Genomic DNA, 71,456 nt, shown 5'->3' on the forward strand with positions numbered 1-71,456 from the left:
CTATGCTGCGGAGGCCAGAGCTGGAGCACCCACTGCCTTACTCCCCGAACCCCCCTGGGCTGCTCTCTTTGGCTGCAGCACTGGCTGCTACTTGGGCAGCTTTGGTAGCTGGTGGCTGCTTGTCTCCACCCTGGATGGCTTGACGTATCCTCAGCCCATGTCATCTCCACAGCTGCTTGTGTCCATGCACAGACCGTTTCTCAGCGTAAGAAGAGGTCTTGGATACCAACTAGTCAAGTCTAGAGTTCCCCCTTCCCTGCATTTCTTTATTCCTGTGCTGGCAACAAGAATTCTCAGCGGCTAGAAAAACTAGAAAATATCTGAGCCTTAAGTTTCTGACTCAGCCTGTCTGAAAAAATAACACAAAATAAAAAATGAATTTGCCAAACTCTACTCCTAGGACATCATTGCAGATGAACATATATATCGTTATCCAGACTTTAAGGGTGAAATCTTGGCTTTCCATTACTGTGGACTGTGACCACAATGCCGAGATGCCTGGGGGAGGTGTGTGTGAAGAAGTCTCCATGGAAGGGTTTAGCTGAAACTTCAGGGTTAAAGAGCTAATGCCGATGGTGCCCTTGCTACGGGGCAGACACAGGTTAGTGGCTTCATGTACATTGTCCAGTCCTCAAACACCCATGGGAAGCAAACAGGTGTTACATTTATGCCCATGTTACCCAGGAGAAAACTGAGGCTTAGGAAAAGCTAAGTAGTTTAGCCAAGATAACATGCCTAGGGATTCAAACCTGGGATGACTCTGGTTGGTGCTCATGCTCTTAGCCTCTATAGTTTACCACCTCCAAAAGGAGTAGGAGTGTCATTGTTTAGACAGCTTTTAGGAATAAGGTGCTGAAGTGAGGCAACCCAACCTAGAATGACCTCTCAGCTTAATAAACCATCACAAGTGGAATATGGTTTTTGCCTTTGTTTTCTAGGTCTGGGTCTATGAGATTGGCCCTATAAAAGTCTACTATTTACTTCCAGACACCATTACTAAAATTTGTGTCATTGCCACAAGGTGAACAACCATCTTAGTCCCTTGCTACTCAGAGTGGTCAAGAGACCAGCAGTGTCAAGAGTCTACTGTGAGCCTGTTGGAAATGCAGGCTCTCAGGACCCATCCCAGACCTGTCCAATCAGCCTCAGTCCCACGAGGGCTCCGGTGACAGTGAACGAGTGAGATGTGCTCGAAGTCTTGGCCTTTGGTGGTGTGACCGGGGCAGTTGGGTTTTCTCAAGAGTAGAAAGTAGAGACAACTGATCATAGCTCAGTCTGTCCTTTTTTCTACAGGAACACAAGTTTTTATTATTTAAAAAATGTTTAACCACCTGTGATGTAACTAATAACAATGACTAGCTCATAAGAACAAATTATTGAAAATACTTCTGTTGAACAGTGAAGTTCGAGTACCTCATCCACTGAACAGTACCTGTTTTCTGAGCCACTCCACAGGACGAGGTCCCTGAAAATAGCTCAACAAAAGCATTTAGCAACCTGTGTGCACTTCTTAGAGAGAAGAGCGAAGCCAGCACCACTTAGTAAGTACTGCCACTAAGAGTCAAGAACACTTTACTGATATTGCTATTATTTTTTTGTTTGGCACTTAAATTTTTGCATCTCTTTTGATTTTGATTTTTTGTATAGGAGAGAATTTCACTTAAGATTCTGAGACTTTGTCAACAGGAACTGTGTCTTAATCACTTTTCCACCTGCGGAGTGCCCAGGGCAAAGTTTTATATGTAGTAGCTGCACAATACAGTTCTTTCGTATGTGGAACCTCCTGGTAACTCCAAGATCCTCCCAAGAATGCTTCTTAAAGGAGCCTTTTGATTTTTCTTTATGACATTGAAAGTAAAAGTTCTATGGCATCATTTGAAATAGCTGTACTGGAGCAGTTTCCTTATAGAGGCCATGATAGTATCTGCTCAGAGTCTCTGGGTTCCTCTTCTGCTCTGTACCCTGCTTCACTGCATAGCTCCCCAACTCAGCACCCCATTGTCAGAGTCAGCGATGTTCTTGCTCTGCTGCCTGACAGCTGATCATGGGCGAAGACTGAAGTAGCAGTGTGTGCTACCCAGCTCTATCTTCAGGGGTGACCAGCTGAACCCAACAAATACATGATTTTTCCTAAAGAGCAGAGACAGCATAAAAACCAGGTAGGCAGGGAAATCTTTTTCAAGGGAATGACATGACTCTTCTCAGACATTTGTACCATCCATCATGCTTTCACAACCCTCATTATCTCTAAGACAGGATGGCTTCTTGTCCCAATGTCTTAGAGAGTTTGGAAAGGTCTTGAATGGTCTGGCCATGTGATGTGACCTGACTTCCTGGGATGACCCTTGGTATGGCTCTTTGTGGCCAATAAAATAAAAGAAGCATTCTACATGTTGTTCCCAGAACAAAACCATTTTTCAAGAGTTTCTTTTTGAATGAGTAGGGTTTACTCCATTGATTTGGGCACTTTTGTCACTAAGTTGTAGCCTAGAGAGGTTAAGGCACTTGTCCAATATCACAGAGCAAATAAGTGGTAGGACCAGGAATCAAACCCAGGACTGTCTGGCTCCAGAGCTCTTAAGTCTGGCTGTACTGCTTCATGTGGAAAGGATGGGGTCAGTATCTGGGAGGCTGGATTCCCCTCTTCCTGCTGCAGGAAGAAGTACAGAGTGAATGCATCATTCCCCCAAAGGACTGGGAGGGGACACCAAGGCTCAGGCTCTGCAAGACTAAGGAGATCAGCAGGCTCAGGGACGTCCTTCATAGACGGTGCCCTCCAGCTAACCATCGGGTTGTTGCTCCCCAGCCAGGGAGAGGCCCTGTGCCAGCACGGGGGCGGGGGTGTGTGTCACCAAGCAGGGGTCCTACAGCCATCCTCACAGGAGGGGAGACAGGCTTAGGAAAGAGCTTCCAAGCCCATTATAGCTTTGATCCCTCCTTTACCCACTGCAAAATGTTGGGAACAGAGGGAAAACCTCAGCCTTTTCACTTTCTTACTCACAAAGCTTGGCTGTGAGTGAGCGCTTAAAACTCTCAGAAGAGAAATTTGGAAAAGGTGCAGGGAGATTCTCCAGCATCCACATCTGGTTCTGCTTACCAAGCCCGTGGCAGAGACACGCTGCTCAGGAGTAGTCTGGCTCCTCAATCCCAATTCAATTTGGCTGCAGCTGCTGGAACGATGCACAGGTCCCAGGGGTGCAGTCAGAGCAGGGGAGTCAGGGTCTGGAGCTCCAGGGCTCTATGTGCCACAGTCCCCCCAGAGACCCTCAGTCCCCTGCAGCTTTCCTGGGCCCGGATTCCAGTGAGAGTGTAGATGGGCATCCTGACTGTATTTGTCTGGTTCAGGTAAGGGGCAGTGTGCCAAAAGATTCACTGAGGCAGGTGAGGTGCTCGGGCTAATAAGGGCTTAGGCTGGAGCCGTATCACCCACACAGGGGCTGTTTTCCACATACTCCCCTGGATGTGCGGTGTTCAACTGAGAGAACAGTTTGAGGCTCATGGTGAGGAAACAGGCTACTCTAGGAGGAAGACACCTTTCTGTGGCCTACTCAGGGTAAAATCACATAAAATGAACACACCGAGCCCCACAGAGAGCCAGTGAGCCCTCCCACCAGCCTGGCTCAGTGCCCCAAGAGGAGATGGGGGAAATGTTCCTCAGGAGAGTGTGGCACAAGGTCATATTAACAAGCCTGACTATGTCCCCAGCCACTGAAAGTGAAGCGAGCGAGCGAGAGGAGCCACACCGGGAGAAAGTCCAAGAACATGTGACTCCAGACCTGTGCTCCCTCCAGGGAGCGGGGATTTATTATTGGCCAGAGCCCATGCTTTTTATGAATCTTTAAAAAATGTATTTCAATAACCTATGAGGTTGATGGGGGTACCAAAGTTTATGTTTTGTGTTTTCCCTTAAGGCAACCTCAAAAACTAGGCATGTGCCCCTTCTACGTCTTGCTCCAACCTCCAGACTTTCAATAGCACCTGCTGGCCTGTAGCAGCTTTATGCACAGTGACGGACACTGGGCTAAGAGAGTCCGCTGCATCCCCACTGAAGCACGGTGGTGTCCTTGGACAAGTCACTTTGCTGCCCTGACCTCAATTTCCCAGCCCGTGGAACGCAGGTTGGCAGGAAAGAACCCATCTCTGAAATGGGAACATTAGGATCTTTAGGGAATTAAAAAAAATACTAGTACTTCTTTCATAGAAACCCACACACACCGATAACACATAAATGTATGCATGTAAAAAATGGTGCTGAGAAAGACCTGTAGTCTAGTTAACAGCATTGTACCAATGCCAGCTTCTGGTTTTGATATTGTACTAGTTATTTAAGATGCCAGTCACCACTGAGTGAAGTGTGCACATGACTCTATGAATTAATTTTGAAACCTCCTGTAATTTCACAATAAAGAGTTAACAGATATTCTAATGCCCAACTCCCACCCCAGAGACTATGATTCATTGGTTGGGGCTTGGACGTGAATGTTTTTAAAACTCTCCTCAGGTGACTGTAATGTGCAACCAGGGCTGTGAAACAGTGAACAAGGTGAACTCTGGGTCCCTTTCCAGCCCTAAAGTTTTATCAGTCAAATTAATCTCAACCCCTCTTGAAACTATTTAAATGTTCAACTTGTTGGGGAATTATGTTTTTGTTTTTTTTAAGTTTATTACCCTCTATAAAAACTTTATTTTATTTGTCCTAAAGTTACCCCTTATTTGAGTGACCCAAGCTCTAGCTTCCTTCATTTTCAAGCATTGGGGCCTTCTAGCTAGACCTCGGAGCTGCTGCTTCTCAATTGATGTCCTTCCCCAGGAGCCTCGTATCCACCGTGGCCACCACCCACTGGCTGCAGACCAGACCACTTCTTGTTTCCCCTGAACCACAGGTCCCTGCAATAAATGCTACAGCTCCACACAGGTCTCTGCACTGAGGGTTGAATTGGGCAGGACATGTGTCCCTTTCGAGTCTCTTCACTTTAGCCCTGGCATGTGTGGCTCAGTTGGTTGGAGCATTGTCCTGTACACGGAAGTCTTGGTTTGATTCCTTGGTCAGGGCACATACTCAGGTTGTTGGTTTGATTCCTGGTCGGGGTGTGTACAGGAGGCAAGCAATCGATATTTCTCTCTCATATCAAGGTTTCTCTTTCTCCCTCTCTAAAATCAACAAAAACAGCCTTAGCTGGTTTTCTCAGTGGTTAGAACATTAATCCTCAGACTGAAGGGTCTCAGGTTCGATTCTAGTCAAGGGCATGTACCTTGGTTGCAGGCTTGATCCCCAGTCCTGGTCTAGGGTGTGCAAGAGGCAACCAATTGATGTGTCTCTCTCACACCGATGTTTCTCTCTCTCTCTCTCTCCCTCTCTCTCTCTTTCCTCTCTCTCTTTCACTCTCTCTGAAAAGCAATGGAAAAAATTTCCTTGGGTGAGGATTTAAAAAAAAATTAATAAAAACATATCCTTGGTGAAGATTTTTAAAAAGTCCATTCACTTTATTCTCTGTACTTATACTCAAAGTTCTATGGGAAGCCAGACTTCCTGAACAGTGGCACTTAACCAATAGTAACTATAGTGTGGGAGGGGAGAAATTCAAACACAGTGGTGAATGGGGCTGTGACCACAGTTCGAAAGAAAAGCACCCCAAAATTAAACCTGTCACTGAAAGATATACTCCAATTCTTAATCTAGATCTTCTGTCCCTTATGAGCCCTCCTTTCAGAGAATGCCTCCTTCTTTGCACAACCATGATTCTTACCCCCCTTTAGGAAAAGTGTCACCTGCCCCCAAATTGGTCTTCCCCTAGAATTCACCCCTTCCTCCCATCAAGGCAATCCTAGGACTTGACTAACCCACAGCAGAGCTCTCCTCAAAATCTGGCTTATTTAACCAAGAATTGCACAGTGGGGTAGGGGTGGTGACTTAGCAGCTTTGACACATCAGGCCCAATCCTGACCGGTTAAAGGGCAGATGTCTCCTCTTTCCTCTGGATTATCCAGGTGGCAAGGATGGAACTCACACACACACACACACACACACACACACACACACACACACACTTCCACATACGCCAAGGACCAACCTCATGTTCTTTATCCATATTAAGGAAGAGAAACTGTTTTCTAGGCGGACACATATTCCTGCTTTCAATGAGTTTAATGCTTTATTATTCAGAGCTGTGTCTTCTCAGATTTGTCCATCTCCCAGCCCCCACATTTTGCCCAGAGGCCTACTGGGGCATATGCAATGGGGCCAAATGCCCCCCAGTGAAAGCACAGAGCCGCCTAGTCCTGAAGGGCCCCACTCAAATCTTGGACCCCAGACAAATCTGTTTCCCAGGCAGGACGTCTTCACCCCTTTATCTGTAAGAGGAAGGGAGGCAGTGTGAGGGCTAATCACTTTCCTGGGCAGCCCTGCCAGGGCTTGTACTGGGGGTTACATGGGGTTTGAGGATTTAGAAATGAAGGTAAGGTGGCTTTCTCTCTTGGGCATGTCGGTGCCTTTCCCCACCCCATTCCCCAGGGCATTTTCCTTGCCCCTCTCTCTCCTAAGCTCCAAGGGCCCTTATTTTGCCTCTGTAACTTGTTTCCTGAGCCCATTTCTTCTACTGCGCACTTCTTTTACCTCTGTGATTTTCTAAATAAACCTTCTTTTCTCTTATAGTTTGGGTCTGGGCTCTGAATACTTTCTTTGCCAGAACTCAAGCACCCAGGTTGCTGAACTGAGCTTCAACAGATCCAGGAAGTTTTTACCTGCCGGGGTTATTTCCAGCATGGAAGTCATGTAGCAGTTTGAGAAAGATAGTTACTGGAACTGAAGAATACATTTTTTGGTTTGTTTTTTGGAATAGAAAGCAAAGGTTGGATTTCTCTATTTTTAAAAGTTGCAGACCTTCATACTTTTGGAATCATAAGTGAAATAAAAACTGTTATTCTGAGCAGCTTCTATGCACAAGACAATGATAACATTCTCTATTTTTATGTCACTCTTCTGTAGTTCCTTGCATGTCACAACATGTCCCCCTATTCAACCCAAACTGATAAATTTCTTCTTTCTTTGTGTTGCCCAAATAGTTATTAACACACTTAATTTAACACTTTCAGCTTTATATTAGAGGTCTTTAGAATTCAGTCCCATTTTCTCTGCACTAAATCTTTCTTTAATTCTAATAATCATCAGGTCTTTGAATTGATATTTTACAAGGAATCTCTCTCTCTCTCTCTCTCTCTCTCTCACACACACACACACACACACACACATGAAATGATGGTAAGTCATGTTTATTTTAAGTTATATTATTCACAATTTCATTAGCTTTGATTCTCTTTTTAGCCTTCATCTTTCTTGACTGAATGTGATTTTTAAAAACATTGTTTTATCAAAAGGTAGCACCCCTCCCCTCCCCTCCCCTCCCCTCCCCTCCCCTCCCCTCCCCTCCCCTCCCCTCCCCTCCCCTCCCCTCCCCTCCCCTCCCCTCCCCTCCCCTCCCCTCCCCTCCCCTCCCCTCCCCTCCCCTCCCCTCCCCCCTGCCGGCTCCATCAATTCAGTTGAACTTATCTATCCCTTGCTACCACTCGTCCGCCTGCAGGCTTAGGCCAGCTGCCAAGATGTCGCTACTCTGGGCCACCACTGGAGATAACAGTTTCCAAAGGTTTACTACTTTCGACTTTGTCTCATCTTATCTCTCTCAGGCTTGAAGGGTTGACCCTTAATTTAAATTTCCTAAGAATGTGAAATTCAGTACATACCCATCCTAACTGAAATTCTCTAAGTTTTAAACGTTAAAAATTACATTTCCTCACCTGAAACCTATATAGTTTTCCTAACCAATGTCACCCCAATAAATTCAATACAAAGAAAAAAACAAATAAAAATTACATCTCCTTCTAACCTTTGACTGACTGCATTTTGAAGGCACATAATCTTACCCATGGTAAGTACTTAATTAATATTTTGTTTAATCAATCTCTAATGGCTCTGAATAATAAAATCATTTGAACTTTCATAATAATCTTATTAAATGCTTCTGTGGTATGAGGAACTGTCTTTAGATATACGTGTTACTTTTAAGGCAAAAGATCAAATTCCTGCAAGTGTAATGAATGGAAACTTTACCAAAGCTATTGGAAGTTGAGTCTGTGACATCAGACAACCTGAGCTGGAGAATTCTTACCCTGATTTATAGGTTGTGTGACCTTGGGCAAGTTATTTTATCTCTCCAAACTTCAGTTTCAGCATCAATAAAAATGAGGACAGTGATCTCTCTCTTGTGTGGGTGTCTGAGCATTAACTGAGATAAGGCCCACAGCACTGGCCCATGGAAAGAGCTTAGTCCATGTAACCTGTTATTATCGTTCAACTGAACAATTCAGACATTGACTAGGTCGGTGTTTTTCGGGTGTAGACAGAGGACCATCTATATCAGAATCAGCTTCGGTACATTTAGCAAATACAGGTGCCTGGACCCTACCCAGATGTACTGAACCATGCGGTCTCACACTGTGGCACAAGCATCTGTACTGCATTCAGCCCCCCAAGTCTGTGCTGCTGGGAGGCATTCTAGGGGCCCAGTGCTGCCGCAGGTGTTTACCTGCCCTTGTAGGGGTCCCGAGGGGCTCTGTGTGAGCCGTGCTGGTTAAGAGACTGGGCGGGCAGCCAGGCGACCTGTTAGTCCAAATCTAGGAAAGACCTTAAAGGTCACTTCAAGGTGGAGGTATTCCTTGTGATGAGCAGTAGCTACGTTAGTCCTTGTCTGACATTCCTTTGTGAATCTTTCCTCACATGGACTTAGGCAAAAAGTCAGAAATGTGAAGGAAAACCAAGAAACAGGGAGGGAGAAATACTCTGTTAGAGCTGCCAGCTAGCTGACTCAGAAGGCAGGGGATACAAGTGGAATCAGATTAAAAATAGAAGAATGACATCCAGGAAAGGGACTTTTTGGTGCCAACCACTGGACATCTTTTGGTTCTCCGCTTTTTGTCCCTTGGGGGTGGGGGGGATGCAGGGGGATTGGTCTATGTGAACAGATATTTGTTGACAGCGGGCCAGTTTCAATTCAGTTTGAAGCTATTAAAAATTTAGTTTTGTTGGCATCTCAGAAAGGCAGTGATTGTTCTATTTCCCTGGCACACTTATCCCATGGAGCAGGTTGCAACTTGTGCTGTTTGCCCAGGCCTTACCGGAGTCTCAAGGGAGGGGCAATCAGTGTCATTTGAAAGCATATCTGCTCCTAATAGAAAGAGGCCCATGAAGTGGCAGCTGGTCAGCTTCTTCCCTGCTGTCCCCAAAGTGGGGGCTTCTGAAAGCTCTTGTGCCTGGCATCTTTGGGCCCTGTGGACAGTCCGGCCCTTCTGGGGAGCTCTGACTGGTTACGGTGGGGACACAGGTCTGTGTGCATGAGGAAGCTGGGGTTTAATGGGGGGTGATTCCACAGGTCCCTGAACAGTCTTTCACAAATGGTGGACCAAAGTCTTCATCATCCCCGGAGAGCATGTAAGAAGCACGTGTTTAATGTCCTCTGCCCCATGTTCGGGTGTTTACTGGCTGGGTGACCTTGGGCAGGTGACTGAACCTCTCTGAGTCTCAGACTCATTTTGCTGCCAATGTTGATGGGCAGATTAAATGAGATGATGTGTGAGAAAACCCTTAGGCAATTCTAGCCCAAGGGAAGGGTTCAGGAAATCCGCTGTGGTCATTGCCAGTGGTACCAGCATGGCTGTCGCTGTGCTAAACCTGGGGACGTGGAAAATGCCTCCCAGACTTCAGTGCAGGGATTAAGTCTGCGCTTTAGTGCCCTCAGCAAACAGGATTTAACAAAGGGTCTAGCGCAGGGAGCTTAAGTAACTCTCTTCACCTCGGAAGACGGTTGGGCTTGTTCAAATAGATTAATCAGAGGAAGCAAATTCTGAAACTCAGTTGTAAACAACATAGTCCATCCTCTAAATCAGTCTGTAAAGACGAGTGATGCGTACTTAAGGACCCGAAGCAGAAATTCAGAGATATAAGGGAATTCTAAACTTTGCCATGCATCAACAGCAAGGGAGCCCTCAGGAGAAAGCAGATCAAATATTTGCCCAGAAAGTTTACAAAACAATGCTTTGGAAAGAAAAAGAATTATCTACAGGTTAACATTGCTGGAGGGAAGATGTGCTTTTTGGTCATATTAATATTTCATTGACTAAAGTTACATACAAAAACCTAATGATTCATAAATGTCTTTCTCTGATGTTGCTCCAAGGTGTACATATACCCTCATTTAAAGGGGAGGCCGACTTTCACTTTTCTGCCATCACAGCTGTGTCTACTCTCTGTCCCCGTGGGAGCCAGGGCACCTCACCACGCTAAAATAATTTCAAATTCATGAGTAAGATGAGACTACTGAAGAGTCATTAGTGATTTCCAGAAGTAAGTGATACTATTTAAGCCAACTGGAAATTATTATTCAAAAATTAAAAAAATAAGCCAACACTTAATAATACAAAATTATTTATTAGTAAAAAAAAAATTAGAATTTGTTCATTACACAGAAAAGTAAGACCACTGAATGTTCCCTAAAACTTGAACTGTAAGCATTCAAAGTAGGAGTGACACAGTGACCGGGTCTGAGGACTTCATCTTAATGCCTAAGTTAGCGTCAGAAACTGGAAAACAGGGACATGTAAACTGCACCTGTGTTGTGCTGTTAACAGGTTGCCTATTTCAAGTTGTCATCTGGCATGGCAGAAAAACAGACATGTGCGTGCCATGTTCCACATGAATGAAATTCTATGAGCTATAGCAGATGTCACAGTTTGTTTCCCGCACGTAGAAATCACTGGCTGCTGCGGCCGAGGGATCAAAGTTCACACAGTCTGTGCCCGGGCAGGAAAAGTACTCGGATGCTCTGATGGTGGCCAAGTGCTCTGCCTCGCAGGACACACAGTAGCAGCCCGAGGTCGGGGCTGGGAAGAAGCAGTCGTACTGGGCGTGCGAGGCCAAGTGAGGGTAGGAGTAGTCTTCCGAGGGATAGCCACAGTTTCTGGTGTCCAGAGAAGGGGGGGAGCTGTAAGTCTCCGGAGCATACGAAGGTAGGTGAGCTGGCGAGTAACTGAAGTCCAGGGAGCCAGAGAGAGTGGAGGAATCTGAAGGTGATCCTGGGGTCTAGAGAAAGAAAACCAAGGAACAAAGAGCTTGATAACTTAGACAGGATTAAAAGGACTGAATGGAATGGATTTAATAACTCAGAGTAAGAACATCAGGGGTAAGGAAACAAAACACCCAACCCAACCCAAGTGCGCAGTCATTTTATTTGCTGATTGCGTGATTTCATGACACCACATTCTATATTTACCTATTTCTTTCCCAACAATAAATTGCCTTGCTTCACTGGCTTCCTTTGTTGTAACCATACTTTAGAGGATGCTTTGTCCTTAAACCGCAAAATCCCATTGTGCTGCAAGTCACCTGCCCACCGAATCCTGCTGTGTGCCACGATATAAGCTTCGGGCACAATGTAAGCTGCAGGTGGCACCTTGGACGTTTGTCCACACCCTTGGCTGTGGAGAGCAAGGTGAACACACTCAGGTAGAACTGGGGCCTTCAATGATCCAGTGTCCGGGAGACTCCAAGATGCGAAACTACTCTTGCTGTCACTAAAGTTTTGTCCCCTGACGAGAAAGGTACCTTCTGCTTTCCCTTAAGCAGGTCTACAGTCATTACTGAGAAAGCCTAACTTGGAAGCTGGGCGGGAACTGGATGACTGGGGGCCCTGTGTGCATATTCTGTGCACTTAATTTCCTATCCCCTTAAAATTTAGTCTCATACCTACACAGACTTTGGAAAAATAGAAATAAAAAAGGATTTATTTTTAAAAACTTACTTCTTAAGGTTTAGAAAAATCTAATAATATCTAAAAGACTTCTAAAACAGCTGGTATCCAACTGATGCAAACATGACTACATTTTAAGTAACACATTTTCAAATGTTTGAGGTCCATCATGAACGGACCATCCACATTCTTTCAAGCATTATGATTTCATTTTTCTTGACCATCTCAGACCCAAATGAGTTCTTGTGCCTAAGCCAGACCAAAACAACCAGTTAGTCTAGCCAATTTAATGTCAAAAATCAAACAAAACCCATTTATCAAAATGACAGTTTGGTACTGTGTAGATTCGGCCTTAATTCCATTTTCAAGAACCCCCAAATCCAAGGGCCATTGTTTAAACCAGTGACTTCCAATTAGTAGATATCTTAATTTTATAGTTTATAAATATTAAGTGTATGTTGCCAAGGGACCTGTTTATTGCTTGGAAAATGTGTGCTATTTCTACCTCCATTGAGTTGTAAACAGTTGTCTGCTTGCTTCGTGGAGGATGTCCTTGTTGACAGTGTTTGTACACTTTCTCACAAGATGATGCAAACATTCTTACAGAGCATTGTTACCCCATAATAAGCAATAAACAGGTTTTGTTGAGAACTGAGATAAGTTACCAGGCTCTGGTTGAAGCAGAAAGGGGCACCCTGGAAGCTGTCCGGGAAATAGTGTGGAGCACTCTGCATGGAATTGAGCAAAGGGTCTGGGTGTGTCTCTGTCTGAAGGTAGGAATCCAAGATCTGGTCGAGGCAGCTTGTGTTTTCTTCACAGGAAGCACAACTGGAAAATTCTCGGGGTTGAAAATAATTGGGTGTGGAAGAAATAGACTCAGGTTCAAAATAGACTAGAAGAGAAAGGAAAAAGATTTTTGTTTTGTTTAAAACTTTAAGTTATGGATTTGAATGAAGCTCTATTCTACATTCTGAATATTTACTATGTCTAAGGGAACATTTACTAGGTCTAAGGGGCTTAAGAAGTTCCAGAAGAGTAAGCAGTCAGGCAATTTGGATTTTTTAGTTGCCTTAGCTAATTCAAGTTTCAGTGAAATGAATCTGCCTAATAATATGAAAACTGGCTGTGAATGTAGGTAGGGCTAAAATAAAAGGATGGAGGTCCACCCTTTGACTAACTGACAGAGTCAAATATTGGCTCAGGCCTCCACTTCCTTGGACCATAAAAAGCATCCACATTCAGCCCCTGTCTGCAGGCCAAGTAAACCTCTCAGAAAGAGCTTAGGAAGTTGTTTGAGGCATTAGGAAAACTTCTGATGCCGTGGGAAACAATTCTCTTGATTCCTAAACATTTTACACCCACTCAGCAACTTAAATTTTGAGGAGTGATATAAATAGACACACAAGTTATAAAAATACAAACCAGGAACATAGAAGACAAATGAGTACTGTTCTAAATTACAAAAAGCAAAAATCTTTTCTTAATGTTAAAGTGAGAATGGAATTAAAAATAAGTTGTTACTACCAAACAAGAATAATGCTGAAACTATGGCTCCTTTTCTATTTTAGTATTAATAGGCCCAATATGTGGTTATTATCCTAAACATGCTCAAAGAAGATAGGTTTAGAGTGTGTCCATCAGAGGGGTTCTTTGAAGTCTTGAGGTTCCTTTGAGGTTAAATGCAAGTGGCAAATGCAGTGGTGAGCTGCCATAAGCAGGTTCCCTTGTATATGAGCTCTTTAAACTCTTAGCTGTTAAGTGGGGTAGGTAGGAGTGTTTACGTAATGAGTTACTCGCATTGGGCTGAGAAAACTCACAGCTGTTTGAACTGCTCTCTGGGGAGAGAGAGAGGAAGGGGAGGGAAGCCCTGGTCGGCCAGACACTGAACAAGAGCAAAGGCAGGACTCTAGGAGCCTCAGAGTGTTCTGTAGTCCATCTCACGGTCCACGAGAAAAGGCAAGTTTCTAAAAACAATTCTGGCCTTTTAGTCCAGTTTAGTTACATGGAGATGAGGAACTGGAATAAATGAGGGAAACAAGCCCTGGGTAGAGTAGACAGGAAAGAAGAGACAGTTCCGAAGAAGGAAACAGTTGCGCTTGTTTGCTTGCGGGGCTTCCATCTGGAGGCGCTGCGCCTTTTTCACCTTCTGATTGGTCGGATTGCAATTAAATGGTGGTGCCTTTCTTAACCCCTGAATCGAGCGTGGACAGACTTTCGAGATGTGATTTTGAAAGAGTGTTTGAGGGAACTGTAATGCTGGCTGTACTGACCTGCAGAGGGTGGCGTGACTGGATCTGAACGGTGGACGCTGTTCCCTCCGGACAGCTGCCAAAGCAAGAACAGGACCATAAAGCTAAGCGAAAGGCAAGTTCTGTGCAGGGAAAGCTAAGACATTTTGATGGAACTATGTTGCCTTCTGCTCTAAGGTAAGCCGGATTCTTTCTTCTAAGAGTTCAGTACAAACAGTGTTATATTTTATTTAGATTCCATTTTTAGGTTTGCTTGGGGATTTTTTTCTAATATTAGATTCTCTCACATAAATTTTAAAGGTTATTAATTTGGATAAAAATTTAATTTAAATGATTTTTATATAAAAGAACTATAACAGTTCAAGAAAACTTGGTAAAGACCTTTCTATTAAGCCATTCAACCTGAAATCAACAAGGACTTACATTTATTTAATCCCAACTCTCATCACATAGTCAATCATTTTCTTCAAAATTTAACATTCTATCTGGCTACTTATCCTTAGGAATTTGTTTTTTCCAAAGGACACAATTCCCAACTTTGTTGATCCCAGATAGCTCAAAATATTCACATGTTCTTAGTAGCTATGAAATACTAAAAAAATAAAAAGAAAAAAATTCTTAAACCTGTAGTCAGTGAGTTGGAGCCTGTCTATATACTAGTTAATGGTCAGGAAATATTTCAACTCTGTATATTTTCTACTTTATTTTTATAAAAGTTGCTTTTTCCACTATTATAAATACTTGAAGCCTATGAGGTTGCTCCTTTTAACTATTGAAAGTAAAGCAGCCTGTATCTTCTAGTTGAATTGATAATTTTACTAACCAAGTAATTTAGGATGTATTATTACTATTTTTTTAGCTTTCAGGTGGTGGCTTTAAAGTTTAAAGGGACCAGCACTGGTCTGTGATTCTGTGCTGAGCTCACCACACCTCTCTCTTGAGTCACAAGGCATGCTGACTCCCATACACAGAGCCGCTGGGAGAGCACAGCCAGCCACGGCTGAAACAGGAGGTAGTGTTAATTTTGAAAATGATCCATGCTGTAATGTCATGAACCAGGAAGCTGGAATCCTTCACCAGCTTTTCATGCAAATATTTGGCTGCAGCTTGATCTGAAGGACTTGGACAGAGTGGGTTTTAAAAACTGCTTCATTGTAGAGCTCTCATTAACCCCACTCCTGCCCCCCGTCGCCCCAATGGTCTGTTTATCTGCCTCCCCGCCTTATCTCCCTCAGGTATGTTTACAATATCCTATTTGATATTATCTTTTTAGTCATGAGTTCACTTTCTACTTTGCTCCAAGAATACAAAGAAAGGCACCTCTCTTTTAGATTTCAAACAGCACAAAAATCCACAATCTACAATTTAAAAAACACATCAAGGTTGTTAAAAAATTAATGGTTAAAAAAAGAGTAAATTATATCTTTTGATAAGTGCTAGCTCAAGTTCCCCTTTATCCTAAAGGTAAAAGAATTGTGTGTGTGTGTGCGTGTATAAGGCTGTTTGCAAATTGATCTGGCCTGGCCTAAATAAGTTTTCTTAAAAGTCAAATTTACAAATACTGCGCGCACACATCTCTCCTGGTACTGTTTGAGATCCTGATATTTATCTCTCAGTCTATAACTTCTGTTCACAATTGCCTTCTTAAAATTTCAAACTGTGGATGCTACTGATTTTATAACAAATTAAGATAAATTTCTTCCTGCTTTGTATATTTTATAAAATTAACTCTCTCCTTGGCTTAAAGCTTCCTAGAGGTGTCCTTTAACCACTGAACAGCTTGGAGATCATCTCTATTAAACCAGAAAGTCTACACCAAGAGTCTATCTACATTACCCCCTGGCATCTGCCATCCTTGCCTACTGAGCCTACCTTCACAGCTTTCCTGGAATCCCAGGTCCTTCTGATGGTTCCCACGGAGGGATGTACATCTGGCTCTCGTAATTAAATCATCTGTGTGTACTCTTCCTGCCTGTGAGGGCATGGGCGGATGGATATACTAGACAAGGAACCTCTGCAAGGTACTGGCTTGGAAGTACTGCTTCATTATTTCTCAGGGGGGAATTGAGAAAAACTTAGATAAGTCAAACCTCTCCAGGGAACAGATCCTGGTCAGATACACAAGTGAAATATTTAACCCTTGCTTTCCTTCCTGCAGCTAGCTAACAGGGGATCAGAGGCCAAACCAATCTGCAAGAGGCCAACAGCCATAAAATTGCCGTGCCCAGTGGGACTTCTCCAGGCGCAGCTGAAGCAGAATTCTACCATGTACCAAAGCTCCGTAATGAAAGATTACATTTTGTTATGAACGTTTTGATGATTTTTGTTTTTTGCTCCAGAAGCACTTCCCAGTTCCCTTGCTCCTGGTTTTATTAATTTGTAATTATTTCTGAATTGAAGGGGTTGATGGTTGAGGTTACCAGACTCCTGCTCAGGGCAGCTGGATCTGCAGAAAGATGAATTTAGGGAGCCAACAGGTGGGAAGGTTTTTTGTTTTTTTTTTGTATTAAGAATAAGACCTTGGTTGTACTTTTAGCTTTACCATCAGGAACTGCAAGACTCAGCTATAATAGAGGTGTACAGACCCCTGATCTACTCAGCTCGCCTGGTTATTATAAGAACTAAATGAAATGAGTATGCACAAAATGTTTTAAAAGACCCACTGTAAAACCCTCCACAAGTGGAAGGAAATCTTACTGTGTTAGCTGGAATTCTGCATAGGGAGGTGCTAACTTCCCCAGCAAGTTTAAAATCTGTGCTGTATGTGCCATATCACAGCAAGGTCACATTTTAGCCTCTAAGCTCTGAGCAAAGGGTGCATATGAATGTCACTGAAAAGCCGGCTTTCAAGCCTTGGTTGCAATTTTACTGTAGTTGCTTTTCACAAATACTGATGATAGCTAACATTAACTGAGCATTTACTATGTGGAAAGCACTCTCTAAGTGCTTTCTATGCAATAATTCATTTAACCCTCACAAACTCTTATTATCTCCAGTTTAAAGATGAGAAAACAGAGGCAAGAGAGGAGAAACAGCTCCCTCAGAGGGTACACACCGCAGAGGCACTGAGATCTGAGCCCAGTCCACTGGCTTTAGAACCTGTGCTTGCCATCCCTACATCACTTGCCTCTTCCCACAAAGGCCCATTTCATGAAGCTGTGCGCTGCATACAAATAGCACCAGGCACAAGACCCACTGTGGGGCAGATGCCAGTAAGCTGGAGACAGCACCAGGGCTGATACTGGGCTCCAGCTGTCAGGTCCTACATGCACACCTAAATCAACCCATAAGCAACTGTACGATCAAGGCCTTTCGGTGAGGCATTTCCCTCCCTTGGAGGATAACCTGACCTACTTTATTTGGCCCTGTTGCTGCCCTGAGAGCTCTTGGCAGTCCTATCTGCTTAGAATGTATATAAGTGGCAGGGGACTCGTTTGGCGGTCCAGATCAATCTCGTGATAATCTGGAACTACATGAGGCTTCATTACATCTTAATGAGCTGGTTCTACATTCCAAGCGGTCTCCTCTGCAGAGACATGGCCCCTTTCTGTAGGAAACTTTTAGGGACTGGTGATTTACAGATAAATGACCTCAGAGGCTGGGTTCCAGAAGAATGACGAGGAAGGGGGTTTGCTCCACAGAGATTCTCTCCTTGAAGGGCTTCCTAAAATGACGCAAGTTTCTGGCAGAGATTTTCTTTGCATATCTGAGGGCACATCCACTGTCTTTCTAACAGAGTAACAGCCTACTTACCTGCTGGCTGCTCCTCTCCCTACACAGGATCAACAAGCCCTTCTTACTCAACCAGGATCAATGAGGGGTGGGCTCCCCAAATCCTGAGCCCTACAACATGCCACAGCTGCTCTTTGTGGCTTCCTGTGGTGAACCACGATGCACAGGGTACTAAATTTATGGAAACAGCTGAGGAAGGCCAGGTCTGGGGGTGGTGACTGGGGCCCAGGGTGGCCTCCACACCTTCCCAGGCGCAGGGCTGGGTGACGCCTAACAAGAGTAGGGAGTGAGTGAAGGGTTTATGCTTACAGTTCCCCCCGAGGCTGCCTGGTGAGCCCTTCTCTGCTGCAGCAGCTCCTTCACCGTGATCTTCACCCGGACACCTTGATACACCTTCGGTTTTTCTGGGGAAAGATAACTGAGTCAGTGGTCAAGTGTGAGGTCTGGGTGTCAGGCCGGGGTGTGGGAGTCCCCTTTACAGACATGGCAGGTGAGCCCAGGTTTCTAGGTTTGGAAAACACAATGAGAATGCTAAAAAACAAGTGGGAAAGACACTCAAAGTTCTCAAACTTGAAGGGATGGGGAGAGGCTGGGCAGGTTGCAGGGCCTCCGCGGGAATCAGAACATATGGAAATCTGTGGGGCCACCCACCTCAGGTTGGGTCCTATCCCTAACCAATAGCACACAGGTTTTTTCTGCTCAGGAATGTGGAGACCAGTCCAGGGGAGCTCACCATCTCGGCTAACTAAGATGGGGGGTGCCTGGGCCCAGCCTGCTGGCCTGGGAGAGGGCGTTAGGGACCAGGGAGGGGCCAGGCACTGGCGCAAGGGCGCTCTCTGGCCTGTGGCTGCTGACCTAGCCACCCCACGGTGATGCTCCACTGCTGTGCAATCTCTGAGTCCCTTCCGTCTCCACAGGCCAGGTGTGGCTTCTGGGGAGGCTCCGACCTCTACGTGCCCTTGGTCGGGAAGCCAGGGGGCAGGCTGTGAGGCTGGGCGAGCCCTGTCCTTGGGCCAGCGAGGGACCTGCCAGGCTGACCCCCGCAAAGGCCCAGGCCCAGGGAGCTCCGTCCCTCCCTTCTGTCCCTCTCTTGTCTGCCGTCCCTCCCTCACCCCCTCCTCCGCCTCTCCCGCTCCCGGCCTTTCCCCCTCCCTCCTCGGGCCTCTCGCGCTCTCCCCTTCCTCCCGGCTCTCCCCACCCCCTCCCTCCTGGGCCAGGCAGTGCTCCGCCGCGCGCGGAGGCTCGGAGCCGAGTCCGCGCAGCGCGAGCTCCGGGAGAGCGGTGCGGGGACCCCGGGAGTCGCGCGCTCGGCTGGGAGGTCGCCCTCCGCAAGGGGCGGCCCGCGGGGCCGGGGGCCGGGCGGACGGCCGGGGCGCGCGGGGCCAGCGAGGGCGCGCCGCAGGCTCGGCGGGGAGGGAGCCTCCGCGCGCCGGGAGCCGGGCGGCCGCGGCCCCGGGACCCCGCCGAGCCGCAGTGAGTAGGTCGGGCCGGGCAGTCAGGTCCCGCCGGGCCGGGCAGTCAGGTCCCGCCGGGCCGGGCCGGGCTCACGTTCCCGCTCGGGAGCGGCCGCGGGAGCCCCGTGCGCGCCGACTCTGACCACCTTGGAGTGAGCGCCCGGGAATCGCTCGGGGAGGGGCCGGTCCCCGCGCTTTGGGGCGTTCGCGCGACCAGCCTGGCGACAGTGCCAGGCCGCCAGCGCCTCGCCTGGTCATTGAGGAGACCGCAACTGGACATTAGGGAGCCCCCAGGCCAGGTCCGGGGAGCTAGGGGTCTCCCCAGGAAAGGAGGTTGCTCTGTTTGTCGCCCAGACCCGGGGGATCCTGCGCCCCGCCCGCAGGGCCTGGGGGCCGCGTCCTCTCCGCGGTCCAGCCTCTCCTGCCATTTCCTCGCGGGGTTCGCGGCTCCGCGGGCTGCGGGCGCGCCTCGGGGTCCGCACGGGGACCGCCGCAGTTCAGCTCTGCGCGCCCCGCACGCCCTGCTCGCGTCCCGGGCTCACCGCGAGCCTCTAGCTCCCCCCGCCGCCGCTTTTGGGCGCGCAGAATCCGCGCCGCGAAGTCCCCGGGTCACAGCTGTGGCAAAGTGGGAGGGAGCGTGGTGGGCCGGGGTACGCGGACGGCGGCACCAGCCAACTAGGCATCTGGGGCCCTGCTCTCAGGAGCAGGGGCCGGGTGGGGGCGGCCACAGTGTGGCCCGTGCCCTCTCCGGATCCCCGGCACATCCTTGTATGCTCTGACTTTGTGCCTCTCTGTTCTATGCAGGAAAAGCTGTGGAAATACACCCAGATCAAAGTGCCCCTGGCCCGCGTGACCCTACCCCAGGAGAAGCAGCTGAGTTACCGGACATGGTGGTCAGCAGAAGCTGGGTCTGTGGCTGGATGCTGCAGCTGCAGGGACTCAGCGCCTAGGAGGGCTCCTGTGCAAGGAGAGAAGCAGAGATGCAACATTTTAAAGTTTCACAAAGCATCCAGCTGCATCCAGGTTCCTGGAGCAGGAGACAAACAGAATTAATGTTTTATACCTTCGGGTATAGGTTTGAGTTTTTTCCCCCTCATGCCAAGTATTTAAAACCTCTAGAAACCCATGATTTGACAATCAATGATTGCGCGGTACTTTCAATTTGAATATTCAAAGGCTTAACAAAATGGACTATCTTCTGCAGAAATCCTGCACACAGGCACCCCACAGAGAGTCCAGAGAAACAGGGAGTGAGACCCCTTTGAGTCCTGACCCTTGCTTTTATTCTATTTTGAGCATTTTGCCCTCCTTCCCACAGACAGGGCAGGAGTGCTCAAAGATGCTCTGTATTTCTGCCTCAAAGGCAGGTCCAGGAGCCTTGAGTGACTTAGGCTGCCCTTCATGACCACCTGAGCCAGGCTGACCGGCCAGACTGATCCTCACACCCCCAATCTGTATTTTAAGGGGAAAATCTTACATTTCGGGTAGTGAGCATGGCAGCCAGTAGGTATGGCATCGGCAGGAGTCACTCTGGGCCCAGGTTACAGGCCAGAGGTCCAGCAGAGGCCCTAGCTCTGCACCTCATTGCCTTTTTAACCCCACCTGGTCAACGTGCAGGCTTCCCTGCCCTTTTGTCCGCTCTCTGTCTAGGCCCCAGACACTGAGGTTTCAGCACAGAATGCCTGCCCATTAAGACCCTTTGCTGCCCCCAAGGTGCTGGGGCTGCCCATGGGCCCAGCAGTCAAGGTTTTCTGAGGCTGGTGGTTTCTTCACTGTGAAGCCCCCATTTCTCCCCCTTTCTCCCTCTGGAGCATCCCTGCTGGTTTGCTGCAGGAGCTTGTGTTGAGAAGTGACAATAAGCTTGGCTCCCGCTCATTTTAGCTGAAAGGTCATGATGTACTCACACCCTCACACTTTGGGATAAGAGGTGGGAAGGAGGTGGTCCAGCCCTGAGCCCCTCACAAATGGCCTGGGACTGTACTGGGTCATCTTCTCCAAGCACTTGCTGTGCCTGTTCCATGTGATTTGGAAACTTGAAAAGACAGGAGTGGTTCAGAGAGGTAGAGAGTGTCAGGCCAAACCCTCTCCTAGCCCCCCAAGGAAAGGGGAAGCACTGGAAGACAGGCAGGGTAGGATTCCCTTTGCAAATAAGCAGACATTCCCATGAGGCCAGGCCAGGAGATGGGTACAGGTCTCTGCTCCTGTTCCCTGAGTTCTTTGAAATGCGGGCGCTAGAAAAGCATCTGAATGCCCTCAAATATGTCTGATGCAGTGTAGAGCATGTAAGGAGCTGGCAAACAGGGCTCTCTGAGAGTGACAAGGCACCAGAGTCTGCTGGGTAGGAAGCAGCTGAAGCCTTGTCTCTAGGGGAGGGGATCAGGGATGGGAACACCCAAGGTGGCACCTGACAGTGGAGAGCAGAACAGGGTGTGCTTGTCTCCAGCCCAGCTGGAATCTGTAACAGCTTCTGGAGCCTCTTTCTCCAAAGGCCCCTGAGCCTGTGTCCTGAATTTCCCTGCTGGAAGTCAGGCTGGAGACCAGACTCAGGAGGAGGGGAAGAACACGAGTTCAGAGGGCCGCAGTTCCTTTCTCCCTGCCCTGCCCTGCCCTGCGGCCTGGGCACTGCTCCTTCTGCAGGAACAGTAAACAAAGCTGGGAATTAGGGATGGTCTCCTGTCCTCATAGCTTTTTCATTATTTCTTTTTTCTTTTGTCGCCTACCTTTTTGTTTTACACTCATTTTTCGTTTGCTTTTAAAAATCCTCCTCTTTGTTGTTCGGCCTGTTTGTTTATTTTTTCCCCCAGCTTCTTTTTGTCTCTCTGCCTGTTGCTGCTTTCCTCCATTTCTTGCCCGCATTGCATTTTTATCTCCCTGGCTCACTGTGTGTGTCTGTTTTCCCCTGTTCACTTCTTCAGGCCCAGTCTCCTTCCTAGCCCTTCCTTCCACGTGGAGATGGACAGGGATGGCAGGAGGCCACAGCGTTCCCTTGGCAACATCACTGAAGTTGATGCTGACGTTTGCCTGCACCATGGAGAAGGCGGGCAGTGCTGGGTGGGAGATGAGCTCCTTGGAAGTCACCGAGTCTGGAGGGACAGTGAAGAACTCAGTCCTGCCAGAAAACCTCTGCCTAAACCATGGAAGCAGTTCTGGGGGCTTGAGCGTTGGCACCCGCTGCTGGGATGGATGTTGCTGGCCAGCAACTTCAGACAGCTGGATTTTTCAGGCCTGAGCCCTATTTTGAGAAAGAAGTCCCCATTTTTTAGCCCAACGTAAAGGGTTTTTAGTTTCTGCTGTTTCTATAATTGCAGGACCCCAGCCCAGGTATTCAAGAGCTCAACACCATGCTTTTGGACGCAAGGGAGAGCCCTTTCTAAACATGTCCTGTGATTCCTCTTACAGATATGCATGTGCCCTGAGGCCTAGAGCTGCCACTTCTGCCCTGAGGCCTCATAGATTTGGATGTTCCTCACAGGAGACTTTTTAAAGTTGTCACTTACTCATTGAGTGTTCACTGGATGCCAGGTACTGTGTGGTATAGTCTCCCCACTTCACAAGTGGGGGAACAGGCAGAGAGGGACAAGCAAATGACCAAGATTATGGAGCGTACAGATAGCAGGATTAGGAATCCAACTTTGATATGGCCGATGCTAAATCCCTTACTCTGAACTGTCATTGTTGTCTTCCCAATCTTTTCAACTTTTTCAACTTTAGCCCACAATAAGAAATCCTTTTGGCATGTTCACATACTACATAACAATAGCTACATATTTATAAAACAACTTTTCATGAGAGTGCACAAGGCACTCTGAAAGTCTCTACTCCATTCTACCTTTTCCATTTCCTTCTGGTTATGGAAAACCTACGCTGGTTGGAGTCCCTAAGATAATTTAGTGACCCACTAATGCGTTGTGACTAACACTGGAAAAACATTGCCTTTAGGACATGCAAATACGTGCCTGTGTCGCGCATGTGGCAGCGTCTTGGTGTGTTTCACTCTCGGTGTGTGAGGAGGCTGAGGCAGTGTAGCATGCTGACTTGAGAGCTCCCTAGAAGGGAAGGTGAGCTGTTAGTTATGCTAAGTACAGTTTTGCTTCTCAGACTGGGGACTCTTCCCTTTCACTGGGGCACTGCCACCTCTAGGGTGCCCTGATCATCATTTTGGGGTCTTAATACAAGGCTGAAAATATTGTGGTGTTTCATCAGGCTTTAACAGGCTCACTTGCTTAAAAATATGACACAGGGTCCTGATGTTTGGACATTGGAAGGGGTCTCTGCGGAGCTGAGAGGCTGAGTCTTTTGCCAATTGATTTCAGGAGGTTGTCCATCCTCGGGCTCCCTCCATTGCTTGCAGGGCTGCTGGCCCGCAGTAGCCGTGCACTGAGGAAGTGGATGCTCACTATTTATCAGGCAGCCTGTTCCACTATTAGACTGCTTTAAATATAATGATCATTGATTGAGCCAAAAGTCAAGTAGGTATTACCTGAGCACCAACTATGTACCAGGCACGACATCAAGTACCAGGAATGCAAAGGTAAGTCAGTCCTGCTTTCTATTATCATCTGCTCTGTGAACCAGTAACATGGAATAACTTTTTCCCGCTTCCACTCTCCTGCTTCTCCACTAGGGGTTTGTTTGGTCATTCTTTGGTTGGTTCATTCATTCATTCATTCATTCATTCATTCATTCAACAAGCGCATACTGATGGTCTACTCTGTGGTAAGTCTGAAGAAGTTATCATGCCTACCCCCCACCCAAGGAGTTTCATTTTGAGGCTCCCCACCTGTAGTTTCTCTAGTGCTTCATATATTATAGTTTTCCAGATCTCTGGACCACTGAGCTCAGAAACCCTTTAGTTTGTCATTGACTTTCTTAAAGTCACTCAGCACTCAGAATAATGGGAATAGAATATGTTTCTTTTTAAAGTTTCAAATTAACTATTTTAACTGAATTTTTGGCAGTCTTCCGTATGCAAATGACCCTGCAGAGCATAATATTTTCCCCCAAAGTAGGAGATTGAACTTAGACACGGATATGAAAAGACTTTCATTACAAGGAAAAGGGGTGTTTATTCCCTCCAAATTTGACTACAGTTCTAAATTCTATCAATGCAAAGTTCTTTTGTCATTTTGACTTTAGGACACTGTTACCAAACCTTGTGGGAAATATCAAGTTCCAAAAACATGGAGGAAATAAGCAGTTACTGGGCCCAGAGTGAATGTTTGGTCCATATGAAAATGACCAGGAAGACTGTTAGCTAGAGGTTATTTAATGATTTGTGGTAAGTCTGTCTCTTCCCAAAAAGCATATTCCAACTTTCATAAGCATATTTTAACTTTTCCTTCAGAGGCTGCCATGAGGAGTGAGCATTTGATAACTTATTTAAATGAGAAAAATACCATCAGACACTGCTTGAAAAGTTCACCTTTTACTTAAAACATTTTTATTATGCAATATATGTCATACAAAAACATATCTAAAGATTACCATTATAAAACCCTATGAACATCTTACCAAGGTTAAGACATAGCACTGTTTTGTGATCTTTCATTTATGACCAAATTAATTCATTAAGTATTAAACTTTTGGATTAGTCCCCTCAAGATATTTAGTTAGGGGGAAGGTTAACAGGGACATGTGTCAATTTTCCTAAAGCAGAAGAGCTAATTCTTAGGTATTATTTGTTTCGTCCATATTTTTTTCCCCTTTTGGAACTTGTAAAATGTTTTACAGTTCTCTCCTCTTGGCTTGCAAGTGTACTGACCATGGTATTGGGTATTGCATATTGCAAATCCATACCTTTTTTTATTGGTTACGCTTAGAGGACACTTCTATGTCAAATACCAAAGATAACATGGCATCATCATTTACCAATAATTATAAAGATTTTCTCACTATTTATTTAGTCTGATCTTTGGGATTCAATTTCCCTATTTGCTTTAATCATATTGTAGATAATACCAAACATTGAATAACTTTTACTTATAAGACTTCTTAACATTATAGTACATACAGGTACAGAATGACTATATAAACCTTTTTTTGTATTCTACTTCAAATCTTCAGTAGTATTTCTTCTTAGGGGCATTTAAAGATGCTAGATTATTTAAAGTATATTACCACTAAAACCCAATATTCACTACTGTCAGCATTTGGAGAGAGCAAGGCCAGTGTGAAATACTGAACACAGTGAAGAGGTGTCTCAGAGAGTTGTCACCCACCTTTGTAGCATAATCTTAGTTTAATTTAACAAAGATTTTCCTGAGGGGCTACAATATGCTGGGCACTAAGTCGGATGCTGAGCCACTCATGAGCCCTGACAGTGACCAGGCTAGTCAGAGAATCACTCTTTAGCTGGAGCGGAGGATTTTGCACGTAAGCTCTCTGGAGTCGATAGTTATTGAATGTGGTGGACAAGAGGAACAGTGTCCTGTTGCTTTGAATGGAGATGATACTTGATACAGAACCCAGTACAGAACCTAAAGAAGGGACATAATTTTGGTGTGTGGTTGGCTGAATCACTGTAAAGTGACTTAAACCTAGGACATCAATTGTTATTTCAGTAACTTTTTAAAATTACGGTTGGCATATTATATTAAAGTATAGTTGGCATTCGATATTATATTAGTGTCAGGTGTACAATATAGTGATTCATCATTTATATTCCGTATGGTGTGATCACCTCAGTAAGTCTAGTAACCATCTGTCACCATATGAAGTTATTACAATATTATTGACTATTTCCCCTAGGTTTATGCCCTTGTGGCTTATTTATTTTATAACTGGGAGTTTGTACTTCCTATTTTCCTTCACCCTTTCCTTCCATTCCCCCTCACCTCCTCACTCCCCGCCAACCATCAGTTTATTCCCTATATCTTTGAATATGTTTGTTTTATTTCAGTTCTTTAAATATAACTAATGCCTCACTTCTTATGACTGTATTATTTAGATTTACATACTGAACAGTGGTCACAAAGCTACTGGTAATACTTTTATTTATATAATGTATGTGTGTAAGTAAATGTGTATTTTACTATTGGGGTTAGTAACTCTTTCCTTTCGTGGAATTTCTTGCAGTGTACTCGAGTAATGAAGTCCTAGAAGTACTGAAGTACTAGAGTACTTCTTCCCCTACCACATGGTACCATCACAGGGTGCTTTTAAGTGAGCTGCAGCAAGCCCTAATGCTCATTTAAGAGCATTTATTAAGTAAGTGAGGTAAAGCTGTGGTTTTCTTCTTTCATTTTTAGGATTTGTATAACATTGTAAGAGACAAACACTTTCAACTACTACTATCACGGCTGTTTCCAGTCATTGATGGGAAGATTGTCTATATTGCAGCTTTTGCATAAGCAAATTTTGGTTTCAACTTCTTTTTAACATTATCATCTAGTAAACTTTCTTAAGTAGCATGACCTTGATATCACCACCTCTGTCTGATCTTTTAAATAATTTTTTAAATTGATTTTAGAGAGAGAGGAAGGGAGAGAAGCACAAGAGAGAAACATCAATGCCAGAGCATAACAGAGCTCGTCTGCCTCCTGCACTCCCCCTCCGGGGGATCCAGCCCACAACCCAGGCATGTGCCCCGACCCAGAATCGAACCAGTGACCTTTCAGTGCATGAGCCGACGTCCCACCAACTGAGCCACACTGGCCGGGGCATCTCTGCTTAATCTTAAAGGCCCTGAAAGAGATGATGTTTTGAACCTGAGCTCTCTAGTTTTCTCTGGCTTTCCCAGGGAAGCTCCGAGTGGGAGCACAGAGAGTTCAAGGAAGGAGAGGGAAGCAGAACGTGCATTTTTTTCTTATGTTGACACTGCACATTATTATGAAAAGACGCAGCTAGTCCCTGGCATGAAGTGGGAAATGGAGAGACTCGGATGGGAAATGGAATCGGGAAATAGAATTCATTTCCCTGTCAGAATTTTATAGCTTGGTTTCGCTTTTTAACAAAGTGTTGTAAATTCCTAGAACAATAAAAGGGAACCAATTTAAGTAGATGTAGTATAGATGCACATTGTCAAGCTGCATAGAATTCTGAAAAATCATTTACCATATGGGATTATTAGAACCACTCTGCCCCCCACCTCCTTTAGTCTAGGCCACTTAAATGGATTCTAGGTAGAGTATGGGTCTGTGTATGTCGCCTTCTCTATAAGTTAATTTTGTCAAATACTATGGAAGGGCTTGGATGGTTGACGAAGAATCTAGATACCATTGTTTGCTGACCTGTACTTATCTGAGAGCCAATGCGTCCTCAGGTTGTGAAGAGATGAACATGGTACGTGAGAAGGTGACAGTGAACTAAGAGAAGTGAGCATGCCTACCATTTGGTATTATAATCAAACAAAAGTTAGAGTCATGTGGAGACATGATTTACACAGCCATTATTGTGTGGGTTGCTTAACAGATAGTAAACAGATGACTGTAATTATTATAAATTTTATACAGTCAATCTAAAAAAAATGACTGAGAGACTGGTGAAGATCCCTAAATCTACAGAGAAAGCTAGAACTCTTTTTTCTGATGCAGGGTCCTGCTGTCCAGGTATGAGTGACGCTGGATGACAGATGGCTCCACCAAGGATACTGCAAACCAGGACTGAGGTCTTAAGTCTCAGTGGACTTAAAGAGCAGCTATCTCTCCCACAGTAGAAGTTGTCCCAAATCCATCGAAGGGCAAATATTAAGCAAAGTAAAGATCAAGGGGTGAAAAAGAGGGCAGGAGGGAAGGAGTGGGGCAGGGGACCTGGGAGAGTGCAGCCCAACAGCTGAGGACCACCAATGCTCTAGATCTGCTCCTGCAGGGATGCTCTTGCAGGGGTGCTGAGGGTTGTGAAGTAAAGAAAGTTGCTCTATCCAAGCATTGCAACGGGTACTCCATATATTAGGAGTGTGTTTGCTTAACCAGAAAATAGTTTTGAAGGCCTGGAGAAGGAGGAAGATCAGTTATTCACTTCTAACTTTATTTGATTTTCTGGACTCCTACCTAGCTGAGGTAGAACATGGGATACTGTCACGGGGGGCGTGATGGAGACTTTTGAGTGGCTTTGGGCAACCAGGTGGAAAATGAGAGCACTGGACCCCTAGGGAGATGGAGGAAAAATGCATTGGGTCAGGAGGGACCGGACAGGTCAGAAAATGTGTTAAGAGAATAAAAGAAGGCTGTAAGAAGATAAGAGGAAGAGTATGGGTGTAATCTGTGGCCTTGATTCATGCACTGCAAAGTCAAAGTGTGTGCAGGCATTCAGATGGCCTTGGCCTGCAGACAGGCACACTGCTTGGTGGAAATTACTCTGGGAACTTAACTGGCAAAGGAATCCATGCCAATCAAACTTCCATGAGACAGATGACTGCTTCAGATGTCAGTTTCTTCATTTATACACAGTAAGAGCTGTACAGTTCTGACCAATGAGTGATTAACAAGGTCTTCCTTTCAATGGGAGATGTATGTAATGCTACTGACGGTATGTCTTTCAAAGTCCCTTTGCCTCTTGGTGTCCTGTGGTCTGTTGTTTCTTGCCCACAGCTCAGTCCTGCTCTCTGTGTTTTCTTAACAATGCACTTGTTCTAATTTGATCACAGAATGTCCGTCTTAGTAATCCACTCTGATAACCATAGGGTTGTTTCATCAGAGGGACAATGTCTAGCTAAATGGCAGCAACCACTGATCAAAATAAATTTTGGTCTTTATTGTTTTATGAAATAGCCTAATTTTTGGACATCCTGAGCTTTAGGGAAAAGTCAAAGCTATATATTTATGAAGCCATAGTCTCCTGACCTCTTCCTGTTTTAATGACAATAAAGCATTCATATATGGTGACATATTTGTCACTGGGCTTTTACAGGCCACTGTATGGAGAGTGCTTTAAAGTCACATAAGATAAAATGAGGTTTGTTTTATGTTCCCTAATCCACATTGTACCCTATGAATTCTCTTTACTAAACACACGTAGTTCATAACTAAGGAAAATTGACCAGGAAAATCAGTATGTTTTATGGATCTGCATAAACTTTTTAATGTAATTTAAGGACAAAAAAAAAAATCAGTGCCAAAATGATATTCCAAAGATAACAGAAGATTCAGAGTTCAATGGGTTACTGAAGTTCCCAAAGACTTCAGGTTGTCTCTTTAGAATCTGGCCCCTGATAAGTTGGGGAACATTACAGATAACTGCCATTGTCCATTAGGAAAGGGTTGTGATGGCTTATCTTGAAAGCCTAGTTCTGAGTGAGCTCCACACCAAAACCAATCTGTGGAGTACAGAGCCCAAGTTAAGGAAAAGCAGAGACGTTCTTTGGTGCACCCCTCAGTAAGCCCTGCGGCACTCGTATGACCCCCACACCATGCTCCCATCTTCTTTGGTCCATGGAGAAGGGTCCTGAAGGGCAGAGGCATCTGCCCCCTCGTCTGGGGAGAGGGGCACCACCTTGGGTGGTAGGTCATTGGACACTGTCGTGAAAGGGGTGAAGGGATATGGGGGTGGGGTGGGGTACCCTGGTGTGTGGTACAGATCCTCCAGTGTGTGCAACGAATAGGACTGGGCCCCAGCCAGGGGGGGACCCCAGCTCGAGCTCCTGTGCTGGGTGGTGCTCCCCGACTCCAGCTGGGAGAGGCAGCTCATGCTGGGTGGCAAGGCGTCGGTGGACACAGGGTCGAGCTGGCTGAGACCATCCGGCACTGTCTGTTCCCAGGAGTCTCTCTGAGGAGAATGGAAAGGCCACCAAGGTTAGTCATTACATGACACTCTGATGTGGACAGGCTTCTTCCCAACATGGGCTCCTGCTGGACCACGACCCCCAGAGGGGGCTTGGTGTCCCCCCTGTCCAGAGCCTCCTTAGCTGGCAGCTTTCCCCCGGCAACGGACACCAGCAGTGACAGTTTTAGTTCCCTCCTTACTCCAGAATTAGGTTCCCAGGATATGTTAAGATTCCTTTTGCAGAAAACAACATTAAGTGAGTGAAATGTGAGAATGAGAAAACACATTTATCCAGCATTTTGACATGGACGGCACACCGGGTCGTGCGTTCTTTCTGAGCCTCACAGCACGCGGTGTCCTAGGTGCCCCCTCCACCGTGGGCAGCGGGCCAGCGGCTCCTGGGAGCAGTGCGCCCCTAAACGGGCTGGCTTGTGAGTGGGCCGGGAGCCACCGGCCCTGCTGAGCAAAGAGGTGGGAATCTCATTGGCTCGGGGCTGGAAAGACTGTGAGTTCAACTCACGGCTGTGGCACTTACTAGGTTCCTGACTGAGCTCTCACTTTGTTTATCTGTGAAATGGGCTTTAATAACTATACCCTGGGATGTTGCAAGGAGTAAATGAGCAAAGGCACAGAGAAGTTCCTGGCTGGAGCAGGTTGCTCGGAAATGTTAATCCCCACCCCCTTTTGTCTAAAATTCCATCTTTAGAGAGATTTACTCCTTTGAGGTTGAAGGCTTCAGAGTTTTCTATAAGGAGGGTGTTAGTGTTCTGATCCATCTTTATGAACTTGTCTTTGGCAGGATTGAGAGACAACAAGGTTCTACATGGTAGAGTGTTGTGGGGAGGGGAGGGGTGAGTGTGTGTGTGGGGGGGAGGTGTGGGGGTAAGGGCAGGCAGGATGCATCCCCTTGGGAGGTCCCAGCCTAGCCTGGTCTGAGATGTAACTGCTGGGCTCTTTCCTTGCGCTGGAGGAACGACGGGAGAACATCTGGCCAAACCAGTAGAGTCTTAACAAAATAGCTAGAAATCCTGCTTTGCTAGTCCCCTGGGCCCAAGGACAGACCATCCTGCTGGCCTGGGTGGCAAGGGTCTTGGAGGAAGGCCCCTTGGGAGAGAGTACCCAGGCCAGAGGTCTGTCCTGGCATCTCCGGGGCAGGTGCAGAACAGCCTCAGGGGTCTCCAGGGCGACCACACCGGGCTTCAGCCTGGTTGCCCAGCCCTTGGGCTGGCGGGACCACCGGAGCCCTGATCTTCCTACCTGCCCCCCGGGAAACAGCTGCCACTCACCAGCACGAAGTGCGTGGGGTCGCTGGGGAAGGGCGGAGGCAGGAGCGGCGGCAGGGGCGAGGCGCCGAACAGCGGGCCGCTGGGGGTCAGGGCCGGGGGCCGGTGGTCCCCATAGGGCTCGGGGAAGTAGGAATCCAGGAGCGCGGGGTGGCTCTGCCCCACCGGCTCGCAGGGAAAGGGCTTCGCCGCGCCGGAGGGGCAGACGTCGTTTGCAAACTGTTTGGTGCTGTGGAAGTCGGAGTCAGCTAGAAAAGATCTTCTGACTCCGTAGTAACCTGACATGACCGGTGAACCTGTTGGCACATGGAAAGCAAACAAGCAAACGTTTCCTCTTGGGAGAGTCAAGGCCATCTCTGTTGTAACCGAGCTTTTCCACCTGTGAAATGGTGTCACTCACACATGCCTCACCCCACGGCTAGCATTTCAACAGATGTGTCTTGAGGGTGCTGAATACTGTGGCGTTACCTTTTTTGTATGGCCCAGCGCAAATAACTTTGTGTTTAAGAAAGTGCACTCTGCCTTTGGGCATGAGTTCAGTTTGGGCGGTGCAATAACCAAGGTCATTCACTCAGCACATAGTGATTGTGCACCTTCTATGTGTCAGGCACTGTGCTAGGGAGGGGTTGGGCTTTTACGTAAGTTGGCATTTTCATTCTATAGGATGAAGCATCTTTCCCACAGCTTCTGCGCGCAGTCCTCACACGCGGGACCATTAACAGGAGGCTGCTTCTGGGCACATTGTCTGAGATTCAGCGTCTCTAGATCAGGTGATGCTGTGACCCCACCCCAAACCCGAGGCAGGTGTATTCTTCTCCTAACCCTTTGCATGCTGACTGACTTTTAACCCCCAGTCTAGCACCTAGCAGGCCTGGCCTGCTTGCTTTGGAGCGATATGGCTCCCATGCAGCCAGGTTAGGGGAAGGACCACAAAAAACGATTTCCTGGGTTTGAGGAGACCCGTGTTATTTGCTGCCCTCTCGTGGCCATGGTGTGGGCACTGCAAGTGTGGAAGCCAAGGCCTGGCCCAGAAAGTTTCCCTTGGAGAACAAGGGAAGAAGCTGAAATGGGAAGAGTCGTATTTAAGGTTAAAGGTGAATGAAATGAACCCAGAAGGGAAGAGGTGTGTTGGCTAACTTTCTGATGCTGTAGCTCAGTTGTAGTGGGAAACACTTTGCCGTTTAGAACGCCTAAAACGGATTGTTTCCAGCTGGTGGTGGGTGTGCTCATTAGCGAAGACCTACACCTAGAGGCCACAAAGGGCTGAGCTGGGGCGAAGATGCAGATGCTTGACCTTGCCCCACCCACAGTGGACCACTTTTGAGCTTCGCCCCTGCCCACCCCACCCACTCTTCTGCAGAGAGAGAAGTCAGACTGTCCTTTGGATCATGACTCAGTCGTATGCTGGTCTACACACACACACACACACACACACACACACACAGCACTTTGGCCTTTGTCACATGGTGTGGCACTTCATGTTGTGCTCACTACTCCTTCACCTGAGCTACAGCCCTCTTTCCTACAAGCTCCATGGGGCAGAACTTACGTTTTATACATTTTCTGTAAACACATTGTTTGATTACTGTGTTCAACAATTACATGTAAACCTATTCATTTATCCAGAAGAAATAAAAAGTCCTTGTAGAAACAGCACGATTCTACTAACTCCCCTTTCATCTTAAAATTTATAGCCCCGAATTTCTAATCTGCTCATGAATTTGAAAGCTGCAGTTAGGGGTCTTATCATAAGCAGATTTCCCTAGAAAAAAACTGGAGCAAATGAAAATCAGTATCAACACATAAGGTTCTGTTTCACACCACAAAGTTATATCCAAGGGAGTGGCTAAGGCTGAGAACAGAACCAAGACTATGTACATGGCTCCCAGGGTCTTATATCTGTATTTCTAATTTTCAAATAAAAACAACCACAAGGGAAAAACCCTCTGCTCTCTTGAGCATATATATTTTTTCTCCTTAAAAAGAGAAAGAATAATTGTAGGTGGTAAGAGAAGCTACATAACTTTTTCTTCTATAAAAAGGATCAGAATCCAGTGGCAGTAAATGTGATTGGGATTCAGACATGTGGACCTTCTACTGCTCTTATTCCTTTCCCTACCCACCTCTGAAGGGTACTAAAATTATTGAGAAACACTACGCCACTTCTGAGTTTGGGATCTGGAAGGAATGTGTGTGTGTGCATGTATGAGAGTGCCCATCACCATGATTAAGAATGCTCCCTTTGTATCCCCATAGGAGTATTTCATGACACATGCACTGAAATGAATACAAGATGCTTAACTCAGTGCCTGCCATATAGAGATCAATAAATGTTAGTTTCCCCATCTGCCCACAGGTCTCTCTGCTTGTGTGCTAAAGCAGGTGCACAATCCATCAGATCATGGTGCCAGAATTTTAGACATTCTAAAATTGTGTCAAGGGCCAAACACTTATTTTGCCCAATAAGCTTCTGCTAGGCAGGTGGTCAAAAGGCAGCCTTCAAGACAGAAGGAATTCTAAATTCAGGAATGGTTGAATTAGGCCTGTCTTCACTGATTTGATATTTTAAAAACAACTATTTTAAAGAGACAACATTTTAAATGTGCTGTAAGACAGTTATTAAAGAACAGAAGCCCAGATGCCCTATTGAAACTGGAAAGGGAATGGATGAATCGCTCGTTGAACTGAAGTACTCACCCGGCATCTGGACAAATGGAGACTGAGAGGAACTGACACTGCCCTGGAAGGCAAAGACAGCGAGTGTTTTCTTCTTTAGTTGCACATTTGGATTAAAAAAAAGATCAGGAATATATTTTATAAGCTTTATTTTCTGATACCAAGAAATGCTATTTGGGATGTTAGAGTGGTGGGAGTCAACTGAGAGTAAGAATGTAAGTACCAGAGAACAGAGTTTTACAAGGGGCAAAGAAAAGCCCACGTTTTAGATTCTGGTAAACATACCATAAAGCACTAGCTAGGTGAAAGGGAATACTTTATCCTTTGTTTTTTACTGTTTCCATTAATATCCTTCATAAAATATATATTAAATATAGTATCTATCTATCTAATCTATCTATCATCTATCTATCATCTATCTATCATCTATTTATCTACCTACCTGCCTATCTTTCTACATTGCTTGGCATTTGGCTTCAGTATTGAATGGCCACTTTTTTACCATCTCTTGCATATAGAATTGAAGTGCAACCGAGGGTCGGGACCCTGACTGTGACTTGTCTTCAGTGCCCGGGTCAGAGTGTGGTTCATAGTCAACACAATAGAAATATGTGGCATAAACATACAGTCCTTTAAGCCTGTAAGTCTAGTGAACATGGGAAGTTGGGGGAGATTGGCAGTTGAATCATGTCCCCCGAAAAATATACCAAAGTCCTAACACTCAGTACCTGTGGACATGACCTGATTTGGACATAGAAACTTTGAAGATGTTCTAGTTAAATTAAGATGAAGTCAGACTGCAGTAGGGTGGGCCCTAAATACAACTTGACTGGTGTTTTTACAAGAAGAGGAGAGAGACACAGGCACAGAGGGGAGAAGGCCATGCGAACACAGAGGCAGAAATTTGAGAGATACAACCTCAACCTAAGGAACAACAAGGACTGCCAGCAACCACCAGAAGCTAGGGAGAGGCAATGAAGGAGGCTCCCCTAGAGCCTTCAGAGGGAGCCTGGCCCTGCTGACGCCTTGATTTTGGATTTCTAGTCTCCAGAACTGTGAGACAATAAATTTCTGTTGTTTTAAGCCACCCCATTTGTGGCTTTGCTACTTCAGCCTTAGGAAACTAATACGAGGACTGATTGATGATGAAATAGACTATTCGGTAGAGTGTGGGAAGTGGCATGGTCTGGGGGAGAAATGGGGGGAGGGCACTTAAGCTGGTGTCACAGGTGGGGTGAGGTACACATCCTGGAGGAAGTGATGCCTAAGCTAATGTCTGAGGGGAAGCGTATCCAGGTGTGTAGAGTCTTAAAATATACAAATGCAAATCTGGCTTCAAGATGCTCAGGAACAGAGCTAAGTGGATAATGTGGCTGCTTTAAAACATAAGAGTCTTCAACATCCGGTTCTATGGATCTGAGCTCTTAGCCCCGACTCTCATGGTCGTATAGACTCTCAAGTGGGGAGAGATTTTTATGGAGTCTCATCCAACCACCCATTCAATGCAGAAATCCTCTCCATATTAACACTGTGCAGTTAGCCTCTGGTGATAAAGAAATCAGCACCCCTGAGAAAGCCCATTTCTTCTTTGGAGACCTCTGGCTGTTACAAAGAAGGCCAAAAAGAGTCACTTTATTAACTGTAATCTCTTTGGTCCATACAGAATAAGTTTAACCCTTCTTCCATTATGACCCTTCAAATACTTGAAGACAACCCAATTTTTCTCAACTCATCTTAATCAGTTTGGACTGTTATAACAAATGCCATCGACTGGGTGGCTTAACATTTCTCAACAACGAACATTTCTCCCAGTTCCGGAGGCTGGAAGTTTGAGATCTATTGGTGAGAGGTTCAAGATACTGTTTGTAGTCTTTGCTAAATATGCAAGGTAAAATTTTATGGGTAACCACAAAGAGTAGAGATAGAGGCTGGAAGTTTGCGATCAGGGTGTCAGCACAGTAGGGATCTCAGTGAGGGCTCTCTCCCTGATTTGCAGATGGCTGGCTTCTCAATGTGTCTTCAAGTGTCAGAAAGAGAGATCATCTTTGCACGAGTGTCTTCTTATAAGCACACTAATCCCATTTGTGAGGGCTCTACCTTCAGGATCTAAATACCTCCCGAAGGTCCCATTGTACAATCACATTGAGGATTAGAGTTTTAACATATGAGTCTTGGAGGACACAAACATTCAGTTCACAGCACCAACCTGGAATTTTTTCTTCTCCAGGCAAGATATTCTCCGACCACTCAAAAGTAGCATAATATCTACTAGTGAAGACTCTGTAACTAGAGTGTCTGTGTTGGGATCCCAGCTCTGCCTCTTATTAGCTGTGTGATCTTGGGCACATGAAGATGAAATGAGATCATATATATCAAGCACTTAGAATAGTGCCTGGCATAGTGTAAGCAGGACAGAAGTGTTAGTTAGCTATTACCACTCCAGTGCAGTCTTATGTTCCTTCATATCTATATTTCTCTAATCGGGTTCTGATTTTTGTGTTTTCCTGTTAATAACTTAACACCTTTTAGTGGCAGAAGGGAACCCGTGGGCATGTGGGGTCAAAGGTGCCTGGTGTGGGAAGGAAGGGAGGCAGTGATTAATTATAGAAGCACATGCCCCCATGTTGCCAGTGCCCATGTTATCCAGTGTTTCCTTCCAATTTCCAGCTCTGCCTGGCTAGGTCTTTCACTGAAGGCCTGTGCTGAGGTAAGGCCTACACCTCTGGCTTCCTCTGCCTCAGCCTCCTTTCCCTTGTAAGTAGGGTGTGGCAGGGTGGTTGCTGTCCTGGTGCTGCCTGGGTGACGTCCTAGTGTTTTTCTCCCACCTTCTCTCCTTGCCTGCTCCCCTGTGTTGCTCTGGCCAGGACTAGGGCCAGGAGGAAGGCTTCTGTGGGAGTCAGTAGACATCCAGTTTGATGGATGCAAGTATCTCTTGTCCCCTGGCCATCTGTCAGCCATTCCTTCATCAGCTGGCATGGCTCTGCCTCCAGCCTCTCTACCCAAGGCGGGCAGGGATGAAGCTCAGTCTATCCTGCCACACTCCTTCAGCTTCTGACCTCTCTGCTGTAGGCGCTCTCCTAGCCTTCCCTTCCACCGCCACCAATCCCCAGAATCTTCTTACACTTCTTCTTTTTCTGCCCAGGTTGAATTCCTACTGTGGAATTCCCAACGCTGTAACTTCCCCAACCCAATTTTAATACCTGAAGACTCTACAAAGGTTTCACAATTACCAGAGTAGTTGATTTTATTTGTTATATGATGAAAAGAAGCCTCTTGTGTTCATTTCTCTTACATAACGTTGCCCTCTACCTGCTGTGAAAATTAAACTCTCTATTTCAACTCTTTACAGGTACCCATACCATTTTACCTTGTAAATTTAACAAAGACTACGAAGAATATCTTAAACGGCTCAGTGACAGACAAGATCCTTAGAACATCAACTTTTACTACCCCTCTCCTAATTTACATATGTACATTTTCTTCCATTTTAGCTAGGTTCTTTTTATTAAACTTACTCCAGTAGACACCATAATTATCTTCATTTTATTATTAGGTAAATCTGTTAGATTTGCTTACATAGTCACCACTTTCTTTGCTGGCCCACCTTCCGGACTTTCCTCCTCGATTCAGTTTTCCTTCTTCTAAAGTAAGACGTTAGAACATTCCTTTTGTGAAGGCGGTGTTGGTGGTAAGCTTTTTCAGTTTTATTTATCTGACAACATTATTTCTTTTGCCCGCGTGTTTGACTCATAATACTGCTGGGTTCACAAGGGTAGCTTTATAGGTATTCTTCTGCCGGCACTTTGAAGATCCCACTCTGTGGTTGGCTTCTGTGATTGCTGTCGGGAAGTTGGCTGCCAACCTCACAGTCATTCTTTGTGACAATCTTTCTTTTCTTTCTGAGTGTTTTTTAATATACCCCCTTGGTCTGTAAGATTTTTTCCAGTTCACCTCACTTTATCTAGAGATAGATTTTTAAAAGTTTATCCTGTTTGGTACAGGATGTGCTCCATGTGTCTGAGGACTTAATGCTTTTCATAAGTTCTGGAAAAGTTTCATCCATCCTGTTTTTAAAGATTGCCTTGTCTGTATTATCCCTCTCCTCTCCTTCTGGGACTCTTGTTTAGGTGAATGTTAAACCTTTTACTTTTATCTTCTGTATCTCTTAACCTCTCCTTGCTTTATAGTCCTGATTCTCTGTTCTGTATTTCGGTACAGTATAGAGCTCTCAAATCTACATCCATTTCACTTACTCTTTCTTCAACTGTAGTTAATTTGCTGTTTAACTCATAGATTGAGTTTTTAAAAATTACTAATGGTTACATTTTTTCATTTCTATAAATTCAGTTTGATTTTTTAAAAAAAATATGCTTGGTAATTTTTAAAAAAATATGTTTTTATTGATTTTAGAGAGAGGAAGGGAGAGAGGGAGAGAGAGATAGACACATCAATTGTCTGCCTCTTGCATGCCTGCCACTGGGGACTGAGCCCGAAACCTGGGCATGTGTCCTGACTGGGAATTGAACCGTGACCTCCTGGTTCATGGGACAAAGCTCAACCAACTGAGCCCCACTGGCGGGGCTATACTTGGTCATTTTTGAATCTTTTGTTGAGTGCTCGTTATTTATTAAGTTTTTGTATAATTTGTATCTGGTAATTCTAATATCTGAAACTTCTGGGAATTTAAATTTATTGTTTATGCTAAGTCTCATTCTTAGTGGTATGTTTCCTTAAGCATTTGGTGATCTTTGATTGAAACTTATATCTGGTTAACCTGTGAAAATACAGGGTCCTTGATTGAGGTTGCTTTCCTCCAAAAGATTTATGTTTACATTTCTTGGGAGCCAGCTCTCTTCCAGGTTTCCCAAATTAATCCTGGAGTCCCAGGTTCAGCCCTTCAAACTTGGCAACAGCTCAAAGACCAGTCTTCACGTGTAAAGCTAATTTGGACACTTGTCCTCAGGGGAACCTGTCTTTTGGTATGATTACCTTCTCATCATTAATGTCTTAATTTCTACTCAAACCTTTCCCGAGCCTTCTGTGTCAACCCTAACCACCCCCAGACCCAGGTTTGAAGCTTTCTCTTGCTTCCTGCCAGCTTAACAACTCAGTAAAATGTGTTTTATGCAGGATCGTTTTGCTGTGGGACATCTCACTCCCGTACTGTCTTGCCTGCCTGAAACAGAATTGAATCCCTAAATATTAAAATTAGATGTAAATACCTTTCTGATTTTTACACAGCACAAAAGCTTTTGTTTTTCCAAGATTTCCAATATTTTCAACCAGAGAATTAAATTAGAATAGAAGTACTTCATAAGCACATGCTTATAGTAATTTCATAAGCACACTGTTAAAAACGTGGCCAAATGTGTCACATGCATTTTCTCATTTAATTATCGCAACAACCCCAGAAGGGAATAACCTAGGCTACCCTGCAAGTGGTGGTGGTGGTAAGTAGGGTCAAATAAGGACCTTTTGCCTTCTAAGCATTTTAGGAACTAAAAATAGGAAAGCATCAGCGTTAATTTTTTTTTTTTTTTTTAGTATAAAGGAGACTTAGATTCATCCAAGAGGGATCATATAATTATCTAAATCTCACCAAAATGATCTAGTAGGATTTATACTTCCCTGTCTGGTATCTATCAATCATCTCCTTAGTCTTTCAGTGAATATTCTATTTTTGGAGGGTCATTTTTATGGAGGTGTAATTTACATATAATAAAATGCACAAATTTTAAGTATACAATTTGCCGAATGACAAATTTGACAAACTCCTGTGACCCAACACCAAAATCATGATATAAAATATTTCCATAAAATTAATTATTTTGTAGCTATAATTAGTGCTGCCCTCTCTATGGAGGCCTGGGAAACATTTAAAGGGCTGAATATAAAAAGCAATGATAATGCATCACTTCGGTTCATCTCACAGAACATAGAAGAGTTCTAAAGGGCCTGCGTTGGGACTGGGAAGGGTTTCACTGGGCAGATTTCAGAGCTGGAACTCACCCCCCATCCCATTCCCAGATGTTGTAGGTTGAGAGAGAACACCCTAAAATGTGAGCCTTCAGCATGAGCACTAGTTGTCATTACTCATGTCCCTTTCTTCCTTGTTCAAGATATTACACTCACACAGTTGCCTCTCCTCATATGAATCCTCCAGAAATAATATTAATATTGAAGAGCCCATAACTTTTGACCAAACGAGATGGTATATAATTTTTATTTTGCATACTGCAAACAACAGGATCTTGCAATGCCAGGTACCCAAATTTAGAGGTTGATATTTGAATGAAATTTGCCAGTCTGCAACTTCCTGTAGCTAACACAGCAGTCTCACAGCTGCCCCCAAAGCCCTTTCATGAAAATGAGCTAATTTGAACTAATAGGTCACCAAGGTAGTAAAGTGATAAGACTTTTCCTTGAGCACATTTATAGTCATTTTTATGACCCTATAATATTTTTAGGTGCCAACCTAGATGAAGGAACACATTGAAATGTACCAAGGAATGAAGAGATCTCTGCCTAGCATAAGATGTTTCACACTACTATATAATATATTTTAAAAATTATGCCTATATAGTTTAGAAAGTATCTCTTTAAACTTAAAGATAGTGCTATTACTGCATAAACAATAATAATCATAGCCACTTGTGATTAGCTGGGGTCCCTTTTCAAGGAATTTACAGTATTTTATAGATTTAATTTCTCATTCTCATTATATTTATGGTTGGGAGAGAGCTGGAATCCATGATATTATATTGAACATTCTAAAACTATATTTTAATATCTGAATTTAGACCCACCATAAATCATGTGATTTTCTCCCAACTTTGAAATGAATGGGAAGTTAATGCTGGATGTAAGACAGTTAGCCTTTACATAGGTACCCATGTTAGGTAGAAATACCTTCTTTCTCCAGAAGAAACTGGGCAGAGAGAATTGGGTGCCTTAGCTATTGTGACAAGTATGTAGTAGAACCTGAATCATTCTGATTGGTGTGACATCTTATACAGTGACTAAACTATACCAAGCCTGTTCTAATAAATCTTACTGTTTTGCAAAGTTTGAAACAGGTTTTGATTTTTGGACCACTTATTTGAGCTACATAGTAATTTGATCATAAATTACTCCATAATGAATAGAAATACAGTTATAAGCATCTATCACGTGCCAAGTGTTTTATGTATTGTTATCTCATTATAAAGTAGTTGTTAACATCTCAAGTTTACAAAGAGGAAAGCACAGAGAAGTGAAGTAATCATGTATTAAGTCACCCATCTAGTAAATAATAAACCTGGGATTTAAACCCAACTCCTCTGACCGCTCTCTCAGCCTCTCAGTGACATAACCAGCAGGTTCTCCGCACTAGCTTTTCCATCAAACCACAGATGTTTACTGGGAACCTCTGATGGACAAGGCATAGCGCTGAATGTTGCAGGTACCAGGAAAAAAATGTAACCAAACAGCTTAGATTAGGATCTACTCAGGGACACAAGCCATTTGTGGTAGGTTAAATATGGACACAACTTCTTTGCAGCTCCTCCCATTAAGAAGTGGAGTCTATCCCTCCACCCCTTTGAGTCGGGGTTGGTTTTGTGACTTGCTTTGACTAATAAAATGTGACAGAGGTGGTGCTGGGTGAGTTTTGTAGTCTAGGCTTCAAGAGGATTTGCAGCTTTTACCATGCTTTAAATGCTGCCTTACAACTTCCTCCTAAGAAAGTCACTTGAGCCTCCTGGATGGTGAGTGACGGCATGGAAGTGAATCCAGGCGCTCCTGCTGACAGCTGGCACCGATGTGCAGCTACGTGAAGGAGCTGTCTTGGGCTTTAGCTAAATGCAGCTGCATGAGTGAGCCCCGGGGAAACCTGCAGAGGGACTTCCAGCCAACCCACAGAATTGTGAGGAGTCAGAATCATCATTATCAGTTGCTAAGGTTCTAGTGGTTCTCAAGTAACTGATACAGACATGCCCAGGAAAAGGAGATCACGGCCCAGAGCAGCATGTGCCTGGTTTCCAGGCGCATGGCCCATGCTCTACACACTCTAGAGGTCAGGAAAGGGAGAACTCGGTTTGCTAGGACTTGGGCCCCGAAAGATGAGTGGATGCAGAAGGGAGGAAGGAAGCTCCCGGGTGCAAGGGGTTTTGTGGACCAGGCACACAGGTGGGCAAGCACACCCACATCTTACACTTTAAGAAATAATAAGCAAGTTGCTTGTCAGAAACAGAAGTTTCACTTAACCGATTAAACAAAAATGCATTGTGTGCTTACTGTGAGTCAGGGTTGTGGGCATTTCCAGAGGTACAGAGAAGGAAGGCGTGGACCCTGCTCTCGGGGAGCACAGTTTCCTAAGGAACATAGGCACCTGAGGGTGTATGTAGTCGGTGCAGTACTGAAAATGAGGGTTGAAAGGACTAGCATTTCATGAATGCTTCGTGCCACATGCTCTGCCAAGCACTTTCCCTACACTAGTGTGTGTCCCATCATTTTTACTAACAACTAGCATTTGTGCGCCTTACTTACTTTGCACTGTGCTAGGTGATTCACATGCATTATCTCAGTAAGTCTTCACCGTTAACCAATGAAACAGGATGCTGGTCAGAAAGCTAGTAAGTGACACGGGCTGGATTCCAATCTAGATTTATTCTAAGGATGACTTAGTGTAGGCAGGGGTGAGGGTTTGGGAGGGAGGGGAGAATGGGGGGGGGGAGGTGAGTTGCTCTCTTGGGGGGAGGGGGTTGAACACATCCTACCGTAGATGATATTTGAGTCCCGTTTTGAAGGATGAAAGGAAATGAGTAAGCAGATAGGCTAAGGGGCGTTATAGTTGGGGACCAAGCAAGGCTGGAATGTGTGGAAAGCATGTCACAGACACAGAGTGTGCAGGAAGTGTGCAGACAGAAGAGTGAGGAGAAGCTGGAGGAGGGAGATGGAGCCAGGTCAGAAAGAGCTTTTTGAGCCGTGCTAAGGAACTAGGTCTTTGTCTGGTATCAGGCCCTGGTCCCTTAGAAGTGTTTAGCAGTGTGGAAAGTGGCCTTTTAAGTAATTTAATCTGGTGCTGAAAGTGACAGATCAGGAGTGGTTTGGGGCGTTAAGTGACTTGCTTAAGGCCTCCAAATGTATAGAGGTACAGTGAAGACTAGAAGACATTGAAATTCCCTCTTGGGGAAAGGAATGTACTGTGAAAACATTAATTTATGTTTTCACAATAGCTCATGTAAATATCTAACACTGATTTTGGTCTTCATTAACTTGTTGGTGCAGCGACTTAATTTCTTGGTAATAACAGCAAAATTCTGGAAGCTGGTGAGCCCTGGGAAGGAGGAGGGATGGGTGGGAGGCAGGGGGTCGGTAGACTTCTATTTTTACTTTATACTCTTTTATTCTGTCTGAAATTTTACCATGCATTACTTTTGTAATTAAAACAACTAGCTAATAAAAGGTAAAAAAAAAATAGAATTTAACTTATATTTTTATTGTAAATCACAAATTCTTAATAAAACTATGATTCCAAGTGTCTTAAATTTCTGGTATATGAACTATTTTATATCCTTCGGAAAGCTTACACAGTTACAGAATTCCAACTCTCTGACAGTTTCTGGAAATTTTACTGTTAAAACTTTCCTGCGTGGCACAAAATTATGGCCAGGCTGTCTCTGTGAGGACGTGATTTTCTGTTGACTAAGTGACAAAATGAAACACTTTTTCTTTTTTTTACCCCTGGCATTTGTGTGCCTTTGGAATGCCTTTTGCATTTATGTAGCTAGGTTAGAACACAGGATCCACGGGGATGCATGTTGGTAGGTGGTCCTGCGCACTTTGGCCAGAACTGAATCTGCAAACTGCAGCCTGGCCAGAAGGACTTGCCACGGCTCTTGTGCTGCAAAACCTGGTTATTTTTGCAAGCTGTGCAAAATAACTCTCCACCAGGAAATATTTTGAATTTCATGACATTAAAAAAACACACAGAACCAATAGAACAGCTGAAAAAATAAGTGGCTTGCAAAAGGTTCGCCTTTATTATTATTTAAAAAATTTTCTGCAATTGTGAAGGAGCAGGTGGTTGGGTAGGGAACACAGAGAGCCCTGGAAATGTCGTTCAGTTCTCTAAACAGGGCAGGACAGTAGGCTAATTAAAGTCAGACAATGGACCATATTGAAAGCCTTAGATAAAACATTCATTCACATGAATGCCAGAGATATAATGCGTGCTTCTGTATTCAAACATTGGCATTTTGAGTTTATAAGGCATCGCCTGCTCAGAAAATGTTTTTTTGTCTTCTAGGTTCTTTCTAGGCTCATGAAGGGGGTTAGTTGGCAATGGTAACAAGCGATATGCAAAGCACTGTGCTATGAGAGTGAGCAAAAAAGTGGACTAGGGTAGACACTGATTCCCTTTATCAATAGCCTTGCAAACGTCACAAATGAATGGATCCCTCCCGTGGTAATTCAGAAAAAAGCAGGAAGGGCAAATGAGATGTACTTCCTAAAGAGAAAGTATAGTTTTCCTAAGAGATTGAGTAACCAAACACCAAGAGAAAAGGTAATGCTAAAAAATAAGACAAAATAATAGTATAAGAGAAATAACACCCTAGCGTAGCAGGATATACTGGGCCATCTGATGACCATTTACTGTGCCCAGGCAAGTATGAGAATCTTCCTAAAGCTGAAACATATTGTAGCCTGGGTTCAATTTATAAGGCTTAAGGAGATGAAAAATGATTTTTATGGTAAATCTTAGGGAAACAGAGGAGAGTGTGAATATTTCTTGCGATAGTGGTGGTTCAGACTTTTTTGCACTCAAAGGTCTTCAGAGCTTGGGATGCCTGCTAACCACGAATTCAATAAAACATGTATGTGCTCTATTATTAGATTTGATAGTATAGTGATGGTTGCAATGGCTGTGATTTCTTTCTTGAGTTTATGTATGGGCAACTCCCTAAATGTCAGGCATGAATAATCTGTTTATTTACATCAGTTTATTTACATTCTGATTCTTCCTTCTTTTGCCTTTTTATTGCTGTTTAACACCACCATTGGAATACCACAATATACAAATTGTCCAGGTTTTAGCAGGGGTCGGAAGGTATATCTTGATTAAAATTAAATTTTGATATTAGCAAAGGCTAATGTCTTTTGTATGGAATACTAAAAATCGGCTTCATACTTATGAATGGAGTGCATTGTGGTCCCCATCTCTCTCTCCATCTTTTCTCATACTTTCATAAGAAAGGAAGAGCATAAGGAAATGACCCTCCCCTTTCCTTAGTGGCTATTATATTTATTAAGATTATGCATATGGTTGTTTACTGTATAAAACTACGAGAGAATGCAGGACACCGTGGAGGCTGGGAGAGCACCTAAGAGGTGGATCACCAGAGGCAGCAGCTAAAAGCTGGTCGGCTCTATGCTTTACTGGGCCCAGCGAGCTCTCCAGCCCTCAGAGGGAGCTGATAGGGTTTCTGCCTTCTCAGTGGGAGAAATGGCCTCTACATCCAGTCCCAGGAGTGAGCCACGGGATACCAGCCTCCCAGGGCAGCTTGGCAATATTCAGAAAAGAAATCACTTCTCATTAAAAGGCATAGCAGGAGAGTAATTTCAGGCAAGAAGAAAAGGTCAGCGCCAAATGGGTTGGGTGAGGTAGACCCTCAGAGATCTCTAGGAGCGCAGCAAAGAGGCTTCTAGAAGGTCAGCGTGGTACGATTTCCTCTTTTACAGAGAAGGCCAGGTGCCATGGAGAATCTAAGAGGTTGGGGGTCCAGCAGTGGTGGGGAATGGCGGAGAGGAACTATATTCTGCAAGTACATTGTGGGCTGGCACTAGAGAAAGGCTCTAGGAAGGAATTAAGGACTCCTTGCATGTAGATGTCTGAGTATCATGGGAAATAAAGGCTTTGGTTCTGATTTGAGCTGCGTGTGGCATCATCTGAGCAGCCTACAGAGTCACTGCAGGGACAGGCAGGGAGACAGACACGAGGGGGGGGGGGAGCAAGAGTCGCAATTGGCCCTATCGTGCATGGAATGTAAAGGGTGAGGTGAATGCTGAGCAGAGGAGCTGAGCAAAGTGGTTATTCTTTGGACCAAAAATGTAAATTTAAGAAGGCAGTACATTAGGTGAAATAAAGACCTTGGAGTCCAAAAAACCTGGGTCCAAATCCAAGCTTCACTACTTTCTATGAGGCTTTGTTTCTGCATCTGAGAAAACAGATGAGTGCCACCCTCCTAAGACTGTTGTGCTTCTTGTTGATAAATGAGATATATTTAGAAGTGGATATGAAAATATTTGTAAAGTCCCTATTTAGGAGCTTAGCTGTAAATAAATGAAAGCTATTATTATTAAGAATTCTTATTTACCCCAGAGAGAACTGAGGTGATGGAAGGGGACCCAGGATTTGCCTTCCTTGGAAGAATGAAGGGGTTCAGCTTGCTTGGGGGGTGGGGGTAGGGGGTGGAATATGTTCTGAGGTCTGGAAAAGCTACTAAGTTAGGGCAGAAGGGGAAACATTAAAAACACTGTGAATGCCAGTCCCTTCCCACCTGTACCATTCATAAAATTATATGGTCCTTTGTAATTGAGGGAATGTAGGTTTAAAAAAGTAACATTACTTTTTAAGTCAGCAAATTGGTAGAAAATCCTGATCAAAATGTTAAGACATTTATTTTCTTCTTCCTGCCATTTGAAGTTTGAGTTTTCATGAAACAGTAGCCCATGATTGGGAAGTAAAATACTTCGTTCATTATCTAAGACTAGTTAAGTCTTTGGATATTTACGGCAGAATGAGGGCAGCTGAGTTTATGAGTTTATGAATTGCACCAGGTTGGAGCTTCATATCCAGCCAACTTGTCTTTCAGAATGTAGGAGGGTGGTATTGCTGAGTCAATAAAAATTAAAGTTGCTAACTGTGGCTTCTACAGTTTTATTGTTTCATTCCTCACTGTGAATCAATTTTTCCAACCTACAAGTCACCCAGTGGCCTTTCTAATGGTTTTATTTATTTATATTATGTTAGAATTTATAGTAATGAAAACAGGAGTTCTAACTGCCAAGGCTGCTATTTAGAGCTGGCCACAATCTTGCCGGTATCTACCTACGTGCCACATACTTTCACTGTAATGTTATCAAGTGCTACCATGTTCCAGGTACTATAAACACCATAAAAGCTGCCATTTATCGAGCACTTACAACATGCCATGCACCAGCTGCACCAGGGGCTCTATGTACATTATCTAATTTCATTTTCATGACAACTTTATGGTGGTATCACAATCCCCGCTTACATAGGAGGAAACTGAGTCCCAGAGAAGTTAGACTATGTTTCCACATTAGAGTCAGATCCTCAGTCTGTCTGACTCCTACACACAAGCTCTTAACTACTCTGTCACACTGCCATTCCTCCTGGGCTGGAGACTCCAAAAGGAACAAGTGGAAATAGAAAGACAGCCAGTTGGGGGAAAGATTTAAGAAAACAAAAAGTCATAATGCAATGCAATAAGTATTTTAGCAGATAAATATGCTGGAATCTCTGGGAGCAGAGGGGAGTGTCTGGAAGACCTTAGCAGGTGAGGCTAGCGCTGAATCTGGAAGGGTCATGCACCAGGTCAGGCCTCTCAACCTTCTCTTTCACTTCAGCCTGCAGACCAAATTGGGCCACCCACTGCATGTCACAGACAGAGCGCCACCTCCCCTTCTAGACCACCATGCTCTGTTGGGACCTCCCCCCTCCTCACTGATCACTCAAGTTATCTTCTCTCAAAGCTCAGCTCAAGGCTCAGCTTCCTCCAAGAAGTCTTTTTCCACCTACGCTGTCCATGCTCTGCTCACCCTCTTCCGAACTCCACAGTGTTCGCTGATGGCCACTATCACATGTTCGGCCCTTGGAGAAAAGCCATCCTTTAATTTTTCATCACTTATTTCATGTATAACTCCTTCTCCCACAGCTGGACTGTACATTTCTTCAGGTCAATCAGTTTCTTACATCGCTTTGAATTCTAACGTTCCCTGCAGTATTTAATAGCAATAGCATCTACTGAGTACCTACCATGTGCCAAGCCCTTAACAAATATTAAATCTAACCCTGACGATAACCTTGCAAGGCAGATAGACAGCAAGATTAAGTCATCATACAGTTGACAGATGGCAGAGCTGGAATTTGAATTCAGGTCATCTGGATCCAGAGCCCAAACTCTTCACCATGCCATGCTGTCCCTGTCGTAGATGATGAACTTTAGGCAACCTGAAGGCTATAGGTTCCCAGATGACAGACTGACCTCAAGCGTCAGCTCAAAGATGCTTCAACTTGGCAATGAGCTAGTTTTCAGAAACTCAGATCTATTTAAAATCCTAAACAGTGAAATGGGGACATTTCTAATATGAATAACAATATTAAAGAAGACAAAGGAATGGGGTGAACTATTAAAAGTTTGAGTATTAAAATTGAATATTGAAGTGGAAGAGACCCAACTGTCAACTTTTAGGGTGAAGCTTAGAGAGAAGAAAGGGGTTGCCCGAGACCACCGACAGCCAGGGGAGGCTTCAAACACACTGAGGAAGGGGCACTGTCTCTTTTGGTGTAGAAGCAATGTCCTGGATACATTTTCCAAAGTTTCAGGGAAATCAAACAAACTTTGAGATTCTATCATATACAGTTCCCAAGTGTATTTTATTTATATATATATATATATATATATATATATATATATATATATATATATTTCTCAAGAAATCCAAATGCAAATCACAGATACGGCTGCCACAATGTTTACACTCGGTGATAACTGAAGGGTGCCTGTGATTGGTGCCACAAAACAGCAGCTGGATATTAAACTAAACAAACCTCTAACTAGCAGACCTAATAGAAAGACAGAAAGTTATTAGGCATGGAGCTGGGCAATGCACATCTGTTCCACAGTTAGAGTCTGCCCACTTCTCAACAAAGATCAAACACTTTCAATTACTCTGTGCCATAAATGCAGTATATATATCACCCATTTACCGTCTGCTCCTCCAAATTCTCCATCAATGTATATTATTGTCATACTTCTTTCTGTGCATACAATGGTTTCCTTCCAAAAACAGTTAGGAAAGGTTTTATTCAAGGCCCCCAGCTGACAATATGGCCTTATCTTATGTGTTCTTGATGTGGAGATTTTAGCAGCTAATTTAAACGTAAGGATTTGGGAAAATATAGAAAAAGAAAATAACTGTTAGTAATTGTGACTTGAAAAGCAAACACTTGAGGCTGGTATAAAAGAATCATGCCAAGCGAAAATAGTTAAATTTTGGTCTGTATATGTATAGTAAGTATAATTCAAGGTTGATATTGTAATCCAAATACACGTCCCACTTAGGGTATATCTCATCAACATTTTCCTCAGTTCAGACCTTGCAAAACAACTAGAAATCTTTACTTCTTTTTTCTCATGTTTATGTAGAATATCAAAATAACGTTCATAGCTATTTCCCTTCGTTCCTCACTATAGCATTTTGATGAGTGAGCAGACAAGGACGGCTAATAGCATGTCCACAAACAAACAAACAAACAAACAAAAAATTAACATCAGACCCTGATTCCCAGGCCCATTTCAATCTCCACCAAATGGCATTGTATCCCCTTTTCCATGACACAATTTCAGTTCCAAACGGATTTTCGTGTTCTACTCGGCAAGTTTAAATTCTTTTCCTTCTCGCCAGCTATTGTATATTCAATGATTTTAAATGAATCTTTATGATAGCTTTAAGAAAGACTTAATTAGAAAGCTCAGTAGCCTGCAAACTGTTCATTGAATTTCAAACCAAAATGAAAAAATGGTGGTTATTAGGCTTAGTGCTTCTTTTTCTTGTTACCTCCCCCTTACTGTAGATAACTGAGAGTTCACTGTATTTTGTGATGTTATTAAAATTTTTCAGTGATTAGCCTTTATGGATCTCAATTAAAATAGTGTAACTGAAAAAAAAAATGCAACCTAAACCTACATCAGAATTCTAATTACACATAAATTTTGGAACTAGCTGTTGGTGAATGGCTCATATTTTAAATATTCTGACATGGGATATTTTGGCGTCCATTTTTTGGCCTAGCACAACATCTAGTAGTGTACTAAGGAATCGCAGGAAAGCTTGAGAAAGAAAGAGAAAGCCATGCCTGACCAGCGTGGCTCAGTGGTTGAGCATCGACCTAGGATCCAGGAGATCGCTGTTCGATTCCCGGTCAGGACTCATGTGCTGGTTGCAGGCTCGATCCCCTGCAGGGGGCTTGCAAGAGGCAGCCGATCAATAACTCTCTCTCATCACTGATGTTTCTCTTTCTCCCTCTCACTTCCTCTCTCTAAAATCAATAAAAAATATACTAAAAAAAAAGAGAGAAAACCATTATTTAAAAACAGATATCCACAGCAACAGTGTGAAACCACAGGGTCCTGGCTACAATGTACACAAGTGGTTTTAAATTCAGTCTTTGGTAACAGTCTTTTTTGATAGGAGGGATATTTTTCTCCTTTGATTCCTCCTGCAAAGATGTGAAAACCTTATTATGGTATCACAAACAGATGCTCTTAGGGAAACTGTGGTAAAGATGGATCAACAGAACCTGGGTAAACTTACCAAAGTGTTGCTGGAAGAGCAGAGCAGCAATTTGGACTTAAATAGGAACTTTCTAAAGGATGCTTATCCAGGGGGACAAAGTTTCCATAATGTATTAGCTTCCTAGGCTTGCTGGTAAAAAATTACCACAAACTGGGTGGTTTAAAAAGACTGAAATTTATTCTTTCGCAGTTCTGGAGGCCAGAAGTCCAAATCAAGGTGTTGGCAGGGCTGTGTTCCCTGCGGCCTCTAGGGCAGAACTCATTCTTTGCCTCATTCAGGTATTGATAGCTGCCCGCATTCCTTGATTTGTGGCTGCATGACTTCAACCTCTGCCTACATATTACATTTCCTATGTCTCTTTTGTGTGTCTCCTCCTTTGTGTGTGTGTCTCTCTCTCAAACTCATTCTTACAAGGATACGTGTGATTTCATTTAGGGCCCACCCAATAATCCAAGCTGTGTCCTTTCAAGGTCCTTAACTTAATCATTTATTTTGTCACATAAAGCAACATTCACAGGTTCTAGGGATTTGACATGGGATATTTTGGGGTCTGTTTTTTGGCCTAGCACAACATGTATAGTGAAACTGTATGGTGGGGTCTCCCATATCCTCAAGTTAGCCTTTGACTGGTTATAATCTATCTTGTCAGTAGCAAATTTTGAACATGTCTAAGGATGGCTTCCTTATCTGAAATGATCCAAGATATCCAACTCATTGTCACCTAGTGCATTGGCATGAAAAATAGGAGGTATCCTTAGTATTACTTGTGCAATTAGAGCCCCAAATGCCTGCCAGCAACCTGATTCTCCATGATTCCTGCTCTTGGGTTTCATTTGCAACAGGGACAGAAATAGGTCATTGAAAGTAGATGATTAATGAATACAATATCCTTCTTGGGATATACAGATATTCTAGAATATGGTTGAAAAGACGAAACATGAGCAGGAAGACAGTAAAGTCCATTCATGAAGATACCTAAAGTCCAAATAACCACATTTTGAATTTATATGCATTTAATTACCTAAGTTGAAAAGGTCATTGAAGTGAGGATAAGAGTAACATTGACATGTTGCAGGATGTAAGTAAAAGAGGTTAAGACTGAGTTCATACAGCCTCACACTTGATGCCTAAGAATAAGTGCACAGTTAGAGCTGGTTGGCTCTTTTCTAGTCCTAGAAGTTTTTTCTACATAATATATTTTCTTATGTTTTGATGTCCTTTGTTTGCATGTGCTATGGTCTGAATGTGTCCTTCCCAAATTCATATGTTGAAATCTTAATGCCCAATGAGGTGGCATTAGGAGGTGGGGCCTTTGGGGTGTGTGTGATTAGGTCATGAAGGCAGAGGCCTGGTAAATGGGAGTAGAGCCTTTGTGAAAGAGACCCGAGAGCTCCCTCAGCCCCGTGTGAGAGGAGAGTGAGACGTCTACCATCCAGAAGGGGGCTCCACCAGAAACGAGACCGCATGACACCCTGATCTTAGGTGTCCAGCCTCCAAACTGAGAAGCGTTTGTTGTTCAGAGGCTATCCAGTCTGTGGCATCTTGTTATAGCAGCTCCAGTGGACAAAGACAGCACGAGTCAGAGGTTTTTCTACTCTAGTCCACACTGATCTTTCCCTTTAAAAGGAATATGGAATCAGGAGTCTGAAAACCTTCACTTGCAAACGCAGCTTGGAAACAATCAATGCCCTTCTCTTGTTCTCAACTTTTTAATCTTTAATACAGGGAACCATGTAAATATCAATCTCACAGAATTAGTGTGTTTATCAAATGAGATAGCACACAAGGAAGTGTACTTTAAACTGTCCTTATGTAAATAGTGTGATGGTCTTCATATCACATGACCTCGCTGCCTGGTCTTTTGTCTTCAGCATTCAGTCTAGTGCTTGGTTATATGGTCTTGTGTCTTTTTTTTTTTTTAATGTTTAAGTATGTTTCCTTTCCACCAAGTTATTTGGTGTTCAATGGCACAAACTATGTCTTACCCAGTTCTTGGAGCCACTTTCACTATAACATTTTCAGTGTCATTGGGCCAATAGCAACAGCTCAACAAGTTCTCATCTGGGTAAAGGTAAGAACTGTGGCTGTGGTGTGTGAGGCTTGGGCACTTGCTCTTTGCTTGATGGTGAAGTTCCCAAAGTGCGATGTGTAAAGAATCACCAAGGAGCTTGTGAACAATGACCATTCCTCGGCTCTAGCCCAATAATTCTATGTTAATGGACATGGGACAGGGACCAGTAATCTGCATTTTAATCAAATAATATGGCTTATTATTAATTATGTTTATGTTGTTATACCTCTTCAAAAGTAAAAACATCAAGAAATAAAGGAAACACACTATTTGATATCAGATCTTGAACAAGAAGTCATGTTAGATAATTTTTTATAAAGAAAAATATATGTATGTCTACCATTTGGTCTTTTTACGTAACTCTGTCGGACAAAGGGTCTTATCATTTGTATATGGGTATTGATGACAATGGCAAGGAGCGAGTTACCTCCTTACTCACACTGGGAAGATACAATATCTGCTGCTTGACTATGGTGTTTTCCTCACTGTGATTCTTATAGTCCCAATTGACAGTGTGCCTAGAATTTTCATCAAGTTGCACAATTTTAGTTATACTTGTGGTCTAGCAATTCATGCTACTTCCATGAAGCTGTGGTTCATTTAGAGCAGACTCTGAATTCTCTCTCTCTCCCTCTCTCCCTTTCTTGACTAGACTGGTATGGATATTTTTAACACACACACCAGATGATTCTGAGCAGGCGCTGTGAGAAACACTGCACCAGGAGCATACAAGAAGCCAATTACTTAGATTTCTCTTTGTCAACTAAGCTCCGTTTGTTGCACTAGAAGAGAGGAGGTGCTTCCCAGGAAAGGGGGCCGAAAATGTGCAGCAAAAGGTGATCTTAGGTGGGAGGATCTGGGGTTGTTCATTTAAAACCCGTCCTAGAAGTTTGATTTTGGAGCAGTGTTGGATGTGGCACTGACATGCAGAGCAGACACACTGAGAGACCAGTGCCCACTGTGTGCCAGCCCCTGTGTGAGGTGCTGTCCTGGATGCTCTAGTTATTCCTGGTCATCTGCTCTCATGCCCTGCACCCTGCAGCTCCTGACAGATACCTGGCATTCATGCTGTTGTATGTTACCTAATACAATAATGATTATATGCCCATCTTGACAGCCAGATGCCATTTCCACTCTAGAATCATTTTTTGGAGAATTGGGTGCCGCTACTTAAACATTTTAGGCACAGAGTGTAGTTATTTATGAGGGCAGAGATGGCAGATAAGGGTGTTAGACTTAAGACATCTCCTACTAGAATTTTTAAAAATTTTAAAATTAAATTTATTGGGGTGACATTGGTTAATAAACATGTAGGTTTAAAGCATACACTTCTATAATACATCACCTGCACGCGGCATTGTGTGTTTACCATCCGTCGTTAAATCTCCTTCTGTTGCCATATAGTTGACCCCCTTTATTTACCCTTTACAACCCCCACCCCCGTTTCCTCTGGTATTCACAACATTGTTGTCTGTGTCTATGAACTTGTGTTTGTTTGTTCACTTGCTGTTTTCAGTTTTATATCCCATGTAAGAGTGAAATCATATGGTTCCTTTTTCTGTCTTTCTTATTTCGATTAAGGTGACATTCTCAAGATCCGTGTACATTGTTGCAAACGACACTATTTCACCTTCTCCGATGGCTGAGTCCTACCGGGATTGTAGAACCTGACTTTGCGCGTCACAGAAAGGATTCCTCTGAGTTGTCTCTACCAGGCTGGGATACCATGCGGTGAAGGCCAGCATTATTCACCGGCTGAGCCTGTGTAATGCATGACTGGGGAAGTGAAAAGTCAGAGTGCTTTCTTCTTGCATTGCTGCAGCTGCAGTGGTCAGCCAGTAAGGCCGCAGAGCTCTTGGGGTGCTTGGTCGGCCCTCCACAGATGTGCCATAGTGTTAATAATAGTAATTATGCAGCAAGTGCAGGCCGAAGGAAGACTTTGCAATAGAGAATATCAGACTCAAGAGGTGAGAGGTTGGTGTGTAAATAAAAGGAGACGGGAGATAACTAACCTTAATAGGAGACCTCCCCCACCCCAAGGAGTTCAGAATGTGTTAAATTGAGACTTACATTAAATCTTGAGTTACTTGTCTGCCTGGATCGTTTTTCTGCCAGCAGATCTTTGACGGTGTGCTTCACTCTCACGCCTTGATACACTCGTTTGCTGTAGTCTCCTGGGACTTAAGCAAACGGAGTAGTAACAATCAAATTCGGACGGGGTAATTAGGTTAACTCTTGGAGGGATGGATTAGAGCTGACAGTTGTGATACTGTTTTCTCGTTAGAATGACAGACTTGAATTTGAAGCGGCTTTAATAGAGGTAATTTACTCCTATCTCCTGTCCTTAATGGAAGCTCATCCAAGCTCTGAGTAAAGGAAAGAAACACTATTCCTTCTTCTACACAACTCTTCAAAGTATCCTCTTTTTTTGTACTCTGGTTTGTCAAAGTTTACTCAAGGAAGACTTAAAATTTATGCTTTAGTTGAAAGATCAGGAATTGGATGCAGCTGGAAACACTGCTCCTTGCTGTACAGAGCAAAGCTGGGTTTGCATGATTCAGGTTACACAGGGATAGTATTCCTGCCGCCTCACACTGCTACCTGATGCAGTGAGCAGGTCAGCTGGACCGTCTCAGGTAGATGATGCTTTCAAGGAGAAAGTAATTTGTTTCTGTTTACTGTACTAATTTACATATTTTATATTTTTGAAAATATAGTGATTCAACATGAGTAGATGCTGCTTTGAAACTAGGCCAAGGATAAGGGAAGTGTCATTCATTCATTTAACAAACATTTATTGAGCACTTACCACATGCACTTATTGAACATATTATAGTGCTGGACAATGAACATGTGTTATTTCATTTGATCCATTTTACAAAGGAAGAAGCTGAGGTCTGGAGATAAGGTATTTGCCAAGGTCTGATAGCTACTAATAAGCAGACTTAGTAGCTAGGATCCAGGCTGAGGTCAGATTGTTGCTCTAACAACCAGAAAGTTTCCTATTTTTCCCCTAATGGAATTGCAGAGAGATAACAGGCTGTAGAGAAAATATTCCCCCAATGTTATGAAATTGGCAACATTGCTTCTGGGGATAGTGAGTTCCTTGTCACCAAGGGGGATCAAACAAAGACAGGAGGACCTTCTGTATGGATTATTATAGGAAGTATTTAAGCTCTGAATTAGTAGTTAACTGGAGGAATTATATTTTCTAACTGAAACTGTTGTTCTGGAGAAGGTTGGATGGCTTTGATTCATTGAGCTGTTGCTGGCTTACCAGCAATTTCAGCTGGCACAGCATTCGGCATCAGTGTGGATGGCAGAACATACTAACATATATCTATTAGATATATAACCAAAACTATTTTCTAATCTGGCTGAATGTGTAAATAGTCTAGCGTATATTGGACTTATGAGCCAAACCTCATTACAAAGAGATTGAAAAGAGGAAAGGAAGAAACCAAATTCCAACTAGAGGCAGAATGATGCATTGGTGCAAAGGCTGCCCGCCTAGGAGTCAGGACCACAAACCACGGAATAGTCACCGACTTGGGAAAATCACCATCTCCTGGCATTTTCTTCTTCTGTAAAATGGGTATAATAATCACTCCATAGCTGACTTCAGAGTTTTATAAGTTATGCATATGAAAATGCTTTGAAAACTACCAAACTTTATACAAAGTGCCTGTACAAAATAAAGAAGAAATAAAATCTAGGTTCCAAAACAATGTATTGTTTAATACAAAAAAAACCACACATAACCTGATTTCAGCAAAACTAAGTTATTTGAGTAGCCCTTCGGGTCTAATTTTGACAGGATTTGGACTATATATCTTTTAATTAAAGAGGCTTGAAGTACATCTTTAAAATCAACTTCAAATTTAAAGCTCAGCGACCTGATGTTTTATCCAAAGGAATCTAAGTGTTGCTCCTAGAATTATGTGTGATGTCTTATCTTTTAGAAAAGCCAAAGGCTATATTTATTCATCAATTATTTGTTGAATGTTTTCTGTGTCTGGCATTGTGTCAGAACTGGGGATACAAAGGAACATGCTATCAAGTGGGAGGAGAGGAACACTAAAAAAATAGTTATAGTGCAAATGTGCTAAGTACAGCAAGGGAACTATGCCTAGGACACGCAGCCCGACACAGAATGGGTCACTCCCTTGTGAGTGTGGGAGGGTGTTAGGGAAGGCAAGGCGACACCTGGCTGAGGTAAGGGGTGTGTGGTGATGGCAAAATAGGTAAGAACATTCAGATGTAGAGGACAGATGGCAATGGCCTGGGGGCAGCAACAGAAAGGTGTGTGAGGGAGGCTGTGGCAGGAAGAGAGCCTGGGGAAATAAAAGGCGTAGGGCTCGGCCACACGGTCCTTGTGTATGAAAGTTTGGACTTCATCCTGTGGACACCGAGCCATCGTGGGCCTTAAGCATGGGAGCATTGTGGTTAGATTTGCATTTTAGACGGACTTTTCTGGCAGCTGTGTGAAGGGTGGATTTAAGAATCACAAAACCACAGGGAGATTAGGCAGGAGCGTTCTAGGCTAACTCAGGCACAGGGTAATGGGCCCTGAGCAGTGGTAGGCAGGAGGGCAAGGAGCAGGCTGATTTGGAAATTATTTGTATGTGGGAGGGGAGGAAGAGGGGACAACCAAGGGTGGTTCTCAAGTTTCTGCCATGGGGTTAGTCTGGGTACCGAAGGCTCAGAGCCATTGGGACATGCATGGTAATGAAGACAGGAAAGAGGATGACATCTCTTGGGGAGTGTTTGAAAGGTAGAGTCACACGATGGCACACATAGAAACAATGTGCGCCTGGCACATGGGGATAAACAGGCCAGGCTGTTCCCGAGGGCCGGGAGGGGCGACGTCCTGGAGCTCCTGTAACCCTGATTCCTGAAACACTGCTGGGGAAGCTCTGGGTGAATGGTTAAAGAGGGAAACCTGGAGAACATCCTCGTTTGAAGGGTTGTCAGAGGAAGAGAAAACCGATGAAGAAGGAAGGGTTGGAGAAGCACCAGGAAAAACCAGGGGAATGGACGTCCCAGAGATCAGGGGAGGAGATCTTAAGGATGAGATGCGGCTGAATGAGCCAGGAAGAAAAAGGCAGGAGAGCTCCACTGCTTTCAGTTCAGTGGTGGGTGCTGGACTCCATCTGTGGCAATTTGGGGAGGGGAGGGGAGCCAGCAGGGGAGGGGAGCCAGGACCCGGTTTCACGATACCTCTGATCTCGTCTCCTAATTCCCCCCCCCCTTACAGATAACCGCGTCAAGGGGCAAGGTGGACACAGGGAGGGAGAGGACCTCTTGGCCTTTGGAGACAGGGGAGCAAGCAGTTGGATGAAGACTGGAGAGGACTGCAGGGTCAAGGAGGCGTCGGCTGTGTGTTCATATCCGTTTATGCGCTTAGGGGCGGCAGAGATTTGAGGGCATTTAAACAGGGCAGAGGAAGGAAGGAAAGGTTTAGGAAAGAGGGAGAAAGTAATGGAAGGGTGTTTTGAAAAGGAAACAAAAATTGGGGTTAAGGGCACCAGTTGGCTCTCAGCCTCTGAGACGGGAGTAAAGAAAGGGGGAGGGGTGGTGGGAGGGCGGTGTGCTCGGTGACCAAGACCCCCCCCCCCCCCCCCAGTGCTGCCGGCTGCAGCCTGGCGCAGGAGAACCACCCAGCGCTAACTGTCAGAACAGGGCGGGAGGCCAGCGGCAGACGGACAAGGCCAAGTGCGAAGACACACCGGCGATCCTCGTAGTGGGGTCTCCACACCAGCAGCAGCAGCTAGAAACTGAGACACGCAGATTCTCAGGCCCTCCTCCAGATGTACTGAATCAGGAACTTTAGGGGTGGGGGCCCAGAAATCCACATTTTAATGAGCCCTCCTGGTGATTCTGATGAGAACCACAGGTATAAGAGTAGGGACTTTAGATAGGTGCCTGTGGAGGTGAGACAACTCTAACATAGGCACCCCTGGCTAAGCAAAAAGGGGGACATCTGACAGGTTGACGCCAGGTGTGGACTGAGGTGTGAGGAGGCGGAGGGGGAGTTGAAGAGGTCCCCGCTGGATGCTTTGTGTGTATGCAGAGAGTCTTGCCTTCACTTTTTTTTCTGAAGGGCTTTTTAATTGGTGATTTCAATCTGAATGATCTATTTATGCTTTATGTGTATGCCAAAAAGCCCAAGGGAAATACACCTATTCTAAATAAGTTTAACAAATGCCACATAGTAGCAAATAGAAGAATAAAGTTCATGAGATGGCAAATAACCAGATCAACATCTCTGAAGTTTTGCCCTAAAACAATCAGCCTTACGTAGCAGTTGGCACAGACTTGGCGTATGGGGCTATATGCCACAGGGGATGCAAAATAAGTTCAGAACGTATAGCAGATGTCCTCAAAGAGATCCTGTTTAAGTGAGAGAAATAAGACATTCACATGTGAAAGGGCAGGGGAGGGGTTGTTGAACATTTTGTGGGAAGGGGTGGGACTTGGTGGATTTAGAAGGATGTGGCGGGGTCAGCAGGAGGAAGGGTGTCTTAGACATCAAGAGTGCCTTGAGCAAAAGCAGAGGCAGGAAAGAGCAAAGCATGTGCACCAAGGGTAGAGAACTGGTGTAATTGCGGTGACTGAATTGGATAAAATATTTTATATATATGCCAGGAACTTTGACGAGGACTTGAACTGTGCATCTAAGAAACATCACTAAAATGATGGCAACTAAAGCTATGAAAATGAAATTCTCCGAGGAAGACTTTGTGGCAAAAGGAGCATAGAAATTCCATCACTGAGTATCGGGAAAAGGCTACAGCTCTGGCTCTCAGGGGAAGGCAGGGGACAGGGAGTGGGGTGGGGGGCAAGGGGAGGAGAGGTCAGAAAGGCAAGTAGGTAATGTAGCATCAGGAGAGCATCGGAGACGTGAAAGAAAGAGGGAGTGCAGAGAAAGAGAAATAACCAGTGGTGCCAAGCATCTGGCACCTAGTAGGTGCTCAGTTAGTACTTGTGGAGCAAATAAAATGCATTAGAGGAGTTGAGGGAAATGAAGGGCCAGAGAGACTGCAGTGTTTGGAAAGGCACAGATCTTTTTTTGAATGCTGGAGAGCAGTTTCCTAAGGGGTGGGATGAAACCCTTTCTCTGGTTGTGAGGAAACAGGGGTCGCGGGGATAAACCGCGTTCTGCTGCAGTGGCACAAAAAAGCAAACACCGACATTTTACACAGCACCTAAGGTGAATGAACAAAAATTTAACTCAGCAACGGAGCCTAGTACAAATTCTTTAAACTCCCATCTGGAATGGTCTTCGTGGCTTTGAAAAGTCTCAAAGCGCCTTAACCTACCCTGCCCTCCCTTCCTAGAGTGCAGTGGCACTCGGGGTTTGGAAACGTTGCCAACATTGCTACTCCCAAGCATTGGTTCCCTGTGCTCGGCCTATCTAAACCCTCCGCACCTGCATGAACCTGCAGGCGCCTGAGTTTTTATTCAAATCCTCCAGATACAAGCTTGCACTCAGATCAGTTGTTGAGAAAACAAAGACATGTGTTTCCGGAGAGAAAGCACAAGCAAATTTATGAATAAGTATCTATTTATCCTTTTGAATCTAGAAAAAAACATTCTGTACTGTAGTATTGTGATTACGTATATGCAGCAAGTTGTCTTCATCACGCTCTCTCCTGATTCCTGTTTACTTTGCTGAGGAATTTGGCCCAGAGTAAATTTAATGGAGCTGTTACTTTCATATGGTTTTTGAAAATTAAACATTTTCTGCATCAAATCAAGTTCATATGTTTTGAAATTGAATATTTAAATACTCAGAAACCTAAGCATACACGTTCTTTTTTACAGGCAAAAGGAAAGAAACCATTATTTGTACAGTTGATCCTGGAAAATATATGGAGTTTGTATGATGCTGTCTTTTAAATGCCATCTTTTTAAAATGTAGGTGATTCCTAAACTGTTTTTAGTCATTCAGTATCAAATACATTTATGGTATTTTTCTTTTAATATATATATTTTTTATTGATTTCAGAAAGAGGAAGGAAGAGGGAGAGAGGGAGAGAGAGAAACATCAGTGATGAGAGAGGCATTGATCGGCTGCCTCCTGCACGCCCCCTGCTGGGGATGGAGCCCGCAACCCGGGCATGTGCCCTGACCGGAATTGAACCGCGACCTCCTGGATCCTAGGTCGACGCTCAACCACTGAGCCACTCCCGGCCTGGCCATTTATGGCATTTGAAGCACATTCTCAATCTACTATTTTTGATGACATTCTGTGGAATACATTTTCTTGCTTTAAAATTTTTAGACTCTCTGATCAGGTGCTTGCTGCATACGTAAGGGAATAAAAAGACAGTTCAAAACAACACAAAAAAATAATAAAACAAAAAAAAACCCATCTCATAACTTTATAAAATAATAATTTATATTTGTGGTTACATCACTAGACCAGGCCAGAATTAAGATAATGGAGGAGCCCTGGCCTTGTGGCTCAGTTGGCTGGAGCGTCGGCCTGCGAGCCAAAGAGCTGCGGGCTTGACTTGCGGTCAGGCCCGTGCTAGGCTGCAGGGCAGTCCTCTGGCAGGTCACCTAAGGGCGGCAACCAGTTGACGTTTCTCTCTCACATCGGTGTTTCTCTCTCTCCCCCTTCTTCTCCCTAAAATCAATACAAATATCCTTGGATGAAGATAAAAAAGAGATCACAGATGCTGACTCCCTGCATTGGTACTGAACATAGGCTAGCTCTCGCTCGAGACAGAGCAGAATGAAAATCCTAAATGAAGAGTTATTGGTGGACAGTGTCCAGGTTGGTTTTATTTCTCTGCCTGTCAGGGGAGTGCCAAGGGTGAGTTCTGAGCACTCCAGTGGCCGTGCAGTGTGTTGGGCACCATCTGGCTCGGGTGCCGGCCTGGCACAGTGGGTGGCCGTCGCCTCGCCACTAACCCAGCTCTGCCTGCCTTGCGGAGGAACAGAGCTCCTCGCGGGGCAGGCAGATACCCGCCCGGGAATAGATGGTGCTAGGTCTACAGCCATGGGGGCTCGGCATTTGTGGTCCCACTTCTGATCTGGGAAATGATATCATATTAGTTTTATTAAGGGAAAACTCCCGAGGAATACAAGGAAAGGCACATTCAGCAGCTTATCTCGAAATGTTCAAAATATTAATTATTAAGCAGAAAATAACATATACTACCTATGAATCTTAAACTGGAAATAAAGACCGAAACTTTTAAAGTCTTGAAGTTAACCTGCTAGGATTTCGTCCAAGGTTGGTTTGCCCACAGAGCAAGCATCCAGCCACAGGCCCTCCCAATAGCACCCCCTCCTCCCACCTTTCAAGCCTCCTAGCCGGGTCCCAAAACTTAGCATTTCTGTCAGTAACCAATTCCATGCTGTAGAACACACAAGCTTTTACGGCTCTGGCTGTCTCCTTATCTTTTGAGATCAGACTTTGAAGAGCTGTGGCATTTTAAAAAATATTAGTTTTTCTTCCAAGGTAGAGTGCAAGGCATTTTTGAAATCGTTCTTGTTTATTGACATTTTAAAACGCTTCCTTTTAAATCTCAACTTTGGGTCTCACTCTATGCTGACACTAACACCTGTGTCTTCAGAGCAAACAAAATGAGAAAGATCTGTGTATAGTTTGAATTCATGAAATGACTGCTGGGTTCTCCCTTGTCTTGTGTACATGGAAAGTCCTTCGTCCTTAGCTTAAGAGCTCAAAGCAAGATGCATGAATGAAAGAAATTTCAAGTTCTGCATATATGTGGATTCTTCTCTTGCACTTTCCTTATAACAAAGGGCTTACTGGAAGTCGTTACATTTAACATAAATTTCACTAGACTGGAAAATAGTGCTTTAATATCCAAGTCCTCATTCTATAAAAGTAATGTTCAGTAGACTTGATCTTTCAGAATAAATACCAACCTAAACTCTGTGTGGCAAAAGGAAATCGAACAATTAGGAATTAAACGTGACTAGAATTATGAAAATGTTACTAAAAGTTCTAAATGTATGGTCTCTGGTGTATCTTTTTATATTTTTATATGTTCTAGCTGGGGTGGGGTTAAGGATATTTCTTGTTTGTGCTTCCTTCATGACTATGTGATGTCAAAAATAAACATTAGAAATACTGAAAGTTTAAAAAAAATTTTAATAATGGACACTGACTCACCACCTTCCATTCTTGCTGGTTCTGGTGGATTTCCTTCTGGACGGCGATGCAGGGTTTCTGGTGAATGGCGTGGTCTCCTGGAGGGTCAGCCTGATCCTGACGGGAAAGGCTTCTGTACACGGCAGTGATGCTTCTGAAATGACTTGCTTTAGATTTTATTAAATGCAAATCCTTGGTGTCTGTTTCTCTACAATTTGCATCCCCAGTGTAGACTGTGTATGAAGGTACTTTTTTCCTCCCTAAGAAGATTTTTATTCAGTAACAATGAGTTTCCATTAGGAACACATTCTTCTAAAAGTTTATTATGTAAACAAGGGATATATTATTTGTCTTATGAATACAGTGGCATTCTCTATCCCTTTAATTTAGAGTTAGGCTTTAAAGAATAGAATGTATGAAAAAGCCCATACTTCCTTGTAGAAAATATTTCCTACATAGTACCTCTATTTCCTTAAGTACTATGCTTGTAATACTTAGGTTATGGGTACATGATTTTTAAAAGCTAGGTATCTTTCAGATACAGACAGAATCCTAGAAAGAGATTTTTATTTGGGAATAAAATAAATATAAAAATAAATGTGATTTTTATATAATTGAATAACCTTTTCTTTATATATAAATCATAAATATATGATCCTAACCCTGGCAGTGCAGCAGAATCACCGGTGGAGCTGGATAGAAATGCCTTTGCCTAGCCCCCCTCCCGTTTTAACTCAGCATCTTTGGAAGGAGGCCCAAGATAGCTGTATTTGAAACCAAACTTTCTGTTGGTTTAAGAAAGGGTCTTTTATGATAAAAATATGAACAATAAAATGGCAACAAATACATACTTATCAACAATTGAATCTAAAAAACAAAATAAACAAACAAGTAGAACAGAAACAGACTCATAGATACAGAGAACATTTTGACAGTTGTCACGTGGGAGGGGGTTGGGAGGCTGGGTGAGAAAGGTTGAAGGATTGAGAAGTACAAATTGGTAGTTACAAAACAATTATGAGATGTAAAGCGCAGCATAGGGGATCTAGTCAATAATAGTCTAACAACTATGCATGGTGTCAGGTGGGTGCAAGATTTATCGGGGTGATCACTTCATAAATTATATAAATGTCTAATCATGGGGTTGTACACCTGAAACTAATATAATAATGTATGTCAACTGTAATTGAAAAATAAAAAGGATTTTAAAATGGGGGAAAAGGGGGCTTTTTTGATGTACAGTCAGTGTTGTGACTCCTCTAGAGCAAAATTTAAAGAAATCAAATTTTAGGTATTTTCTGACATTTCTCTCATTCATCTTTACCCACAATTGCTGCTTAACCTAATTTTGGTTCTGTCTCCTGGTTCTAAACAGAGTGAGTTCCTGGACACCTGCCTAGTCTGTCTGGATTTGTATAACACTTGGTATTTCAGGGCTTCACATCTTGTGGTCCTCCAGCCTGGCTCTGAATCAAGTGTCCTAACCACATTTCAGACCGATGGAATGTAGAGAACAGTTTTTCTCAAAGTGTGTCCCAGAGAACCCCAAAGGTCCCAGAGACTGGTTCAGGAGATCTGCAAAATCCAAACTAATTCCATAACAAATTAGTTTGCCTTTTACTCTCTCATCTGGCCTTATGACTGTACAGAGGAGTTTTCTAGAGGCTATCTGACTTGTGATATACTAATAGATTGACTGGAGAACCAGATATGAGAGTCCAGCTGTTTTCTATGAAGCTAGACATTCAGGAGTTTTGTAAAGTTGTAAAACTGTGCCAAACTTTTCAATAACTTTTTTAGTTTGGAAAGCATTGCTATTTTTTTTTATAAGATTATCTCTGTCAATATGTAATGGTTCATTGTTGTTATTTTAAATGAATAATAAATACTTAAAAAATTCTTACTTTTTATTTCTAATATAATAAATATATTTTATTTTTATTTTTTAAATTTAATTTATTTTATTTTTTTAATTCTATTTTTGTTTAAAATATTACAGATGTCCCTTTTTCTCCCCAATGACCCGTTCCACCCTGTCCCATCCCCCTCCCCAGTCCCTCACCCCACCACTGTCCGTGTCTTTGGGTTGTCAGTCTCATAAATATATTATAATTAATTATTTTAATTAATTTATATTTTTAATAAGTCATATTAAAGCAAAGCTCTTTGGGGTCCTCAATAATTATACGAGAGTAAAGGGGTTTTAAGACCAAAATGTTTGAGACCTGCTTATCTGGAAGGACATCTAGTTTGGATGATTTCTGGAGTGTTCTAACGTGTGGTCAGACTTGAGAGCTTTGTGTCTGTGCTTCTCTGACTGATAGAATACATCTCTTATGGTTGCTACATTTCTAGAGGAAATCCCTGCCCTTCCCACCCATGGTATTCTTTTTTTAATTAAATTTATTGGGGTGACATTGGTTAATAAAATTAAATGGGTTTCAGGTGTACAATTTTATAATATGTCATCTGTATATTGTACTGTGTGCTCACCACCCCAAGTCAAGCTTCCTTCCATCATCATCTTTCCCCCTGTACCCTCTTCTACCTCCCTCCGCCTCCCTTTCCCTCTGGCAATCACCTTACTGTTGTCTATGAGGTTTTTCTTTTGTCATTGAATCACTTCCCCTTTTTCACCCAGCCCCCAACCCCCTCCTTCCCTTCTAAAAGCTGTCAGTCTGTTCTCTGTATCTTTGAGTCTGTTTCTATTTTGCTTGCTAGTTTTTGTTCATTAGATTCCACATATAAGTGAAATCATATGGTACTTGTCTTTCTCTTGTCTTTCTATTACTTCGCTTAGCATAATAATCTCCAGGTTCATGTTGTTGCAAAAGGTAATATTTCCTTCTGTTTTCATGGCCAAGTGGTATTCCATTGGGTAAATGTGCCACAGCTCTTTTATCCACTCATCTACTGATGGGCACTTGGGCTCCTTCCAAATCTTGGCTGTTGTAAATAAAGCTGCAGTGAACATAGGGGTGCATATATTCTTTTGAATTAGTGTTTCGGGTTTCTTCTGATACATTCCCAGAAGTGGAATCGCTGCCACCCATGTGATTCTTAATAAATGCTAAAAGCTTGAGGGCCCCTGCTCTGGCTCTAACTGATAACTCTGGTTTTCCAGGCTCAGTATCAGCGCTGCCTTCTCCATGCCGTTTGCTTGTCTACTCACCAACATGGGTTCAATGGCCCATGTCACAGCGCCTCCTCCTTGAATCTGAAATGACACTGATTTCATGCTGCTTTCCATTCTGGTCAGTGGTTTGCATATCCATCCCCCATGCCCAACCAGACAGTCTCTTAACTGTGCTTATGGGGCTGTGCACATAGTAGGTCCCCAGCGCCGGCCATGCTGAACCTTGCCTTGGACCCATCCGAGATGACAGTCTCTGGGTATGAGCAGCAATACATAAAAGATAAAGCAGAGCAGAGGGGATTCCATCATGTTTCCTGGTAAAGAAACATTAGGAGTGTAGCCCCTTTCTCTTTCCACAAACTGAACCCAGCACTGAAGAGTTTGTAACCAGTGCCCTGTAGGCTGGCCCTGTACCCAAACTCAAAGGCTAAAGATTTTCTAGAGGAAGTTCGTTGAAGAAATGTCCAGTGGCCTGCAGAAGCATCACAGATGTTAAATGTGAGCGGCAGGGCCGAAATGCATTAAAGCCGAGAAGTTGATTTGCAAAAGATCCGTGCCTGTGCTTCAAAGCACTTTCCAGTGCGCTTGCTTCATTTGCATAGGACTCCAGAGTTGTTTACATAGAGCTAAACACATTTTTAAAAATCCCAGGAAAAGTCGTTTTCATATACCAAGGAAACAAGTTTTCTGCAGATTTGAGCGGATGGCTGCTGCTGGAAGGATGTGGGTTGGCGATAGGTGGTGTCCCTTTTGCTTCAGCTGCTGGCGGGTTCAGAAATAGGGGGCATGTGCAGTCAGGGGGGCCGTTGGGTCATGGTGGATGTGCTGATGGTCTGGGCGGCCTGTGGAGGGGAAAGCAAGGGTAGGGTAGGGCAGGGTAAACGGGACCCCGCGGAGCGCAGGCAGGCTTAGCGGTCATCTCCTTTCTCTGCATCTGGAACAGCCCTCAGATGCTCCCCGCCGCAAGGCCTCTGTTTCTGCTTCCTTACCCGCTCCACGGCTGGGCACCTGCTGCGTGGGTTGGGGAGCTCCTGACAGCTCGGCAGGCACGGTGGAGGCTAGGGCCTGGAGGGCAGATGTGAGGGACCCCGGGGCAGGCGCCCTCTGTTTCCCCCACCCTGCCTTTGTTCCAGGGCTTTCTATTTCCGAGGCCTATCTGTAAGCGAGAGTTGAAGGGAACAGCAAGGCCCCTCAGTGGTTTGGGCGATGCCATGCTCCATTCTCGCGGTGCACAGGGACCCAGGGACACCCCTACTACAGGGTACAGGAGAGGAAGGGAGAGGATTCTACTGGGAGGTAGGGGAGAAAGGTGCTAGCAACACATGAGCTACCTCTTAAATCTAGAAAAGAATGAAATTGTGATGAAATTAGAAATATATATATTTGGTTTCTGCCCTTGGTTCCTGACACAGAGCTCCAACCCTTGTAGTTTCCTGAGCTATAGGAGTGCTAGGAGCATTTTTCCCCCTAATATTTTGTCTTCGATTCCAGGTACTTCCATAGAGCTCCTAAATCCCTTGGAATTTCCTGGGTGATAAGAGTGAGTGTCTTTGTTCTAATGAGGTGACCCTTGGTGGCTCCTGGATAGCTTCAGGATGGGGGCTGCTCACCAGAAAGAGCAAGCCTTGATTAGAAACTTGGGACTTTTAGCCCTGTCTCCCAGCCTCCAGAGAAAGGAGAGGGGCTAGAGATTTAGTTACTATTCGATCATACTTATATGGCTAAGCCTCCATAAAAATCCCCAAACTACAGGTTCCGGAGACCTTAAAGGTTGGTGAACACACTGAGATGTTGGGAAGGTGATGCCCTTAGAGAGGACATGGCATCTCTGTACCCCCTGCTTTATGCATCTCGTCCGTTTGGCTATTCCTGAGTGGTATGCCTTAAATCAGTTAATAGTAGGTAAACTCTTTCTCTGGGTTCTGTGAACAGTTCTAGCAAATTATTGGACCTGTCATGGGAACTCCTAAATTAGAGCTGGGTGATCAGAAGTATATGTGACAACTTGGGACTTGTGATTGGCATCTGAAGTGGGGAGGAAGTCCTATGGGACTGAGCCCTCACCTATGGGGTCTACACTAACTCTCAGTAGTTAGTGTCAGAATTGAGTTTAATCATAGGGCACCCAGGCAGGTTCTGCCAAGAACTGGAGAATTGCTCGGTGTGTGAAAACCTGCACATTCTGTCAGAAGTATTGCGAGTAGAGACTTTTTTTTTTTTCTTTTAGGCATGAACAGACACATGCCCAGTGGGCCTGGTGGAATCCTCACACCCAGATGGAAGTTTCTTTCCTCCCTATGCTCTGATCGGTGTGAAGATAGGTGTGGCTCAGGCACCCCCAAGGGAGTGACTAGTTTCTGGGTGTCTCCATCAGCTTCTTGCTTCCTTGGGGGTGGGGTTCACAGTCCTTCTGATGAAGGCTGAGCAGGGGAGAGGGGCTTGACCACCAGAGTTTGCCATGTGAGGGTGAAGATGGCTTGAGAATCGAGCCAGAGGCTGGCCTGAGGTACAGTGAAGGGCAGGGAAGATGCCAGATGTGGCCACTCAAAACCAGGGGACTTGTCATTTGGGCGGACCTGTCTGGCATTGGTAGTAGGGTGTCTTGGCCACTTATCACGATCCTTCTACATGTGGCCAGTTTCATGGCCACAAGCTTTCCCTCAAATTCAAAAAAAGCTGTTTGGCAAACACTCTGGCATTGGACGCTCGGTTGAAGAATCGGGCATGGGTGATAGGGCATTTCCACTGGGAAGATCTTTGGGGACTGGGCAGCCTAGATTCTTTAATTTGCCTGGGGAAAAAGCACTATCTTAGACCTAGATCATAGATCACTACTCCTGAAAGAAAAAAAAAAAAAAAAAAGATTAAATCCAATATGACATTTTAAAAAACATCTTCACCTGAAGATATTTTTATTGATTTTAGAGAGGGGGTAGGAGGAGAGAAAGAGAGAGAGAAACATCTATGTGAGAGAGAAACATTGATCTGCTGCCTCCCATGTGTGGCCCGACCAGGGACTTAACCTGCATCCTAGGTATGGACACTGACCGGGAATCAAACCCTCAACCTTTTGGTGTACTGGACAACGCTCCAACCAATATCATGGCTGGGCTCCACCATGATATTTTGTTTGGCATCACAGGCACATTGGAGTTATAGATGAGAAGGGTCTGGAGGTCTGTCCTAGGGGGCTACTTTTGACAGGGCATGCTTGAGGGGTAGGCTGACCCCTAGGATGAGTGAGATGGCCTAAAAAAGCCTTTGGGGATTTGATTTGATTTCTCACACCTTTCTGTGCCACCCACTGGCCCCTCCAGGAAGCAGTGAGGTTGCTCCAAGTATCTCTTTGGGGCAGGGGAGGTAGACAGGTTTATTTGCTGAGCAAGACCCTGAGGAGGGTCTTGGACCCTGAGCCTTGCACTTAAAGACACCAGTCAATTTCCTGAGTCTATTCCCAGAATCCATTAGAGAGAGAATTTAGAGATCAGGGAAAACAGCTGAGTGAACAGGTATCGAGGTACAGAAGGTGGATGCCTGTCTACCCCCATGACTCTCATGCCTTTTCTTTGGTGGAAGGCCCTGTCCCTGAGTCCCTTAACTATGGTGTAGGGAAGGGAAGAAGCACTGATGGGAGAGATGAAATAAGCCCACTTCCTAACCATAATCCCTGAGTGGCAAAATGCCAGGCTTTAAGATCATAAGGTTCCCATACCCTTAGGTGTCCTGAATGTGGCTGTTGAAGTGGAACGCTTAATTGTGCACATTGAGAAGCAGACAGTAGATTTTATCCCAACAGGGATTTTCCTTCACACTTATTAGGTACAAGGGGCAGGTAAGGCCTCGCAGAGATTCTTGCTTTGTGGAGGAGCCGGGGCTGAGGTTGGCCTAAGCACACCTCCGGGAGGAGCTGGAGCCGGGTGGCGGGTCAGAGGAAGGAGAAGGAAGGGCGCCCACAGCGGAGGCAGGACAGCTGGGAGCTGACAACCGGTCGAATGCTGGAGGTGAGGGGAGAAATAAAACACAGCTCAGAGAGGTCAAGGTTCAGCTACTCAGAAAATGGTGCTTAGAACAGTAGGTGAAGGAGCCACACTTCACCAAGGATAGAACCAACCTTGGAAAAGGGAAATGAAGATAAGCCAAAGTAAACAGGAGGGAGCAGAGCCAGGGGAGACCAGAGCTCTAGGGACCTGAGCGTAGACACTAATTACCACGGGGGAGGATGCTGTCCAGTCCCGGTGCATCTGGGGGCAAGAATTCTTGAGGCTAAAATAGGAGAAATGCCACTCTCTGCCTTGGCCTGAATGCTGGGTTTGGCAGGGGCTGGGGTGCCTGCCAGGTAGACGTGATAAAGCCTAGGGACAGAAAGGAACACCTGGAGGCTCATTCTTAGAAAATGTACCAGAATCTTGGTTCCTTTAGGGTCAAGGGTCTATCACTACATCTGGCCATTTCCCAAATCTACTTTTGTCTGTTTGGCCCTCTCCTGTCTGATCATTTACATGCCTGGAATTCCTCCATCTCCCCAGGTTTCTAGAGGTGAGGTGGGGGAGCCCAGGCAGCTGCCTGTTTTTCTGGGGCTAGGTCCTACCACAAACCCTCTCACCAGCCACCCTGAGTCGACTTTACCAATTTATAGCCCCACTTGCACCTGAACCAGAGCAAGGAACATTGTTCAGAATTCCAGAAACTGTACTTGCCTCCAGTTCCTCCAGGGTGCACCTCCTAGCTGTCCCCCTTTCTGGTGACTCTCCACTGTCACTTGCCTGATCTAGATGATTCTGTTAGGGGAGTGGACCTGCCCTGCCCATCTCCCTCCCACAGAATCCTGTGACACCTCCGTCTCAGGTGAGCTGCCTTGCTCTCGCTCGATCAGGTCCCCTCCACTGCTCCTTAACAGGTGCTAAGTAAGGGACAGAGATAGCCATCGCTGAGAACTCCTGAAACCACAGAGGAGGAGGGGCAGGCCCTGCAAGAGTGCAGCTTCCGCCCTTCCCTTGATTACTCTGAGGTTTTTGCATAAGCTCCTTGGACACTGATCTTTGGGGAGGAAAAGACCTTCTCTTTCCTATTTCCCCTTTGTTTTTCTGCTCCCTCATGGTCACCGGCACCCCCTTTGAGTTTCCCCCAAATGTTGAGTAAGTGCGCAGATAGCCAGGATGGTTTTCAGCTCTGGAAAGAGATTTAGGAGACAAGATTTTTCATTCTATTGTAGAGTAAGAGGCTGGGGTCTGGGTTTAAGGTCTCCTGGACTCTAACTCTTGCTTCGTTCCTGGTACCCTGGAGAAACCCTTGAACAAGCTGGCATAAAGAAAGACATATTTTAATGTGCGGCTAGGGGTTACGGGGAAGTAGAGAAAGGCTTGCAGCGTGGGGAGCTTTAGCTTTTGGGTTTTCTTTTCCTGTCCGGGACAGATCTCTGTTTCTCTCCTTGCCTCTGGTTCTCCAAGGACATCCTTTGGGAGTATTTTCAGTTTAAGCCACTAGGTGGTGCCTCAAGCCTATCAGTCACTCACCAAAGGGCTCTCTGGGACAGCTGGGTTAAGAGCAAAGATTTTGGGGGGGAGGGACTGCAGTGATATGGAAGGAACATTCTCTTTTCTTCCTGAAAATTCTGGAGGTCAATCAACCTAATGTTCTTTCCAAGGC

At 44.4% G+C, this 71,456-nt stretch overlaps 2 protein-coding genes and 2 long non-coding RNA genes across 6 annotated transcripts; 2 read left to right on the forward strand and 2 right to left on the reverse strand.

Moving 5' to 3' along the window:
- Positions 1-10,465: 10,465 nt before the first annotated feature.
- Positions 10,466-14,144, reverse strand: POU2AF3 (POU class 2 homeobox associating factor 3; the record flags this gene model as incomplete). The annotated part of the gene is made up of 3 exons (XM_081153852.1): positions 10,466-11,128; positions 12,461-12,687; positions 14,066-14,144. 3 exons carry the CDS (start codon positions 14,142-14,144, stop codon positions 10,754-10,756), a joined length of 681 nt encoding a protein of 226 aa, XP_081009978.1. The 3' UTR covers positions 10,466-10,753.
- On the forward strand, positions 13,587-16,720 carry LOC308565717. Of its 3 annotated transcripts, none has more exons than XR_014000073.1 (5): positions 13,633-13,751; positions 14,072-14,221; positions 14,904-15,279; positions 15,792-16,065; positions 16,203-16,720. It is a non-coding gene; the product is annotated as an uncharacterized lncRNA (long non-coding RNA). The 3 variants fall into 3 exon arrangements; XR_014000074.1 differs by having other exon boundaries at positions 14,904-15,056; XR_014000072.1 differs by lacking the exon at positions 14,904-15,279 and having other exon boundaries at positions 13,587-13,751.
- A 4,890-nt stretch (positions 16,721-21,610) lies between these two features.
- LOC308565272 lies at positions 21,611-28,931 on the forward strand. The gene is made up of 3 exons (XR_014000019.1): positions 21,611-24,508; positions 26,305-26,436; positions 27,762-28,931. It is a non-coding gene; the product is annotated as an uncharacterized lncRNA (long non-coding RNA).
- Positions 28,932-29,538: 607 nt separating this feature from the next.
- Positions 29,539-54,717, reverse strand: POU2AF2 (POU class 2 homeobox associating factor 2; the record flags this gene model as incomplete). The annotated part of the gene is made up of 4 exons (XM_081153865.1): positions 54,613-54,717; positions 33,909-33,951; positions 31,215-31,507; positions 29,539-29,931 (listed from the first exon to the last, which is right to left on the reverse strand). The coding sequence occupies exons 2-4, from the start codon at positions 33,913-33,915 to the stop codon at positions 29,539-29,541; spliced, it is 693 nt and encodes a 230-aa protein (XP_081009991.1). The 5' UTR covers positions 33,916-33,951; positions 54,613-54,717.
- Positions 54,718-71,456: the final 16,739 nt, after the last annotated feature.

Source organism: Miniopterus schreibersii (assembly GCF_964146895.1).
Source record: "Miniopterus schreibersii genome assembly, chromosome: 12".
NCBI lineage: Eukaryota > Metazoa > Chordata > Mammalia > Chiroptera > Miniopteridae > Miniopterus > Miniopterus schreibersii.